Below are 70,946 nucleotides of genomic sequence, written 5' to 3' on the forward strand. Positions count from 1 at the left end.
TTTTTTATTCAAAGTGTTTCATGCTATCACTTAAGATATATGAATAATATATAATAAAATTTCAGATTGAACATACAGATCTTCCAAAAAGGGTTCAAGGAGTCTTGATTGTATCATGTAGTGATTACTTTTTAATTTGTAATTACAGGCAGGAATTCCATTGTTAAATAACGTTGTGAAGGCGATAATACTTAGTTGGGGATTAATTTATAAGAATTAGGCAGGCAACCATCCATTGTCATTGGCTTACCTTCCAACTAGTTTACAAGATAAGATCTTCCCCTTATTCCAACATCATATACTCTTTTTTATTAGAGGATAACTTTGCCATCTGTTTAGCTCAGATTAGTGCACACCTACTCTTCAAAGAAATACATGTAGATAGAACTTTGAAACTTCGAACTTTTTTTTTTATTGGGGACTACATATGTCTAGAGTTATTCAGAAAGAAACATTTAACATGTCTAACGTATTACATATTTATACGTTTTTTTTACTATTTTTAACGAATTTATTTCGATAAAGTAAAAAAAGAGATTTCATAAACAATAAAGGGATCTTTAATGAAAGGATAATGCTAGGGAGATCAAATTTTTAAACCAGGTTTTGTAAACTAAATGTTGTGGTTGTTGATGATTGAATTATCAGTTAACTGCTGATTAATGTGTTTATTTCTTATTGGTGATATATATATATATATATATATATCAATAGAAAGCAAGCACATTAACACCACTAAAATTTTAAACTATATGATGTGGCACAAATAGAAAGTAAGCACGTTAATCAACACTTAAGTAATAATCCAATCATCACCAACCATATCGTTTAGTTTATAAATTTAATCTTCCGAGCATTACCTATGATTTATAGCATTACCCTTTATTAATTTGTGTTTCTTTATTGTTTAAGCTTGAGTTTTGGTTCTCTTTGTATCGGGCTAAAAAAATTGTAAACTAGAATCTCAAAGATGAAAGACATGCACGCAGCCATAAGCTAAAGCAAGACCGTGAAAATAAAAGGGATCCCAAGAACTGGTCTTTGTTGGATAAGATTGGTATATATTTTAGTTTATTTTTCGGGGACCAGAAAATTAGAATTAAACTCAGATCTCAATCCACTTTCCATCAGGGGTAGGCACTTAAAACCGAAAATCGAAACCAAAACACGAATCAAATTGGACATTACCGAACGGTTCGGTTTTGCGGTTTTAAAACCAAACCGCAATGTAGGAAACGGTTTGGTTTTGATTTTGGCTTTTGAAAACTGCACCGAAATCGAAACTGAACCGCACCAATAAATATTAATAAGCATTTAATTAAATGTTCATATTAGATGTCATGTTTTAATAGGTTGTTTGTTAGAGTCCATACATTTAGTATGAATCCAACCACACTAGAATCATCAGTCATCACTTTCTTTCTCTTCGACATAATATCACCACTCATGAGTAGGGGTGGGAACTTGAATGCATTGTCCTACACTGGATATGTGATCAATGGGTGACATTGAGAAATCAAAATTGCAAGGGAAACAATGCATAGCTTCCTCATAGATTTGAGGGTGCAACCATGCAAGTCTATTTGCTGGGCAATTATAATATGCATCTGCCATGAGTCCATGACATTGGATCATTGATAAATGTTATCGACTACACAGAATATGCATGTAAAGTTGCAAACCATTCATGCATTTCTTCTTCCCAAGCCTTAAAATTTTTGTGTGGCAATTGGTACCTAGCTAGCTAATAAGGTTGCTCTGTGAGGACTTTTTACTGGTTTTTAATTAGGGATTAGTTTCATTTTATATACTGATTATGACATTTTGTAGTGGTTCGATTAGCTATTGCTTATGTTTAATTTGTACCCTTTAGGAGCACTCTCTATGATGTCTAGATTGGGAAATGTTTAATAATATGTTCTAATGTATGATGTCTTTCATTTCAAGTTCTGATTTATGATCCTACTAGAAACTGCTTTTCTTCTAGATAAGTTTTTTTTTTTTAAAAAAAAGTTATTTGTTGATTGCATTCATGTAAAGCTTGAGATAACAAGTGTTTTGTATTTTAAATTGTATATTTTTTCATAAAAACCGAATTGAAACCGTTTAAAATCGCATCAAACCGAATCAAACGGTTTGGGTTCAGTTTGGTTTTGGCTTCAAAACCGTACCAAACCGAACTGCAAAAAATTTCGATTTTAGTTTCGGTTTCACTCAAAACCACACCGAACCATGTCCACCCCTACTTTCCACTAGTTCCATACAATTAAGAAATGGAGCGTAGCCTCAGTATTGCTCTCTTTCAAGCTGTCAAATCTGGGCAATAGCAAATTATAAATAGTTGTGTAAGTGTTTAGAAACCACACTTCTATGAAGTTTTTAGTGATATGAATCAAGATCCCTTTATATCAGTTGACACATATGCCATGATCCTTGAGGTGTATGTCAACATGGCACAAATAATTGCATATAATTTTTGCAAATTCAGCAAGGAAACAGTAAATTCGCCGTATCGAGAGGTGTTCGTGTTGCATGTCTCAAAACAAAAATGTGGCAAAACAGCCAGCCAGATCAGAACAGAGAGTATATCTTCTGTCAAAATAAAAACATTCATTTATACTATCTACGGGCTATAAGGTTGGAGATGGAGATGCAAATTTCTCCCATACATGAATAAGGCGATCATTCAATTTCACATATTAATTGAAACTTCCACACTATAGAAAGAAATGCTCTAAACAAAAGGGGACACAACTCTACACTGAATCAACCCCTTCAACCTGCTGCTGCGCTAGGTATCTTTCCCTGCGCTCTTTCTACAAAGGAAACCGCACATACTACAAGTAAGAATGTGAATCTATAACGCTCAACACCGTCATTCTACCAAAAGAAACAAAAATGTGTTGAGAATGCCTTACCCATTCATCTATGACAAGTCCTTCCCCTACTATCCGGGGACCTGCTTCTTGTGGAGGCTTTTTTCGTGATTCAAGGGAAGCCTCAGCCTCGGCCAATTGCCGCTCAAGTTTTTCCATTGCCTTAATAAAAAAACAAATTGAAAGTGAGAAGGCTTATTACTGAGGCTAAAGCGAAGACAACCAAAAAATGTATATGTAGTGAAAGAAATGACAAACTAGAGATGTATCCATCTACTAACGGGGGTAGGGCGCTCAGGGTCAAGAAAAACAACACGCAAAACCTGCTCAACCACGACTTGGTCTCTCTGCTCATCAAACTGCATAAACACATGTCACATTTAATGTTTAACATCTGTGAATTATGATGCACACTAGTTTCTATCTTGTCATAACATAAAAAATATACAATAGATTTCAAGTATAAATCAGATATTGCGAGATCAAACTGTTGCAGAAGCAAGATATATGCCCTAACCAAATTACAAGGAAGCTTGAATTAGAATTCTGCCAAATGTTTGCTAATGCAGGACATGACATCTGAATTTTCACTTATTAATATATGGCGCCTAAGGTTATAGACAAACATTTTTCTGATATTATCTTTGAGGGAATGTAAAAGTATGTTGGGGGAAAAACAATATAATTAAATATGGTTAAAAGTTATACACGAAATGCCTGCAACCATACCAGTTCTGGCACATAGTCCATATCTCCTTTCACTTTTAAGCTCATGATCTTGAACTTAACCCTGCTCTTCTGGTCTACAGCTGGTTTCTCATCGTTCTCCGGAGGTTCCACAAACTTGAAAACTGTCATTAAAATTACAGTTTTCAACGATGAACTTACTAGAATATGACTAACTAGTATGTTATTCATTGTAAATATATGGAAGTGAAATATAACCCGAAAATGGAAGATCGTGAAGTAAGAATTACCAGTTGCAATAAGATCTTCACCAGGAGCAAGTATACCCCCAGGAGGACGCATGTAACAACTCTTTGGTGCAGTTGTTTGGAACTAAAGCAATCAACACGTAAGCAGTTAGATAGCCGCATCGAATTTATAGTAGGAAAACTCTTGATGTATACTGTCATCCAATGCTATACAATTTTCAAAACTATGTTAACCGAATTTGATCATATGTCCAATTAGATATGACTAGTTTCAGATATGTAAAATACATAACAGGGGAACTTAGAGGATTCAATCCATACCTTGAAAGCTACAATAGTTTTGCTTGTGTTTTTTATTCCAATTGCACTCCTGACCTGTTTACCGGGTTCATCTTCGGACGAAACAAATACATTGTGAGGCCAAATATATCTAGCTTGAATCATATACCAGCAAAGGAACTCAGCCAACATTACACTTTTATAATCATAGCAAATATTTCTGAGTGAAAATCTTACAAGAAATCCTAGGTGAAGCTAATAATGTGAGAAGAGGCCGGATCAGATTAAAAGCATCCACTCCCAACTACACAGATGGATACATCGTGCAACAGAAACAAGCCAAAGAAGAGAGCATATGAGACATAGATAGAGACCCCAATAAGAATTGACCATATCAGCAATAAACATTTGGAATTAAATACGGAATTTGTTATTTTTAAACTCTCGATCATAGAAATTGGGAAATGACGCATATTTACATGGAATTTAAACTTGGGAATTGAAGGTCCCAAATTCCAAGTTTTTTTTTTCATGCGAAAATTCTAAATTTCTATGTTTCTGAATCCAAACAAGGGAATTTGTGCATGTCAATTTATAAATCCTGACTTTTACCCAAATTCCAAGTTTATTTCCCTCATCCAAACATAGTATAAGACTTGTTTGGAACAGATTTTTGAAGGGTTAAAAGCGTTTTGTGACAATTAAAACATTTCTGAATACTTTTGGAAAAAAACTTCAAAGTTGTTCTACGAGTTTCAAATAAATCACTTCTAGGAAAGTGCTTATAAGCAGAAGTTCTCACATAAGCAAATCCCAAACGGCCCCCAGTCATTCATAATCTAACTCATGAAATCAACAATTTATGCAACTTAAGCAAATCAAAGAACAAAGAATGTGGTTATATGTAAACATTTATATTAGCAAAACACCAGTCTAAGCTCACAACAGACATACCATACATGCAACCAATTACACAACCCAAAAAAACAAAAACCCAGATCAGAATTATTACATAAGAACAAAGATAACTATATAGACAAGTAAAAGGGGCATACATGGAAAAAATAGCTTATTTGGAGGATCAAGACGCAGCCTCCTCCGAGCAGGAAGCAAAGACTTGGTCACATACGACACCGTACTGGCAGAATGAAGAGCCGTACGTTCAGCCGCAGACTCGTGACCCAGCTGGTGGTGAACATTATGATGCATAGAAGACAAGGTCGAGGACGATGACGAAGAGGAAGACGAGGAGGCGTTTCCGGACTGCCAAAACGGTATTTTGAACAGACTCCAAAGCTTCCCGTCATACCCAGATTTCTCAGCCTCCACAGCCATTGTCGACCCTACTCGCCGGAAATCACTTCGCGGTGGCCGCAGGCGAACGGGTTTCACCGGAGATGGTGTGAAAACAGTCAAAAAAGAGATTTTGTTTTGCGCGGATTGAACGAGAATTCGCTTTGTGCGGATTGAAGGCGAAAGCTGAAAGATTGAGACTTTGGTGGCACGTAGTGTTTGTGAAAGGTCTTTATGGAATGCGAACGCCGAATGCGGATGAATGCGACCCTTCGTTCTGGACTTTATGGATTGTCGGAACTGGCGGTGGTTACTTTTACAGTTTACTCACTCCAGTCTGTTCTGTTGTTGTTGGCTGGCAGTTGGCAGCTGAGGATCAAGTTTAAAAACATATTATGGGCACTTATATATTTCAATTTCATTCAAACTATTGAACTTATATTTTTTATTCAAGTAACGTCGTAGTCCGATCTAAACCAATGAGAGGGAATTCCAATTTCGGTTGAGTGGCTATGCCAAAATCTGCATTAAAATTATTGGACTATAGTCTATAAGAGCATAGTTGCCACCAATTATATATTTCTTATTACATGACTACAGATGTAATGTGATGAACGCTAAAACTACAAAATCTAAAAATATCAACACATCTGAACAAGGTCAATCAATTTCATTAGTGTTCATACCCTCTTACGTCTAAGTACAATTGTCTTCCTAAACATTGGAATAGTTTAGAAATCGTTTGGTCAAATATCATATTACAGTTTAATTTCCAAACAATAATCTATAGCTTGGTATTAATTTCCAAACAGAAAATTGACAGCTATAGGAAGAATACCCAAATCAGTGGTGGAAGAACTGTAGCTTCGGATATGACATGCACCAAATCCACACTTCCTTTCAAATCTTCCTGCGATTTCTTTTTCCTTTCGTCTCTCTTTTTATTCTTTTGTCATTCTACTTTTGTTTTTAAAAGACTGGATCAATTGCATGAGGCCATAATTAAAATAGGTAATGATGTTTAGAACATGTTCTCCTATAGTGGTGCCGTCAAAGGTAACGACCCTGCAATCAGCAACTCCAGTGATATTCCCATGTGGCCCTCCCTCTTGTGAAATGCATCTCATCTTTTTCCCGCATCCCAAATCAATGAAATCATATTTCATACACCATAGTTTTGGACCTGCCATTTTTCACTTGGGAAAATCACATAGTTCAAAGAGCTTTTGCGTAAAGTTACTTCTGTTCCCTTTATTCACGGTGCATATATAATAAGTTGATCGACCCAAGGGGGCTTATTGCTTGGAGATTGGAGCACTACCGTATAAGATGCAGTTACATAATTGCGTGCTCTAATTTCATGATCGATCCTTACTTAGATCGATAATTGACAAGTGAATCTTAATATTTAAGGGTGTCTATCTCTAAATTGTGTTAAACACATCAATCTAATCCCCAACTTCAAAATCACTTGATGCATGTTTATATTTTGATAGTACACACTAATGTTCATAAAAAAAAATTGCAAACACGACACATGATTAAAATATAAGGGCACATAACTAATGTATATGGTATCAAATAATCGGATGATTACGACTTTGGAGTTTAAAATGATGAGTTTCACATAATAATAGGACTATTTTTGTTAGAGATGATATTCAATTAATTATTTGCTTTTCTATGTGTCAAACTCTAAGGAAAATGTGATTTCATCCTTCTGAACAAATTAAAAGGATATAATGAGACCAAAGACACACAGCTTACATAACGCTTGGTAATGATTTCATAAACATGGGAGTGGGCAGGAATAGGATCTTTCCAGCTCAGTTGGGTCCCCAACAACTCAAGTACATTATTAGTCCAAGTGGTTCTTCTGATTGCTTCCTAGTCCCCTTCTTCTTTGACACCATCTCTTTTTTTTTTCGAAGAAGATTCTCCTACTTGTGTAGACAGTGGCATCGATCATGTTGTTAATTACTACATGTTGGTAGCTCTGCAGGGATCTTTATTTGATAAATTTTCATCTTTCATCCCTAATAAGTTCTATGGTAACAATATTTGTAAGAGGCTAAGAGCAGACTGCCCTCTACAGCTCTACTCTACAATTTGCACAAACCTGAAAATAATCTTAGGGTAAGAGATAATCATTTTCTAGCACAAGCGAGGTCAGGTATGATTCAGAAAATTAATAGTGCATTTTTGCTCACTAACTTAATTATTGATACATAAGTTTAAATTTTGTGATTTCTGTAGTAAATAGATTAAACTCATCCAATGAGTAATCAATGGGTACGTGAACAAAAATATTTCTTCCAAAAATTATATTTTGGGGATGAATCTCCTACCTTTGTATTTTGTAACGAAGTTCTCCTCCCTGTCTTAATTTATTGATAATAAAGATTAATGTGCCGACATAAAATGTTTCCAAAGTATGTACAAATTACAATGACCTTAAGCCGAGTTTAATTGGGTCTCAGTTGGGAACCCAAGAATTAAGATTACATAACTTTCCTCATAGACTCCTCTGACGGCTTTGCTTTCTCTTCTCTCATGATTGTGCTTTAAACCCCTGGAGCAGCAGAAGGAGAAGGATACACTCCCTTGGCCTGAGAAAACAACCTGGTCTGATGGTTCTTGGCATGTTGGTGCATCAGTGTTATGGGGTCGTTTCACCTGCATACCCCTTGGTCTTTCAGGGCTTCCACAACTCCAACTTTTGCCCCCACAATCCAAGACCTAACATATCGATACATACTAGTTAGGTCATTTCCAACCGAAGGGTCCAGAGGCCAAATGGTAGAAAATAACCCAAAAACCGTCTTCAACCAAGGACTAAGCCAAAGGGCTCGTAGGCCCCATTGGATAAAAAAGGGCCAAAGGGCCAACCGGTTGGCCCAAAGTAGCCATCCAGCTAGCCCCGGACTGGGCCATAATTTTCGTTATTCCTGTCGGTTATATCTTACATTATTGTACTTATTCCTGTCGGTTATATCTGACAGGAATAGTAGGCCAAAATTTCAAATACAACGGCTAGTTACTGTTGGATTCATTTTTTTTTTTTTATGAATTTAATTTGTAGTTTGTAAATTTTAATTTGTAGTTTTTAAATTTAAGTTGTAGTTTTTAAATATAAGTTGTTGTTTTTAAATTTAAGTTGGTGTTGTTTTTAAATTTAAATAATAAATTATGTTCGGTCCTATGATCCTCGGTTGGAGACGGTTTTTTGTGACAGGGCTAAAACGAGCACTATGGCCCTCAGTTGGAGATGGAGGCAAATATGACCATGTACTATTCATTAAAATATTAATATATTGGATGACCAGAGAGCTAAAATGAATCATCTGACCAGCCTTCGGTTGGAGATTGTCTTATTTAACAAATTCTAGCTACTTGAATCTTTAAGTGCATGCACAAGAGAAAAATGGACAATTTCCACGTTTGACAAGATGAGTAATTTAGATGGTAATAAATCAACACAGAAGTTATATCCTCATTAAAGAGAAGAAACTAATTGAATCTAGGAAACTTTAACGAAAAGTTTCCGGTACTATTCATTTCAACGAAAAATCACATTTTTACACTAAAAAGTCAATCATGGTACTATTCACTTTACCCTTTATTTTGTCTTAATCGTTAAAACTCAAAGTTTTCAAACCATTTTCATTAGTTTCCCTTTATTTTGTCTTAATCGTTAAAACTCAAAATTTTCAAACCATTTTCATTAGTTTTCCTTTAAATCTATGGCCAATTTGGTGGACGGTTACTTGTTGACTGCTATGTCGATTAAAATACTTTGGTTCACCAATGAATTTGGAAGGGAAAGGAATATAAATAATCCAAAGAGAGAAAGAAGAAAAGGCTAAGTTAATGTTGATCGCATGATAAATTAGTTCTCATATATTAATTTGTAAATACATTAATTACAGAGATCTCAAAGATCTAGATTTAACATTTTGTTGTGAAAAGTTACAATTCCTTCAGGCTACAGTCTACAACTTGTTCGATCAAACGGCCTGCGAATTCTTGTGCTTAACTAAAAATTGAAAGAGTGGCTGAATGAATGATCAATTGGGACCCCAGCAGCTGAGATACATGACTTTCCTCAGAGATTCCTCAGACTGCTTTACCTTCTCATCTTGTCTAAAACTTGAGACCAAAGCAGAAGATGAGGAAGAGAACTTGTTGGCCTGAGAAAACGACCCAAGTTGGTTCTTGGCATGCTGCTGCAGTAATCTCATGGTGTAATTCCACCTGCAGATCCCTTGGTCTTTCAAGGCCTCCTCAACTCCAACACTTGCTGCCACTACCCAACCTCTCCTTGCTGCAACTAATGAACTAGTCATACTGTCTGTATATATTTTTAACACAATAATCTTGATGGAAAATTGGAAGTAAATAAAACTGATGTTTGGTTGATGTGTCTGAATTTTGATTTGATGAAGAAACCGTTGAGCGGGCGTTGCTTTTTATATGAAGGGAGCGACAGTTCAACTAAAGTTCATGAATGTAGAAGGAAAGTGGAAGCCCATAAAATGTGGGAAAGGGGAAAACCATGGGAATTAAGCCAATAGTTTTTACTAGCTGGTCACACTCACTGATAGACGAGACAGGATTAGGTTGGGTAGGACGGAATTGGATCCTCTCCGAGGCCTTGCCTCGGGATCCTCCTAACCCACTAACATGAGCCGTTGGATTTTAATCCAACGACTACAATTATTATAACTTTATAGGGATCCTTTGTTTGTAACCGTTGGATCAAAATCCAACAGCTCATGTTATTGGGTCAGAAGGATCCCAATGATTTGCCTCGGAGAGGATCCAATTCCGGGTAGGACCAAGCAAAAGCACACGGTTTTCCTTTATAAAATCCATTTAAGCCTCAAGTATTGGAGGAGAGGAGATCTCACTTGTTTTAATTTATGGAGCTAAAACAGTGACAACTTTTTTTTTTTTTGTTTTTTTTAAGTGTTCTTCAGTCACCTATTTTTATCTTCAGACTCTTATTAAGTTTTAATTATTGATATTCTTCAATTCATTCGATTCGACGATCGAAAATTGAGAGATGTGTGAGAAGTAAAAATAGATGTGTGAATGCATTACCCTTTTTAAAATTAGAGATCTCATTTTCAAAGGAAGTTGAAGTTTCTATTATTAAACTAATTTGACAAGAATAATGTTAGAGAGACTAAACTTCTAAACTAAATTTCGTAAACAAAATGATGTGGTTGTTGATGATTGAATTATTACTTAAGTGTTGACTACCGTACATTACTTATTGGTAACACATAATTTAGTTTGTAAATTTAATTTAAAATTTTAATATCTCTAACATTATCCATTTGACAATATAAAAAATAATTCCAATCTTTATAAGTACATGTTTTTTTTTTCCAATATAAAATTCATACTCCTAACAATTTTCCTATATTTTAAAAGAATGATTCATAGAAAATATTGAGATTTGAGAGTCATACCAAATGCCTACAATGGATAAAAGCATCAAACAAACTATTGGATTGGACTGGATTCTCACTAATAAAGTCACCAAATCCAATCCAATCATGTTGGTCGTCATCCGATTCAATCATATTGGTTTAGATATTTAGCATTTAGGGATCCAAATAACAAAAATATTACTCTTATCACATATTTTATGACATTATTTATATCGCCTCTAACAGAAATAGGATTCTTTTGCCGCATATTTTATACTATTATTCGAATCGCCTCTAATAGAGATAAGACCAACATGTATGTTAAGTGTATCATTACTCACCAAGTAATAGTTTAAAATCTTCAAAACCATTTAAAATCGGATTGAATCAGATTGGATCAGTCGGTTTGCTGGATTGAATGGGATCTCATCTATCCTAGTTTCAGACTTGAATGTTTCTATTTCTTTTCCTTTGGTCTAATGGATGTTTTTGCTCCTTTATCTTTTGGCATAGTTGGATATTTCTGATTCTTTGAATCAACTAACTCTTTCAGATAAATAAGTATACAAAACTTGAAAAATTAAAGTATCCAAATAATAGAGTTAACAGGTTAGATACATAGAGTTTTGTCTCAAACTGAAATCAACTACATTTCAAGGAAAGTGAGTATAATAGGCGCTTTTGTCAATCCATCGTAGCACAATTTTTGTGAGACCAAGAGTTAATTAAACTTCAAATTCCATAAGAAATTCCTAATTGAACTCAATATCTCTAGGCAAGAATTCTCAGAAATATACATATATATGTGGTAATTCATATTGCAATTGTCATAACAAAATTTACATCAATTTGCCACGACCGAGCAGACATCAAGTGCCTGCATCTTACGGTCTCAAACGATTGCCTGTGCTAATAACTCAAGAAGCCCTTCATGGGGTGTTCCATCAGCGACCGCTCACACAAAAACATGAATCTTAGTTAGCTCTTGTTTTTGTGAATGAATAAATGAATTAGTTGTTGGGACCCCAGCAGCTCAGGTACATGACTGTCCTCAAAGACTTCTCTGATTTCTTCATCTTCTGATCTCTCACTTTACTCAGAGCTGAGGAAGAAGGAGAAGAGAGCTTGCTGTTGGCCTGAGAAAATGACCTCACTTGACTCTTGGCTTGTTGGCCTGCATATCACAAGGCAGAGTTCCATCTGCAAATCCCTTGGTCCTTGAGTGCCTCCACAACTCCAACACTTGCTGCCACTATAGCCTTGCTTGCACTTGATGAACTCATGATTTCTTTCCTCTCCCTTGATATTCTGAATTCTTTTGCTAGTGATTGTGAATGTTAAATGTTTGATGAAGGAGAGAAGAATGGAGTGCTCTTTATATAGGAACTAGAAACGGTGGGCCCTTTCCACCAATTACTAGAGGCGGTTTAGAGAGTGTGAGGCCAATGGTATATTTATTTTGGAGGTGAATTCTCTGTCTTTCCATTTTTATACTCTCTTTATGTTTTTCTGTTTATGTGGTCACGGTTAAGCTACGTAAACATTTTATATTTTTATTACCATTTGTTTTATTATTTCTATAAAAATTAATATAAAATGTTAACGTGGCTTAACCGTGACCATACATCACAGGAGAATATGAAAAGAGTATGAAAATAGAAGGGCAGACAATCTACTTCTTTATTTTTCGGGGTTTCCGTCACACTCATTGCCACCAACTATACAGAGGAGACCACGGTTTTCCTTATAAAATCCATCTAAGCCTTATGGTAGTAAAAGGCCTTCTACGTGGTGATAAGGAAATCTATTCAGCTAAACAATTATACCCAATTACTTTGAAAGTGACAAATCCGATGTAGTAATATATTAAGTACTGGTTTGGTATTAAGGTGCTTTTATAAAAAGTGGGTATAAAAAAAAAAGCTGAGCTAAAAATGGTGTTTGGTAAACACTTAAAAACAGCTTATTTTCACAGTTTTGGGTGAAAAAAAAACTGAAAACGTGCAGCAGCAAAAATAAGCTTATTTTCACAGTACAACAGAAACAGTTTTTTTTCAAGGCACATCAATACTAAACCAAGGCTAATTGTTGTTCAAAAAATTACTTTGAGAGTAGTGAATTTTCTAGCTAAATATGTGGATAAAATAAAAGAAATTTTAACGAGACACTCCCGGTACTTTTCATTTTTAACGAAAAACCACATTTTTACCTTTCCTAGTACTATTTACTACACCTTTATTTGTTATTTTTCATTAAAACTAAAGTTTTTTGGACTTTTCGTTAATTTTTCTTAAAATAAATTGGGAGACATGGAACACTTGTAGTTGTTGGACTTCGTTTGTAGTTCAATATGTTTTGATATCATGAAGAAAAGTGAGGTTCCACCATAAAATCAATTGGCAATACGAGATGTAAGCCAATCTCTTATAATTTCTTGCAAGGTTTTTTCTTTCACCAATGTGGAACTCTTTTACTTTCACATCCTTACACAACCCCCTCACATGTGGCAAATTTTTAAAGCAAACACATGTTTTGCTTCATCCAATTCATATTGTCCACATGTTTGGTTTGAAAATTTACCACAAATGGGAGGGAATGTGAGGATGTGAAGGTAAAAGAGTTCTACATCAATGAAATGATAAACCTTGCACAGGCTTATAAGAAACTGGGCTGCTCGCTATATTACCAATTAGTTTTATGGTGAAACCTCAACTTTTTTCGTCCTATCAGAGTAATTTGTCGAACATGCTTCACATCATCCTGTTTGTGTTGTCCTCATGTTATGTTTGAAAATTTCCCACATTTGAGGAGGCATTTGAGAATAAATCTCACAATGATGGGAGAATAGACTTTATATGGGTCTATAAGTAAATTAGATTATTCTTCATTTATTAATTGATTTTATGGTAGAACCTCAACTCTCTTCACAAAGGTCTACATGCCTACACGTGAACTAATATATGTTATCCACGTGTTATACTTAAAATGACCCTGCACATAAGGCCATGCTGAGATTTTTTTTTTTTTTTTTTTTAACCAACGATTACAAGATCATCAAAAGGTGATGTAGTCTTTTCCTGATGATGCCGTTAATAGTATTTCTCCGTCTGGATTTGTACCCTCCAGGTGGTGTAGTCTTTTTTATGAGTTCGTAATTGCAGTATTTGCATAAATTTTCATCTTTCATCCCTAATAATTCTATGGTGACAATATTTGTAAGAGGCTAAAAGTTGACTGCCCTCTACAGCTCTACTCTACAATTTGCACAAACCTGAAAATACTCTTAGGGTAAGATATAATCATTTTCTAGCACAAGCGAGGTGAGGTACGATTCAGAAAATTAATAGTGCATTTTTGCTCACTAACTTAATTATTGTTACTTAAGTTTAAATTTTGTGATTTATGTAGTAGATAGATTAAATTCATCCAATAAGTAATGGGTATATGAACAAAAATATTTCTTCCAAAAATTATATTTTGGGGATGAATCTCCGACCTTAGTATTCTGTAACGAAGTTCTGCTCCATGTCTTAATTAATTGATAATAAAGATTAATGTGCCAACATAAAATGTTTCCAAAGGATGTACGAATTACAATGACCTTAAGCCGAGTTTAATTGGGTCTCAGTTGGGAACCCAAGAATTAAGATTACATAACTTTCCTCATAGACTCTTCTGACGGCTTTGCTTTCTCTTCTCTCATGATTGTGCTTTAAACCCTAGAAGCAGCAAAAGGAGAAGGATACAGCTCCTTGGCCTGAGAAAACAACCTGGTCAGATGGTTCTTGGCATGTTGGTGCATCAGTGTTATGGGGTCGTTCCACCTTCATACCCCTTGGTCTTTCAGGGCTTCCACAACTCCAACTGTTGCCCCCACAATCCAAGACCTAACATATCGATACATGCTAGTTATTTAACAAATTCTAGCTACTTGAATCCTTAAGTGCATGCACAAGAGAAAAATGGACAATTTCCACGTTTGACAAGATGAGTAATTTAGATGGTAATAAATCAACATAGAAGTTATATCCTCATTTAAGAGAAGAAACTAACTGAATCTATGGCTAATTTGGTGGACGGGGACTTGTTGACTGCTATGTCGATTAAAATACTTTGGTTCACCAATGAATTTGGAAGGGAAGGGAAAATAAATAATCCAAAGAGAGAAAAAGGGCTAAGTTAATGTTGATCGCATGATAAATTAGTTCTCATATATTAATTTGTAAATACATTAATTACAGAGATCTCAAAGATCTAGATTTAACATTTCGTTGTGAAAAGTTACAAATTCCTTCAGGCTACAGCCTACAAGTTGTTCGATCAAATGGCCGGTGAGTTCTTGCCTAACTAAAAATTGAAAGAGCGGCTGAATGAATGATCAATTGGGACCCCAGCAGCTGAGGTACATGACTGTCCTCAGAGATTCCTCAGACTGCTTTACCTTCTCATCTTGTCTAAAACTTGAGACCAAAGCAGAAGATGAGGAAGAGAACTTGTTGGCCTGAGAAAACGACCCAAGTTGGTTCTTGGCATGCTGCTGCAGTAATCTCATGGTGTAATTCCACCTGCAGATCCCTTGGTCTTTCAAGGCCTCCACAACTCCAACACTTGCTGCCACTACCCAACCTCTCCTTGCTGCAACTGATGAACTAGTCATACTGTCTGTATATATTTTTAACACAATAACCTTGATCGAAAATTGGAAGAAAATAAAACTGATGTTTGGTTGATGCGTTTGAAATTTGATTTGATGAAGAAACTGGTGAGTGGGTGTTGCTTTTTATATGATGGGAGTGCAGTTCAACTAAGTTCATGAATGTAGGAGGAAAGTGGAAGTCCATAAAATGGGGCAGAGGGGACAAACCATGGGAATTAAGCCAATGGTTTTTACAAGCTGGTCACACTCATTGATGGAGGCGACAAAATTAGGTTGGGTAGACCAAGCAAAAGCACACGGTTTTCCTTTATAAAATCCATTTAAGCCTCAAGTATTCGAGGAGAGGAGACACCACTTGTTTTAATTTATGAGGCTAAAACAGTGACTCAAACTTTTTTTGAAGAAAAATACTATTAACACCCTTATTTTTACTTTTTACTCATTCTTATTAAGTTTTGATCATTAAACTTCTTCAATTCATTTGATCTGACGACTGGAAATTGAAAGAGGTAGAAGAAGTAAAAATTGGTGTGTGGATGCAATACCCTTTTAAAAATTAGAGATCTCATTTTCAAAGGAAGTTGAAGTTTCTATCATAAAACTAATTTGACCAGCTAGAGAGACTAAATTTTATAAACTAATGATGTGGTCGTTAATGATTGAATTATTCTTTAACTGTTGACTACCGTGCTTATTTCTTATTGGTAGTACACCACTTAGTTTGTAAATTTAGTTTAAAATTTTGATTTATCTAACATTACCCATTTGACAATATAAAAAATAATTCAACTTTTTATAAGTACATGTAAATTATTTTTTTCAATATGAAATTTATATCCTAACAATTTTCCTATATTTTAAATGAATGATTCATAGAAAGTATTGAGATTTGAGAGTCATACCAAACGCCTACAATGGATAAGAGGATGAAACAAACTATTGGATTGGACTGGATTCTCACTAATAAAGTCATCAAATTCAATACAATCATGTAGGTCGTCAGCCGATTCAATCATATTGGTTTTGATATTTAGGGATCCAAGTAACAAAAATATTACTCTTACCATATATTTTATATCATTATTTGTATCGTCTTTAATAGAGATATAACTCTCTTACCACAGTATTTTATACCATTATTTGTATCGTTTTTAATAGAGATATGATCCATACATATTGATAAGTGTAGCATTACTTGTAATACTTTAAATCTTCAAAACCATTTACAATCGGATTGAATCAGATTGGATCAGTCGGTTTGCTGGATTGAATGGGATCTCACCTATCCTAGTTTCAGACTTGAATGTTTCTATTTCTATTCCTTTGGTCTAATGGGATGTTTTTGCTCCTTTATCTTTTGGCATAGCTGGATGTTTCTGATTCTTTGAATCAATTAACTCTTTCAGATAAATAAGTATACAAAACTTGAAAAATTAAAATATCCAAATAATAGAGTTAACAGGTTAGATACATAGAGTTTTGTCTCAAACTGAAATCACCTAAGTATGTTCGCCTACATTTCAAGGAAAGTGAGAGAATAATAGGCGCTTTTGTCAACCCATCGTAGCACAATTTTTGTGAGAGCAATAGTTAATTAAACTTCAAATTCCATAAGAAATTCATAATTCAACTCAATAGCTCAAGGCAACAATTCTCAGAAATATACATATATATGTTTAATCTATATTGCATTTGTCATAACATAACAAAATTTACATCCATTTGCCACGACCGAGCAGACATCAAGTGCCTGCATCTTACGATCTCAAACGATTGCCTGTGCTAATAACTCGAGAAGCCCTTCATGGGGTGTTCCATCAGCGACCGCTTACACATGCAATCTTAATTAGCTCTTGTTTTTGTGAATGAATAAATGAATTAGTTGTTGGGACCCCAGTAGCTCAGGTACATGACTGTCCTCAAAGACTCCTCTGATTTCCTCATCTTCTCATCCCTCACTTTACTCAGAGCTGAAGAAGAAGGAGAAGAGAGCTTGCTGTCGGCCTGAGAAAATGACCTCACTTGGCTCTTGCCTTTTTGGCCTGCATTTCTCAAAGCAGAGTTCCGTCTGCAGTCCTTGAGTGCCTCCACAACTCCAATACTTGCTGCCACTATAGCGTTGCTTGAACTTGATGAACTCATGATTTCTTCTCTCCTTTGATATTCTGAGTTCTTTTGGTAGTGATTGTGAATGTTTAATGTTTGATGAAGGAGATAAGAATGGAGTGCTCGTTATATAGGAACTAGAAATGGTGGGCCCTTTCCACCAATTACTAGAGGCGGTTAAGAGGAACGAGGTTTTTAGGAATTCTTAAATCGTATCCGTTCAACGTAAATTGTACGGCCAAAAATCATTTTAAATATTTTTATTTAAATTTAAATATAAACAGTACTTGATAAAAACTGATCGCATGATATATGATGAACGGATACGATTTAAGGATCCTCAAGATCCTCACAAAAATGATCTGAAGAGGATCCTCCTACGGTTTAGAGAGTGTAAGGCCAATGGTATATCCGTCACACTAATTGCCACCAACTATACAAAGGAGGGACTTGGATCCTCTCTTAAGCCAAAGGAGGGACTTGGATCCTCTCTTGAGCTCAAGGAGAGGATCATCCTGACCAAGGATCTTGGATCGTTGGATTTTCATCTAACGTATAATTATTATAACTTTAAAAGAATCATTTGTTTGTAGCCGTTTGATAAAAATCTAATAGTCCAAGATCATTAGTTAAAAGGATCTCTCCTTAAGCTCAGGAGAGGATCCAAGTCCACAAAGGACAAAGGAGTACACGGATTTCCTTATAAAATCCATCTAAGCCTCTAGTATAGGAGGAAAGGGCCTTTTACGTGGTGATAAGGAAATCTATTCAGCTAAACATCTATATCCAATTATTTTGAGAGTGACAAATCCGCTGTAGCAATATTAATTTTTGTTCAAAAAATTACTTTGTGAGTAGTGAATTTTCTTGCTAAATACGTGAATAAAATAAATTGGAGGACGTGGAATACTTGTAATTGTTGGGTTTTGTCTATAGTTCAATATGCTTTGATATCATGAAGAAAATTGAGATTTCATCATAAAATTAATTGGCAATATGGGAAGTAAACCAATCTCTTATAATTCCTTGCAAGGTTTTTTTTTTACCAATGTGGAACTCTTTTACTTTCACATCTTCACACGGCCCCTCACATGTGGCAAATTTTCAAAACAAACACGTGTTTTGCGTCACTCAATTCATATTGTCCATGTGTTTGATTTGAAAATTCACCACAAATGAGAAGGTGTGTGAGGATGTGAAGATAAAAGAGTCTCACATCAGTGAAATGACAAACCTTGCACATGCTTATAAGAAACTGGGCTGCTCGCTATATTGCCAATTAGTTTTATAATGGAACCTTAACTTTTTTCGTCCTATCATAGTAGGTTGTCCCACATGCTCCACATCGCTTTGTTTGTGTTGTCCTCATGTTAGGTTTGAAAATTTCCCACACGTGAGAAGGAATTTGAGAATAAATCTCACATTGATGGAATGAGAGACTTTGTATAGGTATATATGTTGAGTTATTCTCCATTTACTAATTAATTTTATAGTAAAACATCAACTCTCTTCACAAAGGTCTACGTGCCTACATGCCAACTAATATATGTTATCCATGTATTATACTTAAAATGACCCCGCACATAAAAGGGCCTGCTGAGATGTTTTTTTTGTTTTTTGCCGATGATTACAAGACCATCAAAAGGTAGTGTAGTCTTTTCTTTGTGATGCAAGTTATAGTATTTCTCCGTCTGGATTTGTACTATCAGGGTGGTGTAGTCTTTTTTATGAGTTCGTAATCGTAATATTTTTTTTTTTTTGGATTAGGATTCTTTTCTTTCATTTTTTCATTCCCTTATCTCACATTCTTTATTTCATCTTTTTCATTCCCTTATCTCACACTCTTTATTTTATCTTTTTCTTTTTATAATAAATTAATATAAGATGTTAACGTAACTTAATCATGATCATTCAAATAAGAGGGGATAGAAGAAGGAAAAAAAAAAAGAAGAGAATCCTTCCCCATTTCTTTTAGCATGATTGGCCTCTCTTTCCTGATCCAGAAATTTCTCCTGTGGTTTTTCTTATGTAATGCTTCTCCTCAATAAAGGTTATTATTCACTTTCTGATGAACTTTCAAGTGATTCACCGTTTGATTTTCAAGTGATTTTACCCTGAAATGATTCTAGCCTTACCAAAATTACTCTCAAGCAAGTTCAGTCAGTCCAGTCACTTCAGCTACAAGCCTCGTACCTAAATACTCTTAACTAATTGTCTTCAATATATTTAACCATCTGAGCAGGCTTAAATACTAAACTTTGTTCACGAGTTTCAAAGGAAAAGGAGGAGTGAACTGTAGTATTTCTGTCGCTCCATGGAAAAGTGTCAGTGATTTCCAGAGTCCTTACATTCTTCCTCATCTTACCCATAAATAGCGTGCTTGCACAGGCTTATAAACTTCGAACAAATTTTTTCTTGAATGCTAGCAAAACTCAACGCTATTATGGGATGATAAATCGTCTCCTCAGGACAAAGTAACTACTGGCTAATAATTATAAAGAAAAATGATCAAGGAAGAAATTCTGAGCAACAATTTCTGTTTTATATGGTAATTGTTCAAAATTTACATCAATTGGCCCCAAGCCAACATGACAATTAGCCCTAATTTACAACCCTTATCTTAGCTCTCGTTTTTAAGAATGAATCATTTAATTAGTTGTTGGGACCCCAGCAGCTCAAAAACATAACTGTCCTCAAGGACTCCTCTGACTTCTTGAGCTTCTCATCTCTCACTTTATTCAGAGCTGAAGCAGAAGGAGAGAGCTTGTTGTTGGCCTGAGAAAATGACCTCACTTGGCCCTTGGCCTGTTGGCCTACATATCTCAAAGTCGAGTTCCATCTGCAAATCCCTTGGTCCTTGAGTGCCTCCACAACTCCAACACTTGCCACCACTATAGCCTTGCTTGAACTCATGATTTCTTCTCTCTTTAATCTTCTGAACTTCTGTAGTAGTGACTGAAAGTTTTAAGAGTTCGATGAAGAAGATGAGCATCAAGTGCTCTTAATATAGGGGGATTACAAAAGGTGGGCCTTGTCACCAAAACCAGGGGCGTTCAGAGAGTGTGAAGCCAATGGTATTTGTTAACTTCTGTCACACTCATTGATGGAGACAAAATTGGGCTGGGTGGGAAGAAGTAACTCACTGCCCACCAGACTACAAACGAGCACACGGTTTTGCTTATAAAATCCATTTAAGCCTCAAGTATGGGAGGAATTCTATAAGTGAAAATTGTCACATTGTTTGACAAGCTAACTCGTATTTTGTAATTCTGCTCAAGACTGATAATGAACTAACAATTGCATCCATTTTGTTTTCTTTATCAAGCTCTAATTCATTTTTAATTATGTACTTTGTGGTTATAATATAATGTTTATGTTGAGAATGAGTATTATATTGTTAGGCGGAGGGTTTTTGCATGAACTTATAGTGACATCTTAATTTTCTTCGTAGTTTTAAATCAAGTTGTCACATAAAGTCCAATAGACACGCGCACCACATCTTTGCATTGTGTTGTTTACATATTAAACTTAAAAATTTGTTGCACATGAGAGACATATTAAAAATAAATTCAACTAGACATAAAAATTTGTTACACATGAAAGATGTATTAAAAATGAATTCAACATTAATGAAATGAGGACTGTATATGAGCTTTTAAGTAAACTGAAATACTATGTCAATCAACTTTAGAATGAAAGTCCAAACATTCTAACATGTAATGTTATTAATAGCTTAAAAAGCCCTAAAAGTAACATCCTAAAATAAAAGAGCACCAATGGGTAGATCAAGACAGCAATAGAAATACATAAATAAATTCATATGGTAAATTGATAATTAGAGCAAAAAATTTACATCAATTTGCCCTGAGCAAACATCATGATTTGGCCCCAATTTTACAACCCCAAACGATCACCAATGAAGACTCAAAAGTTCCTTCACGGTTGGGTTGTGCCATCAGCGAACCGCTTAATTGTACAAAAACATGCAAGCAATAATATTTGCTTTCGTTTTTTTGGTCACTTAAATAAGTTGGGACCCCAGCAGCTTAAGTACATGGCTGTCCTCAAAGACTCCTCTGATTTCTTCACCTTTTCGTCTCTCACTGATCTGCTTAGAGCTGACGAAGTAGGAGAAGAGAGCTTGCTGTTTGCCTGAGAAAATAACCTAATTTGGTTCTTGGCTTGTTGGTGCATGGATCTCAAAGTAGAGTCCCATCTGCACATATTTCTTGGTCTTTCAATGCCTCCACAACTCCCACACTTGCAGCCACTATAACTTTGCTTCTTGTTGAACTCAGGATTTTTAAATTTCCGCTTGATTATTTGAAACTCCCCAGCTGTGAATGTGAATGCTTGAGTGTTGATGAAGATATCACGAGTTAATCTTTAAATAGGGGGTTGAAATGATGAAAAAATTAATAAGAATCTTAATGAAACATTCTCGAAACTATTCACTTTTAAAGTTAAAAATATTTTTATCTTGAAAAGTCACTCTTAGTACTATTTACTTACATCTTTATTTTATCATTTTCATTAAAACTACAGTTTTTAAAGACTTTTCCTTAATTTTTCTAAAAATTAGAGAGAAAATTAATGAAAATGTCTTAAAACTTTAAGTTTTAACGAAAAAGATAACATAAAGAATAAAATGAATAGTATCAGAATTAATTTTTTAATGTAAAAATATAATTTTTCTTTAAAAATAAACAATACTAAAAATGTTTTATTAAAACTACCCAAAATTATAAAGTAGGATCCGGATAAGCACAACATTTTGCTGCCACATGGGCACGTGGTTTTTTCTATTAAATTATCCATTTAAGCCACCATTGTTTGGCAAAATAGAAAGTGAAAACCATTGTTTACTTGCCTGGTGAGGATTGTGAGAAAAAAAACAATTATTTTGGCACGAAGTTTGAAGAGTGATGCCCGTAGTTCTCTTGTTGATACCTGGGCTGCTACCAATTGCTGATGCAATTGCGTGGATCTCTTTGTTGTCACACGTGTTGGGTTCATTTGGTTATCACGCGTCGAATGCTGACGATTTTCTTAACATTTGTCAGAATTTTTTTCGTGTGATTCTCACACTATCTAAAAAGGAGGAAGTTGAGTCACTAAGTACGGAAAGGGAACCCTTTCCACTAAGTACATCCAAGATTTGGTTTATCACCACAATGAGACTGTCTTTTATATTTTCGTATGAGTGGTTTGGTACAAGATCTTAAATTGAAAATAGGATTCTGAATTCCAGATCAAAAACTTTCGGAATGAAAATTTGAAGATCAATCTCGAATTAAAATTTTGGTATTCCTAATTTTTGGGATTTTCAAAATTTTTTCGGTATTTCGAGATGAATCGGAATTGTGTTTTGGGTTCTGGGCTTTTGGGCATAAATTTGAGATTTTTGGGTTGTGGCTTAAGATTTGGGCATTTAGTTTAAAATTTTATTACTTAATTTCATATTAATTGAAATTTAGGTTTTTTACCAATTACCAATTTGAAATTTTTTACCAATTGAAATACCAAAACGTTCTTACCAAGTCAAATTAACGTTCCAAAGTTTCAAACTACTTAATTTCATACTTCTATTTCTAATATAGTCTACTTTCAAATTACTTAAATTCAACATTTAACATGCATACAACCCAAATAAATATAAATATATATTTTCGGTTTAGTTTGGGATTTCCGAACTATTGAATATGTAATTCCGATTTTCGTATCAAAAAGTTCAGGATCGGTTCGGTATGAATCCAAAAAAATTTGGTATTATTGGGTTGGAAATTTTTGGTATAGGATCGAAATTTTTTTTATTTGATTTGGAATTTTTAGGAAAAATTTTCAGCCCTATATTCTCATATTCTAATTCCTTCGTGGGTGGCGAACTTTTACACCAAACACATGGTACAAATTTAGTGATGTTGATATATAAGCAACTTTCCAGTGTAATTGTGTTTGGACTTAGATTTGTCATCCCTCGTTCACGTCGAGGGGGTGCACTTCCAAGTTGGACCATTCAAGGTCAAACATTTCTCGTTGAGGTCCTACGCCTGAACGCACTTCCAGTTCGTGGCCAAACACCCCGTATGCACTTCCATCCGAGGTAGTTCACTTACAAGTCAGCATATTCAAGGGTGAATACTCTTGAACATGTAGATTGTTTAAATATTTGATATTGATCATATCTCTGAGAAAAGAAGAGTTTAAATATTGAAATTTCGCTCCAACTAATGCTGAGACATTTTATGATAAAATTTCATACTTGACAAATTGTGCGTGTGGTAGTTACAAAGTTTAGGACAATATCAATATTGTTGGAGTGGACCTTTGGCCCGTCTCTCAAATAATTGTACTTGGTATCATAGCCAGGAAGCAGGCTCATACTACCACGTGATGGGTGAGTCCCCTTGGCTCTCCACGTGATTGTCGATTTGTGGATCTCCCACTTGTAACTCACTAATTGGGTCTCACGTGAGGGGCATGTTGAAATATCCAATATCGAACGTGTCTTTGAGAAAAAAAAAAAGTTTCAATATCTCAACTCCACTCCAATTAATACCTATGTCTTTTGTGATAAAAGTCCCTACCTAACAGATTATGCAGATGGTAAGCATCAAATTTGGGACGATATCAGTGTTGCTGGAGTGGACTTTTGGCTCGTCTCTCTAATAATTCTACTTAGATCACTTCCAAATTAGCCCGTTCATGGTCGAATAACCCTAATGCTTTAATCCGCACTCAAGGAACGGAAAATTATACTAGATTAGAATCTCAATAGACAAAGCTCGTTCAATTGGAGTTACCCTTATAACTTTACTAGCAGAGATCACATATTTTGTATGTGTAAATAATTTCTCTTAATAAGTGCATATTTTTTTTTAATATTACACATACTTACTGTTTTGTTTTACTTATGTAAATATTGTGTATCAAAAGTGAGGGTAAAATTGAAAAAATAAGTATAAAAAAGAGGATAAAATATGAAAAATAGAGATATGGTTGTCATTTTGTCAAAAGGTACAAAATTGGAAAAAGTAGGGAAAAAAAGTTGACTAGTGCTCTTCTCTTAATAATAGTATAGATCAGATGCAAACCCAATTTTATACCTTTTAAGCTAAAACATGCTTGACACACCCTAGGGTAAAATATGAAAAATAGAGATATGGTTGTCATTTTGTCAAAAGGTACAAAATTAGAAAAAGTAGGGAAAAAAAGTTGACAAGTGCTCTTCTCTTAATAATAGTATAGATCAGATGCAAACCCAATTTTATACCTTTTAAGCTAAAACATGCTTGACACACCCTTGACCATATAAGAGCAAGTTCCAAAAGTTATTCTATTTTTTTAAGATGGAAATGCATGGTTCACATGCCATGCATGAATAATTTCGTACTATTGGTAAAAGTGGCGCTCAATAACACCCAATATACAAGCCATTTAGTCGAGCTAATGAGAGTAAAAATAGCAATGCTAATGCTAAATAATAAAAATCAGAGAGAATCAAAGCTCTCTCATCATCTGTGATATTTTTTACTTTTTTGGGAAATATACATTAATTCGAATCATGCGTGCAAGTATGCAGCTTCAATTCAATTTCTAATGAATCTAAGTGGGTACATCCTCAACTTTAAGACTTGAGAACTTCACCATGAGCTCCAATTTGTGTCAATAAGGTCCCCAGCAGCTCAGGTACATGACTTTTCTTTGAGAATCCTCAGCTGCTTGGTTGTTCTTTTCGGAATTCATTTTGTTCAAAACCATAGTAGAAGACGAAGGCGATAGTTCCTTGGTATTGGAAGTCTTGGAAGTCCAGTGGTTTATTAGGGTTTCCAAAGTATTATGGTGCTTCACTGTAAAACTGGACAATAGGGGTTTAGTTACTGTTTCCTAAGTGCCGGCTGTTTTCTTTTTCTTGTGATCAGCAATTCTTGTATAGTTGTCAACTCCATAATTCAAGGAGCTGTTGTTAGCTTCCCTAAGCCACTCATTATGGCGTAAATTAAGGAAGGTTAGAGTCTCAAGGAGGCGTAGCCTCCTTATATTTCTCTGTACAGTTGCGTTGCAGACAATGAAAGAAATACAAAACAATCCTTGAAAATCAACATGGTATGATCAACGCTTAGTGGAAAGGGTTGTTAGCTTCCCTAAGCTCCAACGCTAACTGCTACTAACCACGCTTCTCTTGTTGCACACATCTTGAAATATGATCAACAGAACAATCTGCTTCTCTAGTTCTAGTTTTAGTTTCTTAGGTGTGAATATATATAGGAGAGAAAGATGAGGCTAAAACCAGATGGATTCAAAAAGGAAAAAAGACAAAGTTGATGTGGGTTTGTATTGTTGGATTTTTGGATCGTTGGGTCCGCCCCACTCTAACGACATCAATATTGTCCTCATCTTTATCACCTGCCTAATCTATCAGGTGTAAAGTTTTACCACAAAAAGCCTTAGTATTAATTAGAGTAGAGTAATTCTATTTAAACCTATTGGGTTTCTTTGAACCCACCAATGTGGGACATTTAACATGTATAATTCAGGAAGCCATGGCTTTGTCCTTTTAAGTTTTTATATATGGATTGACAAATTGTGCAGTGGTTTTCAGTGAAGAAACCAGAGGCCTTGCATCTTGTTTTTGCAAAATTTGATCAAAATTGTAACGGAAGGAGGATCCCAATATTCAGCTTATCTGTCTCAATTTGTGCATGTTTCATGCATGCCACCATGCACCCTTTCATCCCTGCTGTATCTTCTGTTGGTTATGGTCTTATCTCCATCATTCACGCATGGTGTGCCTGATACGTACGAATACGACCCATTCCGTGCTACTATACGTTGTGTACCGGATCCGTTTTCATCTTATCGAGTCTGTGTCATGCTTCATACCAACTTGATCCTTTTTGTCCTTTTCAAATTATGGTTTTAATACTATACGTGGCTAGTCAAGTTGGGGGTGATGACTTAACTAATTTGTTCATGGAATAAATCAACATCAAACCTTACATAATTTAGCATAAAAATGAATTAATTAAAGCATCAATTGCTACTTGACAATCCCATTTTTGACGATTTTATACTCATCTATCATCACATCGGACAATTATGGCCATATTTTTGTGGAATTGTTTACACTGTAAGTCTTAAACTTCATGCAGAACATTCCAAAGATGTTTTAGATCGCCAAATAATTTATTCCAACTATCGGAATCTATTGTGGAACTACTCATATTTCAGTTGATTCTTTTATTTTTTCAGGTTAAAAATTCAACAAAAATCACTTATGGGACTTGGTAATGGTAGGACTATTTTCCAGAAATCTTTTGAAAAACTCAACAATCGCATTTTTAACAAAGTTTGCGAGCTATGCCCTGTGTTCAAAAGAAATTTCTCAACATGTGCTACATAAAACTTTTTTTAATTGGAGAACTGAGCATGTTAAGCTATATGTCAGTTAATTTATCTGGGATCTTTTATATATCTCTACAGTTAACTTAGTTGAGAATTTTTTATGGTGAGTATTTTTTACACCCTTTTTGACCTTCTTCTCACTCGGCGCCTTTTAATTGTGTACCTTATAATTCTCATTTCATTTGTTCAATCTAATGACTAAAGACAATTAGTGCAGAAAAAGTAAGTGTGCACAAATCATTTTCATTCTCTAACTGATCTCAACTTAGATGCAAAACCAGTTATATAGCTTATAATTATAAGTTAAATAATGCTATAAAACTTAGTTACCCCGCCCTTTGGCCATGGAAGTGCAAGAGGTTCAAACATTATTGTTTCTTTTTTAAGATGTATAATTAAAAGTTAAAGAACGCTAACCGTTTCGATCCACCCTCCTCTAAGTCCTCTTGTTTACATCTTTATATATTCAAACTTTCACTCGGCTATTTCCACGTTACCACTAGTTTTAGTGAATGAATATACAGGGGAGAGAATTGAGGCTAAAACCAGATGGATTCAAGAGGGACAAAAGATAAACTTGTTGTGAGATTTGTTGAATTCCGGAAGCTAGTTGGCTTTGTTCTTTGTGAAGTTATTATATATAACCTGACAAGTTATGCAGCTGTTTTCTGTGAGAAAACCTGAGGATTTTGCAGCTTGTTTTGCAATAGTTGATCAAGCAAGTAATGGAAGAGGGATATTATGATCTCATGCCATCGTCCTTGCACCCTTTCATCCCTGCTACATCTTTCACTGCTTCCTTTGGTTATGGTCTTATGTTATGGTCTTATCTACATCTTTCAGCAAGGTGTGCCGGATACATATGATTCATTTCGTGCTACTGTGTATTGTACTGGATTTGTTTTCGCCCTATTGAATTTGTGTCATATTCGTACCAATTTGATCCGTTTTTTAGTAAGGGTATTTATGTGGAATTTTGGAGTGCATATTTTGGTCACTGACCTATTATTATTTTTTCCAGTGCTAATTTTCAAATTACAGTTTCAATAATCCTAAATGTGGCTCTACTCAAGTTTCTGGGATGGCTTCACCCATTTGTTGTTAGAATCAATCAACATCAACCCTTACATAATTTAGGATGAAAATGAATTGTCACCTGGTGATCACATTACAAACTTAAGCTCATTTTTCATCAATATTTTTTTAACCCTAAAAGCTAGTACCTATTACTCCAATAAAGAAGCACAATTTTTAGCCAAATCCCGTTTTACAATATCCGAAATGCCACATTCTTGGAATAAATGAAAAAAATAATTTTGTAAAAATTAGATGATGTATAGACTGATTAAGTTAGCAATGATTAAATATAAGAAGCTAAGCAACATGAATCATGCCTGCTTCTCAAGAAAAAAAATCTAAACCCGAATGTGATCATCATCACAAGTCTTCTGAAATAAGGTTTCCTACGATCGATGATGCCGTGAAGAAGAAGATTGAAGTGGAAGAGAGACGGATCACATTAGGTTACTACAATTAACTATATATATGTATACTGTGCATGTAGTGCTCTATCTCCTCCTTACTAGATCTAAGCAGTGCTGCTTACTTCCAAAAGAGAGAGTTTTGGATTCAAGCCCACATATGGGGTGTAATTTTTGCGAGGTAAAATAACTAAGTTACATAAATACTTGCCTTGTGCTGCTCTGCAATTTTGTTCTTAACAAATACAAACTTGTGCATGGGAGGGGTAATGAAATAAAGGAACTAAATTAAAAACCGTTCTCATCTGTTTCATCCCGTTTCATCATCTTTTAAAATTCTCTCTTTCGTTAAGATATAGAAGAGATGTTTTGAGACTCTATAAAGATCTGCACTCCACTTTTTTAAAGCACAAGGGAAAATTTATACATAGAGAACTGCATGATGACATTTTTGAAGTGTCAACAACAACTCATATAAAAAATGCATAATATTTTACATTGCACGGGGAAGGAGGGAAGATCAAGATCGATCTTGATGCATAAAATTAATTCTACAAAATTATCTGCACATATTATTAACGCTAGAAAACAAGAAGACTAGTAAGATGACCACATCAGTGCATCTGTATGGACCGCGCGTCTAATTAAACACTAATTACAGGTTAACTGGGAGTTGAATTTCCAGATATATTTTAGTCGGTAATTAGGACTCATCTCTCATGTATTTGGACCCCAACAACTCAAGTACATTACAGTTCGGAGGGATTCCTCAGCCTGCTGTTTACGCCTGCACTGACGATCACAGCTGCTGGTACTATTCTTGTTGTTTACAGCACCAGAAAATTCTGTGGTCGATTCTTTGCGGCATGCCTTGCCTTTAGAAACTTGGTCACCATTAGTGCTTCCTCTTCCTTGCATTGCTTGTGATATTTGAATCATTTCAAATGAAAGTAATGTTTTAGTAGTTGGGGTGACTTAGAACTTGGGGAACCAAGTTTCATATATAGGCAGAGAAAAGGTCATTAGCATATAAAATAGCTGCCAAAATTAGCGGAGTAATTTATTTTAGGTGTAATTCTGATTAATAATAAGATATGATTTGCTATATCTAGCTAGCCAAGTGGAAAATAATTCACATGACAAGGCTGGTTTGGGGTTGCTAAATAACTTTTAAAAGCAGCTTTTAAAAGAAGTTGATGTCTTAAATGTGTTTTGTAGATGAAACTAATGGTTTTTTTTTCAACATTATGGGTCTAAAACAACAGAAAGTATAAGTAGCTCTACACACGCTTATAAAAAAATACGTTTTTTTTGTTCCACTTGGCATTATATTTCCATATTCGCTTCAAATTTATAGCAATCAACAGATTAAGCCATTTTTTCTCTCTCTCACGTTGCTTGTTTATTTTGATGGATTCCCAAGCTATGATTCTCTTCTCATATACAATATATGATCCCATGGTGTATAACTAAGGAAATGGTTGTGGACTGAAATTAAAAAACAATAGGGTGCACGTTGCCTGCATCGACATTAAAGCAAAGAAAGGCATATTGTCACATGAGTGGAAGATTAGCATATACACGTTTGGCTCTGCAACTGGATAAGATTGACACCTAACACACTTTCTTTAATTTTCATTTTAAGTATTGGATTTTGCTTACTACTTTAGAAGCTAATCACTAGATTCGCTACCACTCCACCCCTTAGTTAATTGTTTCTCGTTTTGTTGATTCTAAAAATTATCAAGCCTACGTGGTGTGCAGACCAAGTAATTAATAAGTTAACTACGTCCTTCAGTTATGTGTGGGGCGTGCCAACTTGTCGGGCGGGGAGTAAAATATGTTGATTTGGTGTTGGGCGCGCTGCTGACTTCTTGATCTTGCGACTGCGGCTGAGGAAGGAACACATCTTGGCCTTTGGGTTCTAGAGCCTGAAGTCAAGACTATTAGTTTTCGAAGTTCAATATCAAATTCGGCTTTCAGTGTGCTGAATGTAGTAACCTGGTAACACCTCACTTTACTAAGAAGGCTAATAAGATGACATTTTCCAACAAGGACTCCGAAGTCCTTGTTGATTGAGACTTGGATAATAACCAATTGGTCTCGAAGCAGTACTGTTTATCCAAACTGAAGGTGCTTCTCAGTCAGCTGATTCTACGGCTCCAGTGATGTTTATCCAAACTAAGGATGTGTTGGCAGGAAAAAAAGGGAAGGGAAAAATCTCAAGTTTGTTGAGAAGTTTTGCGCAGGGCAATTTGTGTGTTGATTTGAATGGGGCTTTTTCGATGCACAAAGTCTTGTATTTATAGGGTTGGTATTTGCTTGGCACGACCTGATGGTGTTCAACTGCAACTCAAACTATAGGAAGAAAGACTGATCCGTATCTATCATTCCCATTCGTGACTTTTCAAACAAAATAAAAACCTATTTCATATCAGAAGCCTAGCCCACCTAGGCTTCTTATCTCATCATCAAAACTCCATCAATGGCCTTTAACTCATCTGACAACATCCATCATCATGTAAAAAGGCCTAGCCTACCTAGGCTTCTTATCTCATCACTATCCAAGACCATCAAATCCTAGGCTATGCCACATGATAAGAGTCCTAGGCCGAACTACTCTAATCCACACGGTACACTGCTAACAAATCCAAATTAAATTGGACTGTTCTGCTTGCTTCTAAGTTAGGGCTTTGATTTGGATCCCATCTATTTTGTGCAAGAAAATCAAGAAAATTTATTAAAAGATAATTACTATGATTAAAAACCATAATATTATCTCTTAATAATAATAAAATTATCTTAACTTTCTTATTTGACGGTGAAGAACCATACTCACTCAATGGCCTTGATTACTCGGACCAATGATGTAAAATCGGGTCCAAACCTGTTTCAATATTAGGAGACTCAAAATTTGGATACCAACTCTTTTTTATCCAAAGGATAAAAAAATTAAAAATAAAAACTTAAGGTTTAAAGATGTGATGATTATTATAGGAGAAGCTTTTATACTTGGAACGTATTTTGGAGGGCTAAAAGTACTTTTAGATAATCAATAACGACTTTAACGGCATATGAAAAAAAAAGTTTAATGTCTCTCTAAATTCTAAAAACATTTTCCTTAAGAAGCATTTTCAAGTGTTTTTCAACAAGCACTCAAATTTAAAATAATAATAATAATACACTTTTGATAAAACAGCTTTTGAGCTGAATGTTTTAGCGAAAAAAATGTTTTCAAGCATGCTTAGTTAGTGTTGTGATTTACGATTCAAAGCTAGAGTGTTGGATACTAACCTGAAAGCAGTGATCAACCGGACGATCAATCGAAAGAAGCAGCATCGAAAGTTTCAGACCGTTGCGACGTTCGGTAGTGGCAGCCGATCGGTCGTATGGGCAGAACGTTTCGTTGCATGTGTTTCCTAGTTCATTTTGAAGTCCTATTTGGGCTGAATTTTTCACTTTTTGGTTGGATTCCTTTTTTGGTGGAGAGATTTTATTAATTACCTATTTGGTTAGGTTTTGTATTTACTTCTAATTAAGATTAATATTCTTATTGTAACTTAAGTTCTATACTCCATAAATAGGACCTTAAGATTACTAGTGTGTGCCTCTCCATGAGTGTAGAAAGTTTTATCTAATTGGTTTTTGGTGGAGTTCATTGTTTTGAGTCATGAATGTGTGGCAAATTCATGGCTCATTCATTTGCCAATTTGGTAAGAGTCAATTTGTGAGTTTGAGAGTCGGAGAACAATTTGGAAGATTCTTCTCTGTTTGTTTTGGGTTCTCTACTTGTGTGGTTTAGAGTTAGTAGTTTGTGGGATTTGGGTTATGAGAATTAAACACTATTTTGTAATCTCTATTTGTTTTTTAGTGAAATTCTTCACCGTGCTTTGCCTATGGATGTAGGCTTCACGCTGCACCACATTTATATCTTGTGTTATTATTTTGAGATTGTTTGTTTCTTCACTTTCGCCTTCGACGTTGATATTTGATACTTTGTTTCAATTCTCTTTCGCTTGCGCATAAAGTACAACAGGCAGGAACTGATCAAGTTACTTATTTTAAGGAAAATTAATGAAAAGGCTTGAAAACTTTGAGTTTTAAAGATAAGGACAAAAAATAAAGAAAAAAAAGTAAAGTGAATAGTACCAAGATTGACTTTTTAGTGTAAAAATATAGTTTTTCATTAAAGTAAACAATACCGGAAGTTTTTCATTAAAATTCTCCTTATTTTATTATCAATCTCCCACCAACTAAGTTTTAATTAGCATTGGAAGAAATCTCAAAGTCAAATCTTTCTTCCCCAAACGATAAAAAATGGAGGAGATACTACCACATTCCACTAAATACTAGGAATGGTTCTAGTCCCCATAGTTTGAACAAAATTTCACTTCGGTTCTAGTAGTTTCAATTCTCGCAATTTCAATTTCTATAGTTTATTAATTTTTGTTGTCAGGGACAATACTGTAATTGTGGTTTTGTTGGTTACTACTACTTATGTGACATATGTAAAGGTAAATTAACTTGTTTCTTTTAAATCGCACCAAGTAAAACTACAAAAATAAAAGTGAAACTTTGCTTAAACTACAAGAATCAAAAAATAGTTCGACCCATAAATCAACGTGGCCCAGTCCAAGAAAATCCAACCCGGCCCATCACTATTTCTCTCCTTTGGATACTTACGCCGAACACCACTTGGCACAAACTTACTGGCTCTCAAATCCCTTCAAACACTTGGATAAGCCCTTGTTTTCGTGGACCTCTGTCTCTCTCACACTTGATTTATAATTACACTCGGAAAACCCACGAAATTTTCTCTCCCTCTCCGCTATGCTCATAATTTTCCCGGAAATTTTCCAGCTTTAGATTCTCTCTCCCTCTTGCTCCAATGGCGGCCGTTGCTTCTCTGTCTTTTTCGGCGCTCAGTCAATGCTCTGATAGAAAATCGGTCGTCTCGCCCGCTCGCAATTTGGGTTCCAACGCCGAAGGCATTCGATTCCGTACGAGCATTTCCAGCCATTACGGTGGAATTCGAGCTTCGAGTTGGAGCTCTCGCATGGTGGTTCATTGCATGGCAGGGTCGTCAGGTGGGTTTTTCTTGGTAGCTTGTTTTATGTCATTTAATCGTTTAAATTTGCTACATTTTCTCAGGAACTTGACTGGAGCTTCATTTAATATGTTTTGTGCCAAAAAGCTTTTGTTTTTTTAATATCGTGCATTTAACAATGTTTAAAGTATAATTAAGTTTGATCTAATTAGATGTAATTCACTTATTTCATTTCCAAAGTTTGGTCTTTTTTGTATTTTTGGCAAGACAAGATAATTACATTAAATTCATCTAAACAACGAACAGGTGTTTATGAGCAGGGAATGAGGATCCTCTCCGGATCATATTTGTGAGGATTTGAGATCCTTAAATCATATATGTTCATTGTACATCGTATCATCAGAAATCATTTTAAATATTTTTATTTAAAATTAAATATGAATATTATCTAACCAAAACTGAACGCACGTACGATGAACATACAATTTGAGGATCCAAAGATCCTCACAAAGAGGATCCGGGTGAGGATCCTCATTCATGAGCATGGCTAAACTTATGTCTGCAAATTATGATCTTTTTTGTTAAAAGTAGGAATTTTGACTTACAGATGTGGAAGGGGAGGATTTTTGTTAATAATTTTATGTAATCATGTGAAATAAGAATAATGGGCCCTTATTGTATCAGATTGTATATTAGTGTAAGTTTTCTGCTTAACATTTTTGGTCATTATGTGATTTGCTTGCTTGATTTGCAGATAGTCCGACTGTGGCGGATACAAAGTTGAATTTTTTGAAGGCGTATAAGCGACCAATCCCTAGCGTTTACAACAGTGTGCTACAGGAGCTGATTGTCCAGCAACATTTGATGAAGTACAAGAGGACATACCGGTATGATCCTGTGTTTGCTCTTGGTTTTGTCACTGTATACGATCAACTCATGGATGGATATCCCAGCGATGAGGATCGAGAGGCAATCTTCCAAGCGTACATTAAAGCTTTAAATGAGGACCCGGAGCAATACAGGTTTGTCACTTGTGTTTTATCTTCTTTAGGGATTCATTTTCTCTGTTTTGTGGCCTTGCATAACATTTCGAAATGCAGCAATATGGTATGTAAATTGTGATGATCACATATTATGAGATTTAAAAAAAAAATATGAAAGTGGAGTAAAATTTAAGTGGCTAATTGAGATTGTGATATTGCAATTCATTCCTTTATGTGATAACTAAGGAAAATCCCGTTAAGAACAGATTTTCTTTTCCAGTCATCAGAATCATGCCAACTTAATAGTTCTACACCAGAATTTCCTAGTTTATGGAAGAAGGTTGATTAATAAAATAATGTGTGACTCTAGAAAATTACTGGTCATTAGATGCTTTAGAAAAAAGGAAAAACGAATCCTAATTTGCATATGATCAATCTCTTTCTTATATGTTTGAGAAAGGTCTCGATCTTTACTAGATAAGTTTCCATGCTAAGCACTACAGAACTGATGCACAAAAGTTGGAAGAGTGGGCTCGGGCACAAACTTCCAGTTCATTAGTGGAGTTTCCATCCAGAGAAGGAGAAGTTGAGGCAGCACTGAAGGACATTGCAGAAAGGGCAGCAGGCAAAGAAAGTTTTAGCTACAGTCGTTTCTTTGCTATTGGGCTTTTTCGTCTTCTTGAGGTGGCAAAAGCAACTGAACCAACAGTATTAGAAAAGGTTAGACTTTCCAAGCCTATGAACATTTTGAATAATGATGGATATTCGGCCAAGTGATTTGGTTACTGCATTTTGAACTTTTTGGGTTAATGACTGTTGGATTAAATTATTGAATGGCCTTCCATGATGGTAGCAATGTTGGATCATTTACACTTTGGTTTCTATCCAACAGTTATGTGCAGCCTTAAACATTGACAAAAGAAGTGTGGACCGGGACCTTGATGTGTACCGCAATCTGCTTTCCAAGCTGGTTCAGGCCAAAGAACTGCTAAGGGAATATGTGGCCAGGTAACAAATCCCTCAGGATCATGGGAGTTATTGAATTCATAGCATTACATGTGATAGATAAGATAGACATGATGATAATCCTCAAATCAGACTGATGTGAGTTCAGATGACATCCACAAATTGAAAGCTTTAACACCAAACCAGTTGATCCCCTATACGTTAACCGAAAACTCATGGCTTTAGTTCGCTTATCTATAGCTTGGGTATAATTTATGGATTTTGGGTTTTTCTTGTTTTACAACCGGAAGTACTGTATGGTTCAAGGATGGAGAAGCTTTTGTGCTTACTGCTTTACATCATATTTGAATGCATTGAATTTGGCTTTCAGGGAGAAGAAGAAAAGAGAAGAAAGGGCGGAAACACAAAAGGCCAGTGAAACGGTTACGAAATGTTTGGGGGATTATGTTTGCCAGTAATCGGAGTGGTCCTTCAAAGCTGATCACTCTCTGCGAAGCTGAAGATCCCCAAATCTTTAAGGTTTTTGAGGTAGAGTTGGAGTTTTTACGCTTAGGCACATACCTTTCATCAGCTTGTACGCTTGCAGTTTTAGCATATTGCTTGCAGTGGTGATCCAGCAACAGCCCATGTACCGACGTGTCTTAAATATTTGTTTCTCATCGGTTATCTTTTGTAACTACAATTCTCGATTTGGAATATTTGGATCGAGTTCCCCATAGTAAAGCTAATTTTCATTGTTTCTCTGTGTCTTTCTCGATATGATAACTTCCTCTCAAATACGGCGTTAGTGCAGTAACCAATTCTCGATTTACTTCAACACTTCTGAGTTAAAAGAATTATTTGCATTCATCCACAAATCAATCATGTACAGGTAGATAACAATGGGGTTACTAAGTAAGAACCCTAGAAAGCAATTCGTCACAAAACAATGAACCGATAGAAAGATCTTCTATGGCTTCCTGCTAGAAATGTTACTAAGCTAAGATGTTAATGAAATTCCAAAAGAAATCTCACTCGTTAATAGGGGAATTTGGACTGGGACTGAGAAAGGAACAACTTAATAAGAAGTTAACTGAGATGCGAAATATCAATCTCTTCGGGGAGCTTAAATGTGTCTGCTGCACCAAACTTCCTATACTCTGCTGATTCATGAGTTTCTTCATCATCCCAATCATCTTCCTCATTTCCCTGGCCGCTAGGTGACTCAGGATTGTAAACGCTTTTAGACCTGCAGCCATGTCGAGCAAGAATGTTCACCTGGCGAAGGTGAGAGATTTCAACCATGACGGTTTCATCGTCAACTGGGAGGGTTTGCTTCCAGGGTTCCCCGTCGATCCTCATGTACGTATGATCAATTGCACCCTTGTGAAACTCAAAGCGAATACGGTGGGCCTATCGTCGATAAGAAATAATAGACAGTATAAATACCAAATGCTGGACGGTACAAGTTATTTATGAACCTAAATTCAGCTTCTTGATCAAATACCTGGGCAAGACGAGTCCCATGTCCCTTTGCAAGCAAAACAAGCCCATGCCATGCATCTCGAAAACCAACGACTTCAATGAGACCATCGTCTACATATGCTGGAGTAAAACCTCCCTGTAAAGTCATAATCCACCAAAATATGTTGTTAGATTTGAGAAAAACCAATACAAAGATCATTTCAACTATTTCTGTGAAAAAACAAAATAAAGAAAAATAATAGGAGAAAAGCGGGAGTGTTGTGAACCTACATTACGCCTCTTCCTAATTGGGACTCCCCAAGGATTAAAACCACCAGAAAAGCTAGGCAAATTGAGGATCACGATTGACTTGATACTGTTCAATGAAACGGAGAGGTTAGCAAAGCATAATTGGATATTATTTGCGAGAGAAATCAAATGGAAACAACATCAAGTACCAAAGAGAAGGAAAAATATACTAAACCAATATTATCCTTGTGCAATGTTCACCTTTTGAAACTAAACAAGGAATAAATCAACTAGATCGGAAGAAGAAAACTCTAAATAAGTTTAATTATCTCTGCAGAACCACCGGAGTTGAACTAGTGTGTACGGAAAAGAAGATTGCAACAAAGTAAAGATTTCTGAAATCTGGATTTCATGCTTTGGTGTTCAATCCATGATGTTGGCAGATAATCTGAGCAGATTGCTACCGAAATAGATGCATATCAAAACACCAGAGACTCATGGGAATTATCTCTAACATTGTGCGCAAGTGAAATCTGCACACGATGGGAGGCTCGATATGGATAGTGTTTTCCAGCATAAAAAAGATTACTGGGGGGAAACAGGCACTAGCTAGTCAACTCGTCATTTTAGGGCAGCTCACCGCGAGCCCATGAAAACCCAAGAAAACGGGGGGAAAACATAGAACAAACAACGCAAAGAAATTTGCATTGAGCAAGCAAAGCTCAATTCCGTTATAATATAGAGACAACAATGTACCTTGGAGGAATTTGTAGATCTTCCCATTGGCCATCATTTTTCATGATCTTCACCTTTGCAAATTGTGCTATGTCCCTATTTCAAGAGAGACAATAAACTTCAGATTCACTAAACAAGGTTTTAGAAAGTATAACCTTGTGGGACGGGGAATCTCTAGAAGCTCACCGTGCAGCAGATTGAGAACGAGGAGAAGAAAACCAGCCTTGTGAATGGGTAATCTTTGCATAAGTAGTCTGTATTTAGGATCAAGGAAAAGACAGAGGAATAAGTAGAGTTTCACACCATACATCAGAATTTAACAACACTATCCAAGCAGTTTTTATTTTTTGGAGAATTCCATGCAAGAAACTTTTACTGTATATGACGCACAGAAAAATGAATAGAACACCCTTATCAACAAACCAGAAACCTTTTAGTTTATGTCATGTATTATATTATTTAATAAATTATTATAAGTTTGTTACAAGATCAAATAATATTCATTAGTTTACTACATTATGCTCATGAATAAAAAAAGGGTTTTGCGGAAACCAAATACCTGATTAGTTAACTGATTTTTGAACTTTTCGGGATGCTGCTTTCGCTCAGTATGAAATGCATATGATACTTGAGCATCCATTCCTAAACACCACCACAGACATGTACGGTTCATTTAGAAAACACAGTTGAGTGAAAGAAGATATCAATCAACAATTAATCGGCTTATTTTGAATGCACAACGGTGGGACTTAAATCAACTGGCAAAAGGAGATATTTTCTAGAAAGATTAAGATATCTTTGCAAATTAATGTTCAAAAGACTTTACAAGACTCCAAGGGAAGAACTCTTACCCATACTGAAATAGTTCCAAAATCCCCCACGAAAGGTATGGCAGCCTTCCTGCGAAACACCAAAAGTTTTTGCCTATAAAACAGCACCCAAAGTTCGTATCTAACAAGAAAGAGAACAGCTTTGAGCTTGACAAAAGTAATGCAAGCATTTAAAAGTAACATTTTGACATGACAATTTGCAAAGAAAAAATCAGCCATCACAAGCTGGCCCAGCTCCTGAAGAGATAGCTTGACTTAGCAACCATCACAAGCTGGCCCAGCTCCTGAAAAGATAGCTTGACTTAGCAAAATAGCTGATTTTATCTTTCTGCTACTCCCTGAGACTGGTTCTTTTGTCCAATGAGCCAGATAAGTCAGAATTCGACCATATGGAGAATATGTAATTACCATGCTCAGCTCATTTGAATCAGAGACACGGCCAAATGCATGCAAAGAATGTGGTAGGTCAAGAGGCGCAATGGGATCGCACGGACCTTCTTTTGACTTCCTCATCCTCATGAGAATGTGCCAGCTATATCAGAATAAACAGGGAAAAATAAAATTAGAACTTCCAATTTTAGAAAAAATGAGAGGCAACTGGTTAAAACTAAAAAGAAAAATGCACTAATGACCTAAACGAGAATAAGAGTGAACACATTAGTCATAATACTTCATCACTCCAACATCTGGAAAAAGGTAAATCTAAGATATACCAACAACAAAGAGATGATTTAAAATGATGAGATCTGATCGTCTGAGATCTAGAAACAGGGCTGTGTATATACAGAACTTGAATTTACAAAGTTTAAGATGTAAAAAGAAATAATGATGACCGTCTAACCTGTCTATTTTCATTTCCTTGGCTCTCTTTACTTGGTCCAAAAACTGCTTCACAGATTGAGGATCTGTCCCAGGATTCTTCTTCCCCTGTGAATTAGCGAACATCATGTCATGCATGCACGATTTCTAGCAATCAACGGCTGCATTACTTACTTAAACCATAATAATCACAAACTACTTAAAACATTTAACCTTGAGTCAACTTTACATGGCAGAACGAGTTAGAATTTCTGATGCATATAGTGACTTGAATTAAGAAATGGAGAAGTTTTCTCCTGAATATGCATATCAACGAAAAAATAACTACCGATAATGCACACATCCAATATGATACATGCAATCCAAGACCATATATCCATCGACATAGGAAATTCCTTACCCATCCAAATGCAAAAGGAAGATTGTTTCCTGTTCCTAGTGGTACTGTTGCTATTGGTGGCGAAATGAGATAACTTGAGATCAGAAACAACTCCAAGAAGCCAACCAGCTGTTCCATCGCCACCTGCAACCTAGAGGGGCAATTCATGTTAGAAACATGAAAAGGTAACATCACACAAGGTCATGAAAAATAGAAAAATCAAACCATTTATGTTGATTTAGTTTGACTCACAATGATTCTCAATCTCTCTTGGATATTTGTAGCGAATTTATCCCCATTGCGCTTGAGCTTTTCAAGATTGGCATAGATTCGGCAAAGAACCTTATCCGGAGCCTCTTGCCCCAGATCATAAACCTAAAAATTAGCTAGTTCAAGGTCAGGTTCATAAAAACTTCGAACTAAAATCCAAATGTTATATTCAACCAAATATTCAAAAAAACAAATCTGGCAACATTCAACCCTGTAGAAAATACCTGACTTTCATTTAGAAGGGAACGGTATGATACAAGAAGATCCCCACCAAGCTGGCCACCACTTTTGGAGTTGATAAACACTAAAACCGGACATTGCGGTACATCAGCAACATTTTCACTCTTTGATTCAGGCACTAGTACATACTTGGGAATTCTGAAATCCTTCAAGAATTCCTCCCCAGAGTTCGAATTTGCCATTTTGGGTCTAACTGCATTACAAGATGATAATCAGTAACCGTGAAAAGAGCCGTTGTCTGCAACCAATTTGAACTCGGGTCCTCCCAAAATACCAAATTTCACAAAACTAATCCAATACCATACAATTTCCGTAGTGATTAGTCCAAGAATTTGCATTGGTGGTCATAAACAAGTTGAAAGATTCAGTCTTTGAAGAATAAACATACATCAAATGGCACAAAAATTAACTCGCAGAAAACCCATTTGGAAATAAAATAAGAAAAGTGCTGGAAATTCAATTTTGGCAAGACAAGTAAGAAAGGATGGAAAATTTACGTAGTGAGTTGAGGAGATGTGAGCATCTAACCATGAACATGAACCAAATGGGATTGAAGAAAAAGGGTATCTGAAATACCCGAAACCGGAACTGCGGGCGGAAAATTCGATGGCTTTCAGAAAGCTTTTCGGATCCAAAAGCGCAGAGGGAAACGCGGAATGTTTGACTAGTTCGTGAACTCAGAAAACTTTTATATCGTCGTGGAAACGTGAAGCGGGATCGAAGCCATTAAAACGTGATCGAAACTATCGCGGGGAGGGCGGAAAGTTCCATGGATTGGAATTTTTACTGCTGGCACTTTCACCACACGGCGATTTGAACGAGTGGGGATGAAGACAGCGGAAACCTTCAATGTTGTCTTTATGTGTTATACCGGATCATTCGTTGTCGTTATTCATTTGTGGTCTGACGTGCCAGATCCCCTCGGCAATTTGGTGGGGCCAGATGGACTGTCTTTCCCATCCTCTCTCTCTTTAGCGAGATGGCTGCAGAGTTATGGACGCTGCTAATGGTTGCTGCTGTGGGACCCCATCAATTGTGGGTTAAGTATTCGTTGTAGAGGTGTGATTTTTCAGTTTGACCGTCATATGTACATTACGTGTCTCTATATAAATGGTGGATTATATGTGTTAAAAGATTAATAATTTAAAAATTAAAATTTTTTAATAAAAACAAATGATATATCATCCGTGTTTTCATTATAACTAAAAATTTCTCAATGTAGAGTTGATATTCTGCTGGACTTCTCCTATCCTATATTCCTATGCAAAGCACAAGACTTCCATGTTAAGATTCCCATACTTTTAGGTCAATTTGTGAACACGTTTATAGAGTCCTATAATTCCCATACTTTTTGCAGGACTCGTTGTATACGAACGATTTGAAACGTTGAATTCTTTTTGCTGAAAATCGTTTAATTTTAAGTTATGTAACAACCCACGCTAAAATTTAAGTGTAAAATTACGAATTTGCCCATGGGTTGGGTTTTATCATTTGGTCCAATTCTTTGGGCTGTGCGTCAACAAGCCCAAAACCCAACCCATTATTCCTTCCCTCTCCCGTGACCACCCCACCATCTGAACACTTTCTCTCACCTCTCTCACAATTCACCTTCACCATTTCTGCAAACACCCCAACTTTTAGCCAGAGAGCCTTCGTTCTCACCATTTCCGTTTCCCCAGCTAATCGAACATCAAATCCTTACTTTCGAGTTCTCTGGGACACTAGGATTCCTGTGGTGGTCTTGCATGCATCATCGAGACACTTGGTAGTGCACTACCATTAGTACCCGAGAACCTTGAGTTCTAACTCGAAATTAGATTTTTCCGGCGAACCCGACGGCTAGGGAGCCAAATTCCGGCCAGCTCCGTCCACGGCCAACCTTCAAATATATTATGATTTATTTAAATTACGTTTTATGAAATGTTATAACTATTGATTTCACACTTAGAAAAGGTTTACGACTATTGCTTTTATGCACATTGAGATATTTCGGATTTATGAAAGATTACGGATTTGTGGTTTATGAGAATGATTGAGTTAGAATGCTTTCATGGTTTTATGTGATTTATGAGGCAAGGTTTTGATGCTTTTAAGCTCTAATGTTTTGGCATGATTTCGGAGATATGTTTTCATTGATACTAGTGGGTTATCATACGGCACATACATACAATACAGTTATAGTCTATGGCCATAGGACACAGATAAGAATACTTATGTTATGCCCCAACTTCACTGGCGAAACCAGTGTTAAACAGCTTCACTAGCCACGACTAGTGTCGATGTGTTTGCCATATATAGAGATATGTTTTCTTCTCCGGCATAACTCGAAGTCTTACGGTTTCACCTTTGGGTGATGGGACCTACCATGTTTCTTCACTGGTGTAACCCAATGTCATACAGCTTCGCCTTCGGGCGATGGATAGGTATTGCCTTCGAGCAACTATGATACACCTAGAAAATTTAGTTTTGATGGGATTTATGGTTTTACCTTCGGGCATTTCGAGATGCATGTTTTAGAGATGATTTTACGGTTACAAACTTTTCCAGCATGCTAGAGTTTTGGAAAAACCTTTATGTAGTATTATATATGTTTTCCAAGTAGGGGGTTATTATGTTAAAAAAGAATTCAGGTTTAGATATTATTAGTATGAACATAACTATGATCCACTCATCTTTTTTGTTTTGCGCCCCTTTTGGACCTAGTGACGAAAAGTACGACCCAAGCGTTGAGGCATTTCCCTACCAGTGACTTTGAGCTCTTCCATTTGCGTATGATTTTCTTGATGAATTGTAATCTGAATTCTTATTTGCACTTGTAGTTCTGTGTAGTAGTATGCTCTGGACATATTTTTGTTTCTTTTGTTTCGGATATGTGATCATTGAACTTTCTGATACCCTTATTTTTAATTCAGGATCTTGTTATTGTTTATGATTTTTGATATTCAGGTGCTGATATTTTCTTGTGTATGTATGAAATTATGGCTTTTGTCACTTCCGAGTGTCGGCTAGCACATGTCATCCAGGTATCATTAGGATTTATGGTTGGGACGTGTCAAGTTATATTTCAAACTTCACCATTTAAAAGGTTAAATAAATGCGAATACATTCGTGAATATAGTGTTGCTGAAAAGAAGTGATTGCTTACAATGTCACGTGTTATGAAGTTGTTTGGACCCATCTTTGACGCTTTTTGCGTTACATCTTGAATTAAGTCACAATCATCCAAGAACATTTTAGGATGAGATTGATTAAAGATTTTCAAAATTGAAGACAAATGCATCTTGAGAGAAATTTGTAGCGGAAAAGAAATCAAGGCTCAAGAGGCAATTCAAGGAAAGACATCATGGATGGATTCTCTCAATTACTATAAATGAAACCCTCTAGCTCATTGTTAGACGTCCTTACCAACTTGTTGCTGTCATCTTATTTTTTATTCAAAATGTAGTCCTACATAGTTTTTTATTTCAAATCAATTTTCGATTCCCGTAAATTATTTTCTCGCACCCAACGTAATCTTGTTTGTTTTTTTTTTTTTTTTTTTTTTTTTTTTTTTGCACTTAACGTAAAAAAATATTTCCTCACGTTCCAATTAATTATTATTTTATCGCAATTTACTTTCTTGCTATTTATTTTATCGTAATTTATTTTCTTTTATTTTATTTTATCGCAATAGGAGTATTGTAACGTAATTACTTAGCAATTCAATCAATTCGACAAGTTTGTTTAGATTGTTGCAATTCACCTCCTCATACATTCTATCTCACCATATCATTCACCAAATTCTCTTCCACCCATCCATTCACTCATCATGTCTGCACGGACAACATGTCACATCCCAGCCCGGGGGAGACCACTTCCCGAGCTCGACTCTACCGTAGCACGATATTGTCTGCTTTGGGCCCCAACCATGCCCTAACGGTTTTGTTTTTGAGAACTTACACGAGAACTTCCCGATGGGTCACCCATCCTGGGAATGCTCTCGCGCACTACTCACTTAACTTCGGAGTTCCCATAAAACTTGAAGCCAGTGAGCTCCCAAAAGACCTCATGCTAGGTAGGGATAGAAATATACATATAAGGATCACTCCTCTGGGCAATGTGGGATGTCACAATCCACCCCCCTTAGGGGCCCGACGTCCTCGTCGGCACACACGAGACCAGGGTTAGGCTCTGATACCAAATTGTCACATCTCAGCCCGGGGAAGACCACTTCCCGGGCTCGACTCCACCGTAGCACGATATTGTCCGCTTTGGGCCCCAACCATGCCCTCACAGTTTTGTTTTTGGGAACTCACATGAGAATTTCCTGATGGGTCACCCATTCTGAGAATGCTCTCGTGCACTACTCACTTAACTTCGGAGTTCCCATGAAACCCGAAGCCAGTGAGCTCCCAAAAGGTCTCGTGCTAGGTAGGGATGAGAATATACATATAAGGATCACTCCCCTAGGCAATGTGGGATGTCACACAACACCCATCTCAACGTCTATCTAGCGCATATCAAAAGTCCTTGCATCCAAGGCATGGAGAATCTACAACCGAGACAAGTTCCTTGTTTAGTTCCCAATCGTATTTGAAAGAAGTCAAGTCAAAGTGCTACTAAAATCACCAACTTCTTTTTACTCGCTTGGGCTTGGGGCATAAGTTGGCATACCCACAACACAAACTTGAAGGACTAAGAGATTCCGAAATCCTCGATTGTGCGACCGCGATCGATTTTGAGACCAACTGAAGCTTTCCTCAAGTTTACTTGGTCTCGAGATCTTTTTGACAGAAACCTTTATTCCGTGTATTACATGTTTTAGGAAATCTTTGAGATATAATTATTTCCCATTTTATTTTCCTTTTGAACTTATGGATTGCTAAGACATATAAATAACTTTTAGGGTTGTATTTTTACAATCTTTCAAATCATTCCTTATAAACTTTGAGGTTTCTCATGCTTCATGGATTCCGAATTTCATGTTCTCTTTATTCTTTATTTGTCACGCTGCATCAGAGTTGATCCCACTTATAGAGTGAAATCAGGCACGATTAGAAGGCAATAACAACCTTAATCCCATTTAATATCTGCAATCCAATCCCTCCACCCTTGGAACTTTTGAACACACTCTTTACGCAGATGAATTTGAAAGACATTAAACATACATGACCTTAAATACAGGCATATATTGGTACCAACCTATCCACTTCCATAATTTGAGTGTCATTTGATTCCCATGACACAAATATAAAATCAAGAATTTATGCAATTGGCAAGTTGAAACTAGCAAGTGTTTATAAAAACTTCAACTCTTTGTTACTTAGATTTGTAGCATAATTAACTAAGCTAGTCAAATGGCTTCCACACTTAAGGTCCTAGAGCAATGTCAGGTCTCTCCACCAAAAGATTCAGTTCCCACAACCTCTCTTCCCCTCACATTTTTGGACATACCTTGGCTTGTCTTGCTACAACCTGTTCAACGCCTCTACTTCTATGAATTCCCTCACCCATCTCACCATTTCACACAAACCCTCCTTCCATCACTCAAACACACTCTCTCCCTCACTCTCCAGAACTTCTTCCCGCTCTCTGGAAACGTCACTTGTCCCCCTCCTCCCTCCATGCCTTACATCCACTATGTCGCAAACACGTCTTCTGTCAAATTCACCATTACTGAGTCCGCTGCCAACTTCACCCATCTTATAGGCAACCACCCAAGACATGTCCATGAGTTTGATCACCTTGTTCCCCATTTGCTGGATTTTAATAATTTGGACTCCAATTCTAGTGACACAACCACATTTCTACTTCCTATTCTTGCATTACAAGCAACAATTTTCCCAAACTCTGGCTTATGCATTTCCATAGCATATCGCCACATTGTGGATGGACGAACTGCTAATCATTTCATGAAATGTTGGGCTTCTGTTTACAAGTATGGAGGAGACTTATCTTGTATACATGAATCACCTCCTATCTATAACAGAGATTTGATCAAAACCCCAAAAGATTATGAGCCCATTTTGTTCAATCAATACATCGGGTTGAGATCGACATGGAAAAATCTTGACACGGCTAAGTCTTCTTCCATTTTCATAGACAACTTTCGCACAACATTTGTGCTAGGAAGAGAAAATATTCAAAGCCTGAAACAACTTATCATGAATCAATGCAAGAATTGTAATGAGCCAACCCCAAAGCACTTGTCGAAATTTGTGGTCACATGTGGTTTTGTGTGGGTGTGCTTGATGAAGGCCCTACATGCTAGTGAAACTGGGGTGACTTCAATGAAGGATGATGACCTCTTACGGTTAGGGTTTGCAGCCGATATACGAAGCCTCTTTCAGAATCCAGTGCCCATCACCTATTTCGGAAACTGCTTGTCAGCATGTTATGTGGCAGATAAAAAGAGAGAGATCATGGCGGAGTGTGGGATTGCGAAGGCGGTGAAGGCCTTGGAGGCTGCAATTTTTGAGCTGAAAAATCGAGATCTTGAAGGGTTAAAGAGGATGGTTCCATTTCGAGGGGAGTTACCTGTAGCAGAAAGTAGTGTAGCAATTGCTGGATCGCCAAAGTTGGGAGTTTATGGGACTGATTTTGGATGGGGAAGAGCACAGAAAGTGGAGGTCGTTCACTTTGTTGATTCAACTGTTTTTTCTCTTGCTGAGAGTAGAGATGAGGAGGATGGCATTGAGGTTGGTTTAGCTCTACCGAGGACTACAATGGATGCATTTACTTCTTTGTTTGAACATGGTCTGAAAAATTTCTGCTAAAATACGGATGCTTTAATTTCATTTACATTTTAGAAATACTTTAGTGATGGGTACAAAAAATAAAAATAAAAGTAATCAGGTGATGCAATATTTTATGGGGGCATTTGAGCATGATCCTTTTGGATCGTCTCCTTGAGTGGAGTGTGGTTTTTGGGTTTTGCTTTCTTAGGGTTTTATATATGGTGGCTTTGGCTGTTATGGTGCTGTCGTCAGTGCCTCTCACGTTGGTTGGTGCGACCGTTTTCATAGCCGCGACTGTTAGGGTTAGGGTTTTCATTCCTCTTTTGTTGGGCTTAATGTTTAGGCTCATTGCCTTATGTTTCTAATCTGGTTTTGTTATTTGATAGGCCTATATTGTGGGGTTTGTTACTTGATAGGCCTATCTGTGGGCTCTATGGCTATTTTAGCACCTCTGGGTTCCTATATTGTGGACCTTAATATACTTGTATTGAGGCTTGCCTCTATTATGCCTCGTATGCATGTTCTTAATAAAATATTTTGGAAAATTGATCAAAATGATTATAATTTAATTTTTCAATTTATCATTATCGATAATATAACGATAAGTATTAATCATATGTAATGATTTATTATTGATATGATGAAAACGAATAATTTCATTAACTTGTAAAATAATCATTTTGATCAATTTTTGAAAAATTTCTAGCAAAAAGTACTTCAAATGCTAAATACATAATAAAATAATAAATCTTTGCTCTCTAATATTTGAGCTTAGCATAACCAATTATTAAGACAGAGCCTCGTGAATGAAAACAAAAAGAGACCGTCACTCACCCCAGCTTACGTTCAGCATGCCAGTATGGAAAATAAAAAACCAAAAAATAAAATCAATAGAAATTGATAAAGTACGAACATTTTTTTTTTTTGTCAAATGATAGATTTTGTTAAATTAGTCATCGACGGGGCTTGAACCCACGTCGTTATTGAAGCACGAACATATTGAAGCAAATAAAAAAATAGAAGGACAATAATAAGAGATTAAAAAACAATCTCACGTATCTCATACTTGTACTTAATTAATCAAATCAATAATTTGCAAACCCCCCTATCTCACACATGTTATTGTATTGATGCTCACATTTTCCCAGCATGCACAACACTAACCCCATGGATTAATATACTCAATATGTATGATGTCACTGTCAATATCATCACCATATATTTGAAGGAACAGCACAGTGCCCAACAAAAAAACAAAATTAAAAAGGTTGATGAACACCAGAACAACCACTAACGTCGATCATTTACGTGTAATTTTGCCATGCATTGCATACAATTTTGGTACCACAATTCTAATCCACATGTTTACAAGCGACAACAGCTGAGGCCTCATGAGGGGAGTCAACCCTCATGCAGATTGTCTGTATTAATCTCTGTATATACAATCCTCGCATTTGTAGTAAACAACTGGAGATTTCATACTGTCATACACAACAACTATAAACAATGTGCATGGACGTATAGAAAATTAAGGGATCGATCTCTGTGATTCTATTACTATTACGTCCACAAAACTTGGATCTCATTTCTCTTTTAAAAACAATAAATCGATCGTGCCTTCATAAGATACACGATAAGGAGAACTATTTGATATATATTCAAAGTTTGTTGGGAGTTTTGGAGGCCACGCATCAACAAAAGTTAGCTATCAACGATCATACGATATAATTAATTAACTACCAAATTTTATATTGTATAATACCAACCCTAGATTTGTGACAAGTAATTACCTAAACTGGTATAGTGTGTACGTCTAGCATAAGGCATGCATGAAGCTCATGAGCGTAAACCCTTGAATAAGCAATTATAGTGACGAAGGACGACTCGGAAACTTTCCACGACCACAGAAATGGATTTTTGATACATATGCATGCATGATCTAGCATATATAATTGATGCAATCACTTTTGGGCACATGTCCACAACCATAAAATTTTTATTTAAGCTCAATCGACTTCTAATCCGAAGAAAAATGAAATTAAGTGAGATGACTAACATGTATGTCTAATAGCCATCAAAAATTAAATTAAGTGATGACTAACATGTGTGTCTAATAGACCAAACAGGGGACAAAGTAAAATTATGGTTTGCTTAAAAATTAATTTATTTTGAGACATGCACTATAATATTGTAACGTATGATGTGAACTAAACTAGCTTCTTCTTCTTTGAAATTCAAAAGCTGATATCATATATTTGAAAATAAATGGTCCTTATATAGTTACATACGTATATTTTAAAGGGTGGAAAAACAGCAGGGCGAAGTTCTTGTTCTTCTAGATTTCTCTTTTTGGAAGCAAAGAAGAAAGATTTTGAAAATTGCAAAGAAAAGCAAGAAAGCCGCAGCAGCATTTTGACCTCTCACGGCAAAATCTTAGTAGATTAGTATTATATAAAATAATATTTTACCAATTTGGGTAATGTTAGATAGAGGTGGATGGACCGTGGCACCTGATTTTCAATGACTCAGAATTTTTATTTTGCAGACGGAGAGAGAGTACTTTGCCCAGCAAAGTTACTGCGCGCAGATGAAAGAACTGTACACTTGTGTCTTGCGCCCAGAGGACATATGTCAGTTTTGAGATGGCTTGATATGGGTTGAATTTGTTGTTGGAAAGTAGGAAGTACACCTGTCTCTGTTTGCTACGTGGCTTGATTTTAACGGTGTGTCGTAGAATGTATTCCAGCTTGGAAAGTTACCAACGGATCCTCTTTGTGAGGATGTTAGGCCATCTTCAACCGAAGGTTGGTCAGATAACTCGTTTTAACTTTCTAATCATTTAAGATATTAATATTTTAATGAATAGTACATAATCATATTTGTTTTCATCTCCAACCGAGGGCCAAACATAATTTATTATTTAAATTTAATGTTATTTAATGTTGTTTCATGTTGTATAATGGCTTAGGAAGTTATAGGAAAAAATAGAATTAAAAAAAAAATTGTAAAAAAAAAAGGGGCTTACCATTCCTTACGGATATAACCGACAGGAATAAACACAATGCTGTCCGTTATATCAGACAGGAATAATAAAAATCCAACCCGACCCGGGGCTGGTTGGATTGGGCCAGTCGGTTGGCCCTTTGGCCCTTTCAGATTCCTTGGAGTTCACGAGCCCTCTGGCCTAGCCCTTGGTTGGAGACGGTTTTCGGGCTATTTTCGGCTCTCTGGACCCTTCGGTTGGAGATGACCTTAAAGATTTGTGAATCGTGTCCATTCATCGTACATTGTGCGGTCATAAATTATTTTAAATATTTTTATTTAAAATTAAAAATAAATAGTACTTGACAAAAACTGACCACACGATATACGATGAACAGACACAATTCATTGATCCTCAAGATCCTCACCAAAAGATCTGGAGAGGATCCTGTTGGGTTACTAACAAGGTGAAGACGTGCGAACAAGATTGCACAAGCATTCTCGCAATGAATCGTCATTTTTTTAAATTTATATGGATAATTAAATAGTTTTTAAATTAAATGAATTTTTTAGAGCTGATTATTAGATAATGATACTGAGTGAATTTCGATTATAATTTACACGGTAAAACAATGTCACGTAAGTAGAGAATGAGGACTTTCTTCTTTACTATGAACGAAGAAAGTATTATCCTATTATTTACTATCAATCTTTAATTTTTTTTGCTTCGGGCCTCTGGTCTTTCCATTCCAAGAGGACACTTATATATCAATCTAATTAATTCATTTAACAATCAACTACGTATTTGTTTGTTGGTACTCAAACCACATTAAATGAGCTCTTAAGTTTGAGTTCTTGTATCATCGTTTGATAAATATACTACAACAAAATAAATTTTCATAGAAGTGTTATGTCCGATATTTCTTAGGATAAAAATGGCATGCATATAGACTCTATAGACATTATTAAATAGAAATGAAGGGATACAAATGTATGTTTGTTTCCTTCCATAGTGATGGTAGTATGGACACAAATCTCTTATATATAAAGGCAAAGCCCCAATTTAGGGTCACGACTTCGACAAAAATCATTAGGATCAGAATGCCTCTCAACCAAAAAAAAATCAAAAGCAGCAAAAAAGAATGCATAAAATAATGCAAGAATAATTTTGTAAATTTATTTGTTAATAATTTCATTCTTTCCTTTCGTTAGTGAAACGCATAAAAAGGTTAGGTTCCAATCAATCAATCCCAAAAAATGACAACTTTACCAAATTCGTCAACATAAAACTGAAATTTTGTCAATTGCTTGTAGGACCAAGCAGAGAAGTTATTTTCAATTATTCATAGTAGATTTCAACCAATCAATAAATTAATTGCACTTTTAGAAATAAAGGACAATGTTTTAAAAGATGGTCAAAATATTAAATATTATCATGAAAAGAAAAACACAACATCGATATCAAACTTCCACTTCTATCCTTTCATATATGTACTGTACCATTGATATATTTAACATAACAACTATCGAAAGAAAAGTGTATTTTAATTATACATATAATTGTGGAGCTAGCAGGCAGCAGCGTTGACAATGGTGATGAGAGCCCTACGTAAATAAAGTTATAAGCTTCGGCTTCCTAGCATTGAATCATTGATGAGCAAGTAACCTTAGAATTAAACAGAAAGTTGATAGGAAAATGATCAAACAGTTGATGAATACACGAAATTGCAAAACCAGAAGGTCAAGCTTTTCTTCTTGTTGATAGCAGATCTAACAACCTTACCGTCCAATCCTTTTCATGAGTACTACTTTAGCAAACTACAAAATTAGGGTTTAATCGTGGATAAAAAAAAGGTCAAACCCTTAAAGGCTAAAACCCAAAAGCCTAGTTTGATTATTATCACTGTTGTTACTTCTCCGGTGGCACAATTGTATCCAAGTATGATGCCCTTAAATTTACATGTGCTCAATCTTTATTTTTTTCTTTTTCTATTTATTTTTTTTAACGTAGGCTTACGACATAACTAAATTTTATACATATTGTATTCATATTCCATGTACTGCAGATAAATGAACATGTGTCCTGAGGCCGGCGCCAAATCCCTTTGACTTCAAAAATGTTTCTCAAACTTCTTCCCTTCCACTATATAAATGCCTCATCTCTTCCCTTTTGATCAGCGACTTGAGCTACAATCTAATTCCAAAGTCACAAAGTACCTTTTTTCTCTCCTAGTAAGTACCTTTACAAACTCATCTCTCCACCTCCACCTCCACATCAAGTTAGATAACAGCACCAGCTGCGCCACTGACAATATGGGAAGAGCACCTTGCTGTGATAAAAATGGACTCAAGAAAGGTCCATGGACAACCGAAGAAGATGCCATGCTCGTCAATTATATTCAGAAGCATGGACCGGGAAATTGGCGAAACCTTCCAAAGAATGCAGGTATAATACACATAGTGCTCATCAAACAGTTTTTTTTTTTTTTTTTTCCCTTTTGTTAATCAACGACTGTAATCGATGAGATTTGAACTATCAGTTTAATTGATGATTTGTTGTGATAAATTGTATAGGACTGCAGAGATGCGGGAAGAGTTGCCGCCTTAGATGGACTAACTACCTGAGACCAGATATAAAGAGAGGAAGGATCTCCTTCGAGGAAGAAGAGACTATAATCCAACTACATAGCATTCTTGGAAACAAGTAAGCTTATGTTTAATTGCAATTTAATTTACCATACAAATTGATGCATAAACAAGTTATTGAAGTAATTTACATCTGCTGATCAATTTTCTTTTTTCAAAATGTTAGATGGTCAGCTATTGCAGCTCGCTTGCCAGGAAGGACGGACAATGAAATCAAGAACCACTGGAACACTCACATCCGAAAAAGGCTCCTCCGAATGGGAATCGATCCAGTGACTCATGCTCCGCGCATCGATTTTCTTGATCTGTCCTCAATTCTCAGCTCATATGTGTGCAACAACCCAGCTGCTGCACTTCTCAATTTATCGAACTTGTTGAATGGTACACAGCAGCAACAACCACTTGTTAATCCAGAACTGTTGAGGCTAGCAACAAGTCTGCTATCGATCAAACAAGAAAACCCGGAATTGTGTCCCCAAAATTATACTCTCCATCAAAACCAGATTTGCAGTTCTCAGGAACAAAATAATCAAGTTCTCCCACCTTTGAAATCCAATGATCAGTTCCAAAATCTCATCCAAGGAGGAGACTTTTCTGCCGACATGGCAAAACATCTGATGCAACAGATCAATGTGGAAGCCTATTCACCAAACATGAACAACTTGAGCTGCCCCCTTTCCCAAGAAAATATAGTCCCTTCGAATTTAAGCACCGATCACCATCAAACAGCTGTTTCCCAACCAAACTATGTGCCTTGCAGTACTACTTCTAGTAGCCCCAATCCTGATTTTCCGGAAAATTCATATTTCCAATCATTAAACTACAACAAGAACCATAATTTTGTTGAACTATAAGTATTTGAGCTGAAAAGATTTAGAATAAGTTTTGTTTAAATTGGTGTATCCACTTGTGCAGAATGAGGCAAAGTGTAAATGACTAGTTTTGTAAAAAGGCCATGAGTGCCATGTGTTGAGTGATCCATGAGATTAGAAAGATGTGTGTCTAGGATGAATTGTAGTGGTTATTGTGGTCCCAAGTTAAGGGCCTTCAGTTAATGTAAAAGCAAGTTAGTGCTCTTTTTGGAGTGTTATGAAATATTCCTCTGCAAGAGTTTCTGCAGAGTGAAAAACAAGAAACCATTCGTTTTCTTTCGTTTTGGTTTATTTTGCTTTCTGTTCAGCTCCATCTACATCAAAACCTTCGTTGATTTAAGAAACACTAACATGGTATCAGAGCCTAGTTGGGTCTAAAAAAATCTGGGCGTAAATCTGTGAAGCTATTTTTTGAGCTCAATCGAAGCTCTCTTGAAGCTCGGTGAAGTTGTCGATTCAGATCAAAACATGTCTGGATCTGGAGGCTCGGAAGTGCGAACTCCAGTTTTCTCCGGTGAGAACTACGAGTTCTGGAGAATTAAAATGGCAACGATATTCAAATCTCTTGGGTTATGGAATCTGGTAGAGAAGGGGATTGCAACCTCCAATCCGAAGAAGAAGGAAGCTGGAGAAGCATCGGAGGAGGATGAAGGAATGGTAGCTGTTCTGATGAAAGACGCAAAGGCTTTGGGAATCATTCAGAATGCAGTCTCGGATCAGATCTTCCCACGAATCGCCAATGCCGAGTCAGCTAAGATGGCATGGGATTTGTTGTACGGGGAGTATCACGGTGGTGATCAGGTACGATCTGTGAAACTGCAGAATCTTAGGAGAGAGTTTGAATATGCTAGGATGAGAGATGATGAGTCTTTATCTAGCTATCTTACACGGCTGAATGAGTTAATTAATCAAATGAGAACATTTGGTGAATCTCTGTCGAATGAGAGACTTGTGCAGAAAGTGTTGATCAGTCTTAGTAAACCTTATGATTCTATCTGTTTGGTTATAGAAAACACAAAGTGTCTAGAGACTGTAGAGTTGCAGGAAGTAGTTGCAATCTTAAAGAGTCAAGAGCAACGGTTTGATCTGCATACTGTTGATACTACTGGGAAAGCATTCTCATCTTTCTCAGTGAGTCCAAAAGAGCAGAATAGGGGTGAAGGTCAACCTGGTTCATCTCAGTTTCAGAAAAATTGGAATAATAAGGGTAAGAAATGGGGTTCAAAACCTAAGTTTCAGCAGAAATTTCATGCTAATTCTGCACATAATGCACAGTCAATGGGGCAGATAGGTACCAAACCACAGTGCAGGGTATGTTCTAAGTTTCACTTTGGAGAGTGTAGGTATAAAGGGAAACCTAAATGCTATAACTGTGAAAGGTTTGGTCACTGGGCTAGAGAGTGCACAGTAGGTAAATCAGTGCAAAAGGCAAATTGTGCTAATCAGGTAGAGGTGACAGGGAACCTGTTTTATGCAAATAGCACAATCACTGAATCAAAAGTGAATGGAGAATGGTATGTAGACAGTGGTTGTAGCAACCATATGACAGGGGATTCTAAGTTGTTGATAGACATGAAGACAAATGTAGTTGGCAAGGTTCAAATGCCCACAGGGGAACTCATGAATGTGGCAGGTTTTGGTACACTTGTGATAGACACTAGCAAAGGCAGAAAATATGTCAAAGAAGTAATGTACTTACCTGGGTTGAAAGAAAATCTGTTAAGTGTAGTATCTTTGATGGACCTTTATTGGATTGTCTTGTTCTCAAAGTTGAAATGAAAAAGAACAGGTGTTATCCTTTGACACTGATACCAAATGATCAGGTTGTACTGAGAGCAGGTATTTCTAAGTCTACTTGGATATGGCACAAGAGACTAGGCCATCTGCATTTTAGAGGTCTTCAACAGCTTAAGAATAAAGAAATGGTGCATGGTCTCCCAGTTTTAGAAGAAATGGATGAAGTCTGTGAAGGCTGTCAGTTTGGAAAACAGCATAGAGAGTGGTTTCCAAAGAATCAAGCATGGAGAGCTAGTAAACCTCTAGAACTGGTACATGTGGATCTGTGTGGTCCTATGCAGAATGATTCTCTTGCGGGTAACAAATATTTCATGCTTCTTGTAGATGACTGTACAAGAATGATGTGGGTTTATTTCCTGAAATACAAGTCAGATGCATTGATCTGTTTTCGAAAGTTCAAGTCCATGGTGGAATTACAAAGTGGCTTTAAGATAAAATGTCTGAGAAGTGACAGAGGGGGTGAATTTACATCTTGTGAATTCAACAAGCTGTGTGAAGATGCAGGGATTCAAAGACAGTTATCTATGGCCTATACTCCACAACAGAATGGAGTGGTAGAGAGGAAAAACAGAGCTGTAGTTGAGATGGCAAAAGCTATGCTCCATGACAAAGGACTACCATACTACTTATGGGCAGAATCTGTACTCACAGCTGTCTATTTATTGAACAGGTGTCCTACAAGAGCTCTTGGAGAAGTAACTCCATTTGAAGCATTCAGTGGTCGAAAACCTGGAATTGCACATCTCAGAATCTTTGGTTGTCTGTGTTATGTACACACACCAAATGAGTTGAGACAGAAACTAGATGCAAAGAGTGTCAAGGGCATATTTGTAGGTTATGCAACCTGTGAAAAGGGGTACAGAGTGTATGATCCTCTTAGTAAAAAGCTTATACTCTCAAGGGATGTAGTGTTTGATGAAAATGCAGCCTGGGAATGGAAGACAGCTCCTGAGAACTATGTAACTGTGTTTAATTCTAGTGAGCTATCTGTGCTGCCTAAATGTATCTCATCAGAGACAACTTCAGAGGAAAATGATTATGCTTTGTCACCAAATCTGGCATTCTCTCATGAATCTGTAAGTGATGTGGACAGTAGCATAAGAAGGACTCAAGTTTTTGATCACACTCCATTGAAATGGAGGAATCTAGATGATGTTTTGGCACAATGCAACCTTTGTATTATGGAACCTGAAAAGTTTGAAGAGGCAGCCAAAGATGAAGCATGGATGAAGGCTATGAAAGATGAACTGTCAATGATTGAGAAGAATGCAACTTGGGATCTGGTGAACAGACCAAGTGATAAACCCATAATTGGGGTTAAGTGGGTGTTCAAGACCAAGCTTAATCTCGATGGGACAGTGCAAAAGCATAAGGCAAGGCTGGTAGCCAAAGGATATGCTCAGAAACCAGGTGTGGATTACAATGAAACGTTTGCACCTGTAGCTAGACTGGATACAATTCGGACTCTAATTGCTTTGGCAGCTCAGAAAAGTTGGAAATTATACCAACTAGATGTGAAATCTGCTTTTCTGAATGGAGTACTCGAAGAAGAAGTTTATGTAGAACAACCAGATGGTTTTGTGATCAAGGGGAGTGAAGACAAGGTGTACAAGCTTTATAAAGCTTTGTATGGTCTAAAACAGGCGCCAAGAGCCTGGTATAGTGAAATTGATACCTATTTTGCTCACTGTGGGTTTGTGAAAAGTCAGAGTGAAGCTACTCTTTACATCAAAGCAAGGGGAGGAGAAATTCTGATAGTTTCAATCTATGTGGATGACATAGTGTATACTGGGAATAGCACTGAGATGCTGAAGGAGTTCAAGGAAGACATGATGACAAAATATGAGATGACAGATTTGGGGCTTCTTCATCATTTCCTTGGTATGGGAGTGATTCAAACTCACACAAGCATATTTATCCATCAAAGGAAGTATGCTGTTTCTTTGTTAGATAAGTTTGGTTTGAGTGAGTGTAAATCTGTGTTTACACCACTGGTTTCATCAGAGAAGCTATGTAAAGATGATGGCAGTGGTTCAGCAAGTGAGGAACAGTATCGAAGAATTGTGGGAAGTCTGCTGTATCTCACAGCAACTCGACCAGATATAATGTATGCTGCTAGTCTTCTAGCTCGATTCATGCACTGCCCTACAAATAAACATCTTGGAACAGCCAAAAGAGTGCTTAGGTATATCAAGGGAACTTTAGACTATGGTTTAGAGTATGTAAAGGGAAAGAATGCAATGCTAATCGGATTCTGTGATAGTGATTGGGGTGGATCTGTTGATGATAGCAAGAGTACTTCTGGTTATGCATTTTCCTTTGGCAGTGGAGTGTTCTCGTGGGCCTCAGTGAAGCAGAATTGTGTAGCACTCTCTACAGCAGAAGCAGAGTACATCAGTGCCTCTGAAGCAACTGCTCAAGCCATTTGGCTTAGATTTGTTCTTGAAGATTTTGGTGAGATGCAAACTGAAGCGACTCCAGTACACTGTGATAATACAGCAGCAATTGCAATTACTAAAAATCCTGTTTTCCATCAGAAAACCAAGCACATTGACAGAAGGTATCATTTTATCAAGAATGCACTCCAGGAAGGGATAATCGATTTGGTGTACTGTCCAACAAATGAGCAGGTGGCAGACATATTCACTAAGGCTTTGTCTAAGGATCGGTTCAACTATCTTCGAGATATGCTTGGTGTGAAATCAGCTCAAAACTTAAAGGGGAGTGTTGAACTATAAGTATTTGAGCTGAAAAGATTTAGAATAAGTTTTGTTTAAATTGGTGTATCCACTTGTGCAGAATGAGGCAAAGTGTAAATGACTAGTTTTGTAAAAAGGCCATGAGTGCCATGTGTTGAGTGATCCATGAGATTAGAAAGATGTGTGTCTAGGATGAATTGTAGTGGTTATTGTGGTCCCAAGTTAAGGGCCTTCAGTTAATGTAAAAGCAAGTTAGTGCTCTTTTTGGAGTGTTATGAAATATTCCTCTGCAAGAGTTTCTGCAGAGTGAAAAACAAGAAACCATTCGTTTTCTTTCGTTTTGGTTTATTTTGCTTTCTGTTCAGCTCCATCTACATCAAAACCTTCGTTGATTTAAGAAACACTAACAAATTTAAGCTTCGATTCTGTTATGTCAACGCCTTATTCAAGCCCGACTCCTTTGAATTCATCAGGCACATACATAAACAGCAGCACAGAGGATGAGAAGGAAAGCTACTGCAGCAGCTGGTTAAAGTTTGAAATCCCAGAGAGTACTGTGGACATTAGTGATATCATGTAGAATCTCTTGGTCTCGTAGGCTCAATAATCTTATACTTTGTGTTTGTATTTTTTTTTATGTTCTTGTAGTTGATGTTGATACTGAGATTCTTTTTCATTGTTTTAATTCAAAGTTTTCCATTTTTTTACGTACTAAAATAGCACTATCCTATACATCTTAGATACCGATCAAAAGGTAGGGCTTGCATACGCGTTAATTACTAATTAGGGTTCTTCCATGCACGACGATGAATATTCTTGTACATCAAAAGCATATATATAATGTTATCATTTTCTGTGCCAAACCCTTTTTTCAAATTAATCTTATATATAAATATTTGTACTATTTTGATAGTTCATCTATTAGATTGAGTAATCTTATCTTGTTGGTATGTGTCGGCAGTAGGACCATCAATTACAAAGCTAAATGTATTACAGAGAAGCAAATTACACAGCACTTTTGATTTTTTTTTTTTTTTATAGAAAACTTCATTTTAATTCTTAAAAAAGATAAGTTTTAGACTATAACCTTGTGCAAGATTAAAATCCAATTTTAGTCCCTAGTACATTTAATCATATCATTTATTAGTTATATTTTGATGTATTAATTACATTTAAATTTAATTTTTATTTCATTCATCATAATATATTTTAATGTCTACATTTAGGGAACTAATTTTTTTATAATATATATTCCGATAACAATTTTTTATGTTCTTCATTTAGGTACATTAATACATTGAATATTTCAGTATATCCATCGGTACAAACATATTTCGGTATATCCCAATATAATGCATTTAGGTCAATGTAATGCATTTCGTTACGTACATTTTGATACACACATTTGAGTATTGACTTTTAAGTACATTAATTCAATATATTATATTTCGGTACATACATTTAGGAACGTACGTTTTGGTACATACATTTCGGTATTGACATTTAGGTACATACATTTTGGTACATACATTTCGGTATTGACATTTAGGTACATTAATTCAATATAATACATTTAGGTTCATTATAATATATTTTTGTACAATCATGTAGGTACAAATATTTCGGTACAAAAAGTCAATTATTTATTTCGGCACAATCATTTTTGTACACTTATGTATTTATATATTTTTGTATCACAAATTTTTTTTAATATTTTCTCATTTACATTCATTCATAATTAAAAACTAAATATGTGCATATTAATAAAATTAAAATATAATGTGGAGAGATTAAATAAAAATACACATTAAATAACAAAAATTGAATGTAAATTTTGATAAAAGTACACTTCAAGGGATTAAATTGAATATGTAATCTAGCACCAGGTTTTTTTTAAAATTTTAATCTTTTACAAGGACTAAAGTTCAAAAACCCCTTTTTTTTTATTTGTGCTAAAATATTTGAGAATTTTCTGTATTGTATTCTTCTTCGTATGAGGCCAATTTATATGTGTTAATTATAAAAGAGTATGAAACTATATGATTGTAGCTAGGGTTCTAAAAGATGCTAAGTGCTAGTTGGACAGCAGGCAGAAGCCTAGCATCTAGGCTTCTAGGCAAACTAGGCAGATTTAAGTAAATTTATTATACATCATATAAATAAGTTCCTATATATCCATAATTAAAAAATACATAATTGTATTGAGATACATTAATTGTTAAGTAGAATGACATATAGATTATAAAGTATTAAAACATATTGAAAGCATGAGGAATAAGCATATAATGAGTGTTCATCCAAGCATTCAACAAATCTCTTATAATTTAGTGAAAAAAATACAATGCAAAATGAAAGTTATCTATGTTCTGTTTAAGTGAGAGTTGTGACCTAGGCAGGCCTAGGTGGGCATAGGCAAGGCCTCTAAGCAGGTCTAGGGGATCTTTTTTAATTTTTGAACGCCTAAAGATTAATCGAGATAGTAACCAGTCGCCTAACGCCTAGGCGGAAATTTTTAGAACAGTGACAGTAGAAAACCCTAATTACAAATTTTAATTAAGCCTACATGGACTAAGCTACTATCTCCACCACTTCCACAGTAACAAGCTGTTAAAATATTCAACATTTCTTACAGGTCTGAATTACGATACTCCTAAGAATTAGTAGTAATGGGTCCTTTTTTTTTTTTTTTTTCCTTCGATTATGTTGATTGCCAACTAACTAGAACCTAGAACTGAGCCTCAGCCATAACCTTATAATACCAATTACAAAACTTTGAAATGGCAGCATTGTCACGGTGTTTTTGTTACATTAATTGTAAGGGAATGAAACATGTTAGCAAATAAAAGAAAGAAAAAAGCAAAAACTAATTGCAAACTTTGAAGTTTATATTATTGGCCAAAAGAAAGAAGAAAACTATGTATTACTAAGAGGATGATATAACAAAAAGGCTACATCTTAATTACCAATATACTTAAATGTTAATGATTTACAAAATGAGTATTTATAAAGGAAGCGATCTTAACAATTCAAATCCTACATAATCAAACAAATATATAGGGAAATTCTAGCTTAACAAACCAAATTTTTTACTCCACATCTAGTGAATAAATCAATTAACTTCCAAAAAAGCCTTTATTCTAACCTAATCATAACTCATTTTTCTACCCATGTCACTTGGGTAGACTAAGTGGCTTTGGAATGGTACATTTTTTATTACTTAAATGTTAATTAATGTGCTTATTTCTTATTAGTGACACATAACATCATTTATATATTTGATCTGAAAAATTGATCTACCTAGCATTACCCCTTCGTAATACAACTCAAATCAACAAAGAAGCAAAAAGCTCAATGATACAATACACATGGAAGATGTTCATTGCCGAAACACAAGTATAATTCCTTTTTTTTAACAAAGTATATTTTCCCTTTTTATCTTTTCTTCATTTATTCGTCTAATATCTACGCGTTTGCATATTAGCAGCATACAAACGTAACTTTGGTAGAACTCTGATGACGATTGTTTGTTATCGAGCTCTTGCCACCTGCCTAGTGCGATGACTATGAATGATTGATCTGGAAGAAATTTACCTTCTTTTCTTGGCCGAATGGAAGACAATGAAGGTTATTCTTTTCATTTTGGTCAAGAGAGCAGCTATGCACATGTCTTCGTGCTTCAAGTTCAATCTACTTTCAGTCTTTTCTCACTTGGGATTTTTCTCGACCGCCCAATATCCACATAGCCATTTACTTGTTCAAGCCAAAATATAATTTCGATTTCGAAGTTCAAAAAAACAACTCAAAAAGTGTTTTATTGTCTTCACATGCCAATGCCTCCCAACCTTTTATCTCTTGATGATCATCATATCCTTGTCAAAAGAAAACATAATTCGAGAGTTGAATAATTGCCGATGACGGCATATAAATGTATGGCAAGTTTAATTAGTTGGAATCGGATAAATCATGACATCGGTAGGAGAATAGGATGACAAACAAAAATGGTGTTACCATCTATTTGTACTATCATTTTTACCATCTTTCTAATAGAAATAAGATTTAAATTTGTTGGTGGGCCTTACCTCTATTAGAGAGATAATACAAATAATGGTACAAATAGACGGTAAATGTACCACTAACATGAGTACATATGAGATTAATTAATAATTCTTCCCTTGATTATCCCATACCTAAAAGTTATATCATACTCAAAATCATGAGACTCGATCGCTTATTTTTTTTTATTCCTTAGTTGTTAGTAAACGCATGATGACATGATGAAACTCATTCTTTACAAATTCGTATGTACAAATAAGCATGCCCCATAATGATTACATTGTTTTAGTGTTCGAGAGGCTATGGGATTAGTTAGTGTAACACCTTGCACTTATTATCTTCTTATTTCACAAAAACAAAGGGGTACTTTTGACTTTAAAACGTTGGCAGTCATCTGTGGCGAAGCCAGGATTTGCCGAGAGGAGAGGCGAAATTCAAAAGAGTGCAAGGTTCAATCGAAGCGGTTGCTTTCATATTTGAGAGTGCAAAGTTTTGAGTCAATATTCATAGTAGAAAATAATCTTTCCACCAAAACGGTTGTAAGCAATAATATCAAAGCCAATGTAAGAAGCTTAAATTGACTAGGATTAGATCCTAAAAAATGTTAGGCGCTAGCCAAATAGTGGACTAGGACCTAGCAGGCCTAGGCAAGATCTAAGTAGGAGCCTAGATGGATTTAAATTATCGTAAAATAAGCATTAAACAATATTTATATTATTTTTAAAAAATAATACAATATTTATAGATAATGTGAGAGTTTAAGAAAAATATGGTGGGAGTCTTAAAAGAGAAAATAAAAATACATACAAGAATAAAAAATTGAAAAAAAAGAGAGAAATAGGTCAATAAGGAAAATACTTGGTGCTGCCTAGGCAGTACCCATTTTTCATTGACTACAATGTGGCTCAGTAAAGTTAAAACAGGTGTCCCACTTTCCTTATTAAAACTAGCAACCAAACAGCCTCGTGTTTAAGAAAGGCGCGCATCCAAACAACCCATTTATACCTTTCGTCCCTAACATCTCCGCACGTCTGTGTGCCATGGTTGCCATTGCTCTCATCATCACCACTCCGTTTCAAACATAAGCACAAACACAAACAATAATCCAGCAATAATTTACCGATTTGAAAACCCTTTTTTTTTTTTTTTTTTTTTTTTTCAAATCTGCACAAACAACCAAATTTCACTGCGATCCGCCACCAATCCTTATCTCCTCCGGCGACCCACCACCAATCCTACTCTATTCCGGCGACCCACCTCCTCTCACTCTCTTATACAGAAAGACCGACTCGTCGTCCTTCTCTTGAATGATGACAATTGCTGAAGACAGTCTCCCCCGCAGCAGCAGAAACCAAATCACCAGAGCGGGAATTCTCATTTCCGACAAGAGCGGAGGGGTTGAACAAGCGCTCCTAGACGTGTTTTCCGGTGAGGGAAGGGACGGCCGCCACTCCTCACCCTCACGTAGCTTCGCCATTGGCAGTCATTTTTTCATTTTCTTCACGACAATAGAAAAGGTACATTTACTTTGTTCCAATCATGCAATGCTAGCGGTCGCTATACTTGTTGTGATATATTTCAAACATAGAGTTTTCTTCCACTTGAAGTGGGGGCAAAAATAATGGACATCCGACACGTTTAATATCTTTTATATTGGGTATGAACTCAAACTTCTTAGTTCAAAATTTTCATCACATGATTTAATCAAGAATCAAGCAAAGCATGACATATTTATTACCCCATAAAGCAAAAAAGAGTATTGGCGGTTTGATTGATCGATTCTTAATTTTATTTTTCACATGTTTCACTTTTGTATAGAAGAAATGCACATTTAGGTCAAGAAAACTTTTTCTTGGTGGCTAGAAAAGAAAAAACAGAAGTTATAATGTATTTGATGACATTGACAGAGTCGTGAATGGGCCTCCTTCCCAAATTTGTAGTTAATTGAGTGGACGCCGTGTTAAACATGATCCAGGCCTTCTGTTTATAATTGTGTGTTAGAGGCGCTTGTTACACCCCCAATCTTAGCTTGTAGAGCCTAATGTTAATTAGTTCATATTCCTTTATTCCTTTTGTTTGACATGTCATTATTTAACAGAATTATTTACGATCAATCTAACGGCGGAGTCGACTTGTTAAATTTCACGATGGATGATAAAATTTTAAACTAAAAAAATGCAAGTACTAACATGTCCTATTGAATGAAGTTCAGGTATTGAACTGAAATTAATCCTTAAATCAATTATAAAAGAAATGCTTTTTTCTTGTCATGTGTAATATGAAATGTTATCATACAATTCCTCATCCAACCGTATAATTTCGATTGATGATTTAGTGTACAATCAGCTATCTCGTATTTAATACAATGAGTAATTATATTTACATATCATTTTTTTTTCTCTCTGCACACTCTTGTTCATTTTTGTTCTTTAATTATTATTGTTTTTATTCAATTCAAAAGTATGAGGGCACGTCTTGGCACAACAAAAATGTTGCTCCTTTTCAAATGTCCCAAGTTCAAGTTGTGGAGACAATCTCTTTATAAAGTAAAACTGTGTACGATAGATGTTTTTTTTTTATCCTTGCAAAACGGGGCCTTGTTGGTGAGGTCGCTTTCATTCAATTCAAAAATCTTAAGTACGCATGGTCTAATTCTTAACCTTGCAATCAACAAGGGCCAGCACTGCCTCTCCAGAAATATAAGACACCATGCCTTTCCTTTTCGTACAGCATGCCAATACCGGACAACAACCGTGCTATTACTAGGCTATACAAATATTTGACCACATTGTCTATATATGCAACACCATGATTAAACCTTTTACGGTTTTCCTCTCCTACTTTTCAACCTCCATTACCAAGAAGTTAACTTTGCAAGAATCTTCTTTTTGCTTTTAAACCTAATCTCGTTTTATAATAATCTTGACTCAAAGAAAAAGTTAAGTCCATGCATTAGCTTTTTTATTTTTTAAGACGAAGTGGTTTGTTACTCAAACCCTACGTTGTGCAGTTACATAGACAATAATTTTCAAATGGGAGGACCCAAAGACGCATCCCAACACCCAAAGGAGAAAAAAAGCTCAAGGCTTTAACAAATCAAAGTTTTAAAATGCAGGTAAAGAAAGTATGTGGGGCAAACGAGAGAGGATTAGCTTTTCCCAAAGGAACTTTTGGTTGGAATAATTTTTGCTTGATTCGTCCTTTATGTTTGTCTTGTCTTAATAACAAGTTATATTTTTCATTTGTGCTTTGGACTGTTTGTTTACCTTTGCGTATACATATGATCCCCACACTCTTTATCTTTTCTGTGAGTAGGAACCTACTTGCGTTTGTGCTAATTTGTCCTTTTGTAGAAAAGGAATTTCGCTATTAACCCATGCAAGGCTTTTTTTAGGTTAATTAACCCTACTAAGGCTGAATGAACACTATTTGACTCATTCATTATATGCAACTCACGTCTGATATATATATATATATATATATATATATATGTATATGTATGTGTATGTATGTATGTAAAAGTAGTTAGTAAAAAAAAAAAAAAACAGGAAATAACTTTTATACACATTAAATTAGCAACGATAACTTCATATATACGAAGGAAGCCAAGTATTATATATATATATATATAAATCTAATGGACACCATTTTAAGACATTACAATTTTGCTTTCTGCTTATACAAAAATTATTTATCTTGAGTACAAGCACTCAACTTCGATTCATATTGACCGTTAATTTACCAACTGAAACTAAGTGACTACTGATCATTGGACTTTATGAAATATGTATTTCAATTCAAGTACATGTAGGTACTCTTTGAAAATTTGGAGAGTGGGCATTCCGTTTCCATGTGAACTGCAATGTATAGTCTTCTCTTACTCTCTGAGCAACTATATTACTTTATGTTATCTTTAGAAAAATAATGTATGTGGAAAAAGTTGTGTGCTTTTGGCTGTCCCGCAGGCACACAGCTGTTACCCAGTAAATTAACCAGTTTCTATCAAACGCTCAAGGTCATTCATGTGCTGCTTGGTTGAAAGAGTTCAGCACAGAAACGGTCAAATCCCTAGAACGATGCCTCCCTTTCCAAAACTGAAATTGCTCAATTTGCTTTCCTTTTTCATGCACAAGTTTCAATATACAAAACTCTATTTTCCTCTTTTCTCTCTCTTTTTTCACTTTTATCCCCTTTTAGCTGCATATTATTAACTATGGCTATCTTAATTTTACATTTGGGTAACGTTAGAAAATTAAATTTATAAACAAAATTTACAAACTAAATAATATATCACTAATGAGAATGGGAAAAAAATTTGTAGATAAAATTTTGTAAACTAAATGGAATAAAAGTTGATAATTGAGTTATTACTTAACGTTGATATACGTGCTCATTTCTATTGGTGACAAATCATTTTACAAATTTTATCTACAAATTTAATCTCCAGCCCTAACAGTACCCACATGAATAGGACGAATGACTAAATTGGCTCAGTCCTTCGTTGCTTGGTTTATACTTCATAACACTAAATAAGATCTCATTAGCTCAAAATGTGATTCACTGGCTCAAGAACTTGTCTGCACTAGAATACCAGATACATATCCAATCTATCCACATCTCAATATTTAGTCATGATCACAGAGATACAGAAAGAAGAGTTATGAACACGATGCATGCAAGTTTCTTTCCTCATGACCCTTGGTAGCAACAAAGGAAATCTTTGCTTCAAGAGTCATGCTACTATACGTCTATATAGTGGCTCAAATTAATTCACTCATTAAATTTCTCAAAATTCTTCAACGGTTAACCAATCGTTAATTCAGCAATATACATATGCATTTACGTGCTATATAATTTTCTTTACTTGAGTTGAGGTGAGAGTACCAATTTTAAGATGGAAGAGTGCTAACATTCTCATTTGAAAATCCTCATATTACCTACTTGACTTTTCTCATCTTGCAGCATTATGATTCAACCCATTTGTTTTCTATACATGACATCCTTTAAAGAACAACTCTACTTAAAATTAACCAAATTTGAAAAAGCATTATCTCATTTAAAGGTTCTATACATCAATCATTTCTCAAGGCATTTCTTTAGACAAAGACTTTGTTTTTTCCTCTTTTAAGATGGTAAATATTTTTCATACTTGGAGTGTGAATAAAACTCATGTTTAATCATTAGTCATCTAACGGTTATTTAATTAATAAATTAACTATGTTATTTAATTAAATACTAATTTGATTAATTTTTGAAAAGTTAATCATTAAACAGAGAACTAAAAGTTAACGATTTTCATCATTACACAACATTAGAAGATGAGAATGAAGATCGAAAACTAAAGAGTAATATTTAAAAATAAAAAAAAAACTATATAGCCAATTAGCCATTTCGTCAATCACTCAAAATTATGAAAAATGAGTGAGAGCACTTGTCAGTTGTTTGAGGAGGATAGAGAATGAAAAGGAAAAAGACACCACGTCCTTCCAAATCTTTATACAGCCTTTTCTATCATGCTAAAACCCAGTACTACTGCCATCTCTCTCTCTCTCTCTCTCTCTCTCTCTCTCTAGGGTTCCACCAAACGAATATCTTCTATTTTTCATGGACCCCCCCCCCTTGTTCTCTAATCTTATAAAATTATTGAACCCAAAAGGAGTACTCTTTTATAATATTGTATAATCCAAATTTTTGAGAGCCCACTTTGCTGCGTGAACTCCACACTCACAGTGCAGTACACAGAGCGTCTCTCTGCATAAATCGAGAGCTCACGGTTACCTTTTCATCTGGATCATAATCCCCCATCAGCATCACACAACACCATTTCCAGAGAGAGAAACTCCCTCTTCTAGAGAGAGAAAGAGAGATAGAAACCGAAGAAGAAGAAGAAAACTAGTCTTTTCATCTGGGTTTCTACTAATTCCACTTCTCACTCTAATCTCTGTTCAAAGTTTGTGGCTTTACTTCTGTTTAGGTTTGAGGAGAAGAGAGCAAGTGCAGCCTTTCTTCGCCTCTGAATATTTTCAGAATCTCTTCCTTTCCTTGTTTTTTTCCAACTTTTCCCAGTTCATAATTTCGAAAAACAAACCATAAAGTTGTCACCTTTCTCAAACAAAAAACAAAACCAGATTTTAAAGTCCTCACCTTTAATCATTTTTCTCCAAAACAAACAAAACAACTTTACTCCAAAATGTCATCATTTCTTCCCACCTCCTCTCTCACATTCTTCCTCCTCCTCCTCCTCTTATTAACATCCAGCTTCCACATTTCCTTCGCGGGTCTACTCGCCGAACCTGTGACCGGTAACCCGCAGCCGCTCAAACCGGGGGAAAACTCCACTCCCAACACTGTCCCCGCCTTCCCAACCCAGAACCCGACCCAGACCTGCCACCTTGACCTCTCCGCTGAGCTCTTCGGCGGCGTCAGCCAAGCATGCGGCCGAAACCTCGACCGGAGCCGATGCTGCCCCGTTCTAGCCGCCTGGCTCTTCGCCGCCCACGCCAGATCAGCCCTTGAGCTCCCCTCCTCGGCTCCGGATCCGTCGGCGGTGCCCGACCAACCGATGATGCCGGACGACTCGCAGAAGTGCGTCAACTCGCTGCAGTCTTCGCTCGTCAGCCGGAACATCCGGATTCCTCAACCCAACGCCAGCTGCGACGCCGTTCTGTGCTTCTGCGGAATCCGGCTCCACCAGATCGGATCCCTCAGCTGCCCCGCCGCCTTCAACGTGTCGCAAGGGTTCCACAACGCCACCCCCACCGCCGCCCTCAGGAATCTCGAGAAGAACTGCCGCAACTCTTCATACTCCGGCTGCACCAAGTGCCTTGGCGCTGTCCAGAAGGTATAAAAAATGATTCCTTTTTTTTTTTTTTTAACTATCAGAATGCCCTCTGACTTGCCATCTAATTACAGCTCAAGGGAGGGAGCAAGAACGGAACGGCGGGGGACAGGAGCACGAGCGAGAGAGCGAACAAGATGTTCAACCGTGACTGCCAGCTCATGGGGCTGACGTGGCTCCTCGCCCGGAACAAAACGGCGTACATTCCGACCGTTTCCGCCGTGCTGCGCGCCATAATGTACAGTGCGCACCCGCCGCACGAGAACATGTGTAGCCCGGACCAGGAGAACATGCCGCTTGCCGTCGATTCGCTGCAGATCGAGAAGGGGCAAGGGTTCGCCGCATCATCGCCGTCCATTTTATTGTTTCCGATTCTACCCCTGATCATTTGGGCGTCTCTGTTTGTCTAAGGGAATCCGGGGGTGTGGTTCTGCCCAATTTTTTGGTTGTCCTGTCGTGTCGGGTCACGTGATGCTAGTGGACAATACGGGGCTGTTGGGTTGTTTTTGTCATTTTTCCCACTGTAAAAATTTCAGCTCGGTTTCCAAATTGTAGTCAAAATTGCAGTAGTACAGCAGGGAAGGTCTTATTTCATTTACCCACATTTCTTTATTTACCTCTGCGATTTGTAACCTCTTCTTTCTGCCAAAATCCAGAATTTACCTAATAAGGGGTTGGTTGAAGTGAAATTTTTTTGAATAACATATGAGTGCTATATAGTATATAGGTTAGGAAAGGACACTTTTGGTGAGAAAATTTGATAACTGAGTTCCGAATCATGGAAGACGAACTTATGTGAAATTGGGACCCTAAAGTAATAATTTCTCAAACTAATCATACGACGTCACATGAAAAGTTCCAAAAGCGGAGGTCCTGTGAACAGAGTTCCAAATTTTTGTCAAGATCGTCGTTGAATTGCCCTCTAAATCTAGAATCATACAGCGGAACTACAAGAAGTGGAGCTCCCACTCTTTCAGTCGAGCGAAGTGCATGATTGTTTTAAAATATCGTCATGCAGACATTCTGAAGTTCCTTATGGGAATTTGTGGTAAACATTGTTTGGGACTTGGGGGTTTTTACGTGAAAGATGTTGAGTGAAGGCTTGGGAGCAAGAGTAATCGCTATAATGGTAAATCACTTGCATTAAATATTATTTTGATTGATTTTGTTCATGGTACTGGGAATTTCTGGAGTTGCATTAATGGTAAATCATTTGGGATTTAAGAACCCAAAGGGAAAGGAGCAAGAGAAGTAAAGAAATAGGGGGTGCCCAATGCTCATTTATAACATAGAAACTCCCCAAAACTGAGTATGTTGGTCGCACAGTAAATGCAAAATTTTGGACCTAATATTTTGGATTATAAAACCCAGGACATTGTAACTTGAGGAAGAACTAGAAATGGATTAATTTATAAATTGTTTTTGGAATCTGGAGGATGAAAATGCAGTTTCACATGTTATAGGGAGCGAATTGCGGATGAATGATTGTCTTTGTCCTCCATTGGATAAATGTTTTTGTGTTTACATTGAGTATCGTGTTTGGATTCAATTTTGGTTTGGTTTGGTTTGATTGGACAAATACTATAAACTATTTCATCTTTGTGCAATCTCCACTTGCGTTAAACTTCAGATTGAAATGAGCAAAAATGCTGAAGTAACCACACAAACTTAATTAACCACACAAACTTCGGATTGTGTGATCCATCCTCTCTTCTATTGAAATGGAAAATTGAATTTGAAAGGGGTTTAGTCGCGTGGAATGGTAGTGTAGATGAAAAATATTTAAACGTAGATGAAAAATATTAAGTTGAATGTTATACAATTAAATTTAAACTTAAAAGGAGCTCTAACAGATATATCAACTTTATGTGAATTAACATAAGAATTCTTTGCTGCCAAATTTGAGATATGA

General features: G+C 36.1%; 9 protein-coding genes and 1 pseudogene across 10 annotated transcripts; 4 read left to right on the forward strand and 6 right to left on the reverse strand.

Annotated features, from left to right (window-relative positions):
* Positions 1-2,588: 2,588 nt before the first annotated feature.
* Positions 2,589-6,333, reverse strand: LOC103944464 (vesicle-associated protein 4-2). 2 transcript variants are annotated; one of them, XM_048577570.1, is made up of 8 exons: positions 6,222-6,333; positions 5,146-5,752; positions 4,133-4,203; positions 3,854-3,935; positions 3,606-3,727; positions 3,158-3,235; positions 2,919-3,038; positions 2,589-2,816 (listed from the first exon to the last, which is right to left on the reverse strand). In XM_048577570.1, the coding sequence occupies exons 2-8, from the start codon at positions 5,423-5,425 to the stop codon at positions 2,757-2,759; spliced, it is 813 nt and encodes a 270-aa protein (XP_048433527.1). In that variant the 5' UTR covers positions 5,426-5,752; positions 6,222-6,333; the 3' UTR covers positions 2,589-2,756. The 2 variants fall into 2 exon arrangements, with proteins under 2 accessions (XP_048433527.1, XP_009353201.1); XM_009354926.3 differs by lacking the exon at positions 6,222-6,333 and having other exon boundaries at positions 5,146-5,919.
* Positions 6,334-9,256: 2,923 nt separating this feature from the next.
* LOC125474128 lies at positions 9,257-9,874 on the reverse strand. The gene has a single exon (XM_048577571.1). It carries the CDS (start codon positions 9,727-9,729, stop codon positions 9,451-9,453), a length of 279 nt encoding a protein of 92 aa, XP_048433528.1. The 5' UTR covers positions 9,730-9,874; the 3' UTR covers positions 9,257-9,450.
* A 1,729-nt stretch (positions 9,875-11,603) lies between these two features.
* Positions 11,604-12,188, reverse strand: LOC103944467 (annotated as a pseudogene).
* A 2,818-nt stretch (positions 12,189-15,006) lies between these two features.
* On the reverse strand, positions 15,007-15,493 carry LOC103944466. Its single transcript, XM_009354928.3, has one exon. It carries the CDS (start codon positions 15,476-15,478, stop codon positions 15,200-15,202), a length of 279 nt encoding a protein of 92 aa, XP_009353203.1. The 5' UTR covers positions 15,479-15,493; the 3' UTR covers positions 15,007-15,199.
* A 4,611-nt stretch (positions 15,494-20,104) lies between these two features.
* Positions 20,105-20,576, reverse strand: LOC125474129. The gene has a single exon (XM_048577572.1). It carries the CDS (start codon positions 20,495-20,497, stop codon positions 20,237-20,239), a length of 261 nt encoding a protein of 86 aa, XP_048433529.1. The 5' UTR covers positions 20,498-20,576; the 3' UTR covers positions 20,105-20,236.
* A 12,658-nt stretch (positions 20,577-33,234) lies between these two features.
* LOC103944469 (protein THYLAKOID FORMATION1, chloroplastic) lies at positions 33,235-36,205 on the forward strand. Its single transcript, XM_009354932.2, has 5 exons — positions 33,235-33,557; positions 34,272-34,539; positions 35,004-35,220; positions 35,393-35,508; positions 35,837-36,205. The coding sequence occupies exons 1-5, from the start codon at positions 33,359-33,361 to the stop codon at positions 35,922-35,924; spliced, it is 888 nt and encodes a 295-aa protein (XP_009353207.1). The 5' UTR covers positions 33,235-33,358; the 3' UTR covers positions 35,925-36,205.
* An 88-nt stretch (positions 36,206-36,293) lies between these two features.
* Positions 36,294-40,919, reverse strand: LOC103944468 (diacylglycerol kinase 1). Its single transcript, XM_048578117.1, is given in 14 exon segments — positions 36,294-36,858; positions 36,953-37,066; positions 37,201-37,285; positions 37,915-37,989; positions 38,080-38,147; positions 38,453-38,535; positions 38,745-38,793; positions 39,132-39,255; positions 39,565-39,650; positions 39,943-40,005; positions 40,007-40,072; positions 40,174-40,296; positions 40,416-40,624; positions 40,737-40,919. Coding segments are annotated over 14 exon segments (1,554 nt in total). The 5' UTR covers positions 40,822-40,919; the 3' UTR covers positions 36,294-36,534.
* A 4,848-nt stretch (positions 40,920-45,767) lies between these two features.
* On the forward strand, positions 45,768-47,186 carry LOC103944601 (coumaroyl-CoA:anthocyanidin 3-O-glucoside-6''-O-coumaroyltransferase 1-like). The gene has a single exon (XM_009355082.2). It carries the CDS (start codon positions 45,768-45,770, stop codon positions 47,184-47,186), a length of 1,419 nt encoding a protein of 472 aa, XP_009353357.2.
* A 4,818-nt stretch (positions 47,187-52,004) lies between these two features.
* LOC103944470 (transcription factor MYB41-like) lies at positions 52,005-58,860 on the forward strand. The gene is made up of 4 exons (XM_048578118.1): positions 52,005-52,575; positions 52,704-52,833; positions 52,942-53,612; positions 58,554-58,860. The coding sequence occupies exons 1-4, from the start codon at positions 52,281-52,283 to the stop codon at positions 58,721-58,723; spliced, it is 1,266 nt and encodes a 421-aa protein (XP_048434075.1). The 5' UTR covers positions 52,005-52,280; the 3' UTR covers positions 58,724-58,860.
* A 9,024-nt stretch (positions 58,861-67,884) lies between these two features.
* Positions 67,885-69,632, forward strand: LOC103944472 (uncharacterized GPI-anchored protein At4g28100). The gene is made up of 2 exons (XM_009354934.3): positions 67,885-69,037; positions 69,109-69,632. The coding sequence occupies exons 1-2, from the start codon at positions 68,387-68,389 to the stop codon at positions 69,442-69,444; spliced, it is 987 nt and encodes a 328-aa protein (XP_009353209.2). The 5' UTR covers positions 67,885-68,386; the 3' UTR covers positions 69,445-69,632.
* The last annotated feature ends 1,314 nt before the right edge of the window (positions 69,633-70,946 follow it).

The sequence above is a fragment of a genome, unplaced genomic scaffold, assembly GCF_019419815.1.
Source record: "Pyrus x bretschneideri cultivar Hongxiangsu unplaced genomic scaffold, Pyrus_bretschneideri_v1 Contig12, whole genome shotgun sequence".
Lineage (NCBI taxonomy): Eukaryota > Viridiplantae > Streptophyta > Magnoliopsida > Rosales > Rosaceae > Pyrus > Pyrus x bretschneideri.

Coding starts and splice junctions, on each gene's coding strand:
- LOC103944464 (XM_048577570.1), bottom strand. CDS start 5,425: ATGGCTGTGGAGGCTGAGAAATCTGGGTATGACGGGAAGCTTTGGAGT. Junction 3,728..3,853: donor TGAAGATCTTATTGCAACTG/GTAATTCTTACT, acceptor TTTTAATGACAG/TTTTCAAGTTTGTGGAACCT. Junction 3,039..3,157: donor ACCCTGAGCGCCCTACCCCC/GTTAGTAGATGG, acceptor TTTTTTATTAAG/GCAATGGAAAAACTTGAGCG.
- LOC125474128 (XM_048577571.1), bottom strand. CDS start 9,729: ATGACTAGTTCATTAGTTGCAGCAAGGAGAGGTTGGGTAGTGGCAGCA.
- LOC103944466 (XM_009354928.3), bottom strand. CDS start 15,478: ATGACTAGTTCATCAGTTGCAGCAAGGAGAGGTTGGGTAGTGGCAGCA.
- LOC125474129 (XM_048577572.1), bottom strand. CDS start 20,497: ATGAGTTCAAGCAAGGCTATAGTGGTGGCAAGTGTTGGAGTTGTGGAG.
- LOC103944469 (XM_009354932.2), top strand. CDS start 33,359: ATGGCGGCCGTTGCTTCTCTGTCTTTTTCGGCGCTCAGTCAATGCTCT. Junction 34,540..35,003: donor GAGGACCCGGAGCAATACAG/GTTTGTCACTTG, acceptor TAAGCACTACAG/AACTGATGCACAAAAGTTGG. Junction 35,509..35,836: donor CTAAGGGAATATGTGGCCAG/GTAACAAATCCC, acceptor TTTGGCTTTCAG/GGAGAAGAAGAAAAGAGAAG.
- LOC103944601 (XM_009355082.2), top strand. CDS start 45,768: ATGGCTTCCACACTTAAGGTCCTAGAGCAATGTCAGGTCTCTCCACCA.
- LOC103944470 (XM_048578118.1), top strand. CDS start 52,281: ATGCCTCATCTCTTCCCTTTTGATCAGCGACTTGAGCTACAATCTAAT. Junction 52,576..52,703: donor AAACCTTCCAAAGAATGCAG/GTATAATACACA, acceptor TAAATTGTATAG/GACTGCAGAGATGCGGGAAG. Junction 52,834..52,941: donor CATAGCATTCTTGGAAACAA/GTAAGCTTATGT, acceptor TCAAAATGTTAG/ATGGTCAGCTATTGCAGCTC.
- LOC103944472 (XM_009354934.3), top strand. CDS start 68,387: ATGTCATCATTTCTTCCCACCTCCTCTCTCACATTCTTCCTCCTCCTC. Junction 69,038..69,108: donor GCCTTGGCGCTGTCCAGAAG/GTATAAAAAATG, acceptor ATCTAATTACAG/CTCAAGGGAGGGAGCAAGAA.